At 45.1% G+C, this 72,089-nt stretch overlaps 1 protein-coding gene across 1 annotated transcript; it reads right to left on the bottom strand.

Annotated features, from left to right (window-relative positions):
- Positions 1-28,874: 28,874 nt before the first annotated feature.
- On the bottom strand, positions 28,875-67,888 carry LOC138641441 (aquaporin-4-like). The gene is made up of 4 exons (XM_069728960.1): positions 67,508-67,888; positions 55,832-55,990; positions 54,270-54,350; positions 28,875-29,153 (listed from the first exon to the last, which is right to left on the bottom strand). The coding sequence occupies exons 1-4, from the start codon at positions 67,886-67,888 to the stop codon at positions 28,875-28,877; spliced, it is 900 nt and encodes a 299-aa protein (XP_069585061.1).
- Positions 67,889-72,089: the final 4,201 nt, after the last annotated feature.

Here is a 72,089-nt window from a genome sequence, read left to right as displayed (position 1 = left end):
ATGATGCTCAATACTGTATAATGGCCACACATGATGCTCCATACTGTATAGTGACTGCACATGATGCTCCATACTGTATAATGACCGCACATGATGCTCAATACTGTATAGTGGCCACACATGATGCTCCATACTGTATAATGGCCACACATGATGATCCATACTGTATAATGACCGCACATGATGCTCTATACTGTATAATGACCACACATGATGCTCCATATTGTATAATGACCGCACATGATGCTCCATAATGGCCACACATGATGCTCCATACTGTATAATGACCGCATATGATGCTCCATACTGTATAATAGCCGCACATGATGCTCCATACTGTATAATGACTGCACATGATGCTCCATACTGTATGACAGCACATGATGCTCCATACTGTATAATGACTGCACATGATGCTCCATACTGTATAATGACAGCACATGATGCTCCATACTGTATAATGACCACACATGATGCTCCATAGTGTATAATGACCGCACATGATGCTCCATACTGTATAATGACCGCACATGATGCTCCATACTGTATAATGGCCACACATGATTCTCCATACTGTATAATGACCGCACATGATGCTCAATACTGTATAATGACCGCACATGATGCTCCATACTGTATAATGGCCACACATGATGCTCTATACAGTATATTGGCCGCACATGATAATGGCCACACATAGCTACTCCTACACACGCGGCTGCACTCCGTAAACTTTGCATACACGGCTCCACTCCGTGCACACGGCTCCACTCCATACATCTCATACACACACGGCTCCGCTCCGTACACATTCAGCTCCGCTCCATACACCTCATACACGGCTCTGCTCCATACACCTCATACACGGCTCCGCTACATACACCTCATACACACACGGCTCCGCTCCATACATCTCGTACACACGGCACTACTCCGTACACCTCATACACACACCGCTCCACTCCATACACATTGCACACACTGCTCCGCATACCTTGCACACACACAGCTCCGCTGCGTACACCTCATACACATACGGCTCCTCTCCATACATCTCGTACACACACGGCTCTACTCCGTACACCTCATACACACGCGGCTGTGCTCCGTAAACACGGCTCCGCTCTGTACACCTCGTACACACGCGGCTGTGCTCCGTACACCTCGTACACATGGCTCCGTACACCTCTTACACACGACTCCGCTCCGTACACCTTGTACACATGCGGCTGTGCTCCGTACACCTTGTACACATGGCTCCGTACACCTCTTACACACGACTCCGCTCCGTACACCTTGTACACATGCGGCTGTGCTCCGTACACCTTGTACACATGGCTCCGTACACCTCTTACACACGACTCCGCTCCGTACACCTCGTACACACGCGGCTGCGCTCCGTACACCTCGTACACACGCGGCTGTGCTCCATACACCTCTAACACACGCGGCTGTGCTCCGTACACCTTGTACACACGACTCCGCTCCGTACACCTCATACACACGCTGCTCTGCTCTGTACACCTCGTACACACGCGGCTGCGCTCCGTACACCTCATGCACACGGCTCCGTACACATCGTACACACACGACTCCGCTCCATAGACCTTTCACACGCTGCTCTGATCCATACACCTCGTACACACACGGCTCTACTACATCCACCCTGTAAACACCTCCTGACCTCACACATACGCTGCCTTACCCTCCTCCGGCGCCATGGCAACCAGCAAAGTCCTGTACACGGAGGTCCTCCTCCCGATCATGTGACCCCTGACTCCTCCCATCCTGTGACCTCATCACAGGTCCTGTGCACAGAGCAGCCATTTTGTGGTGTGCTGCTGTGCAGGCCTGGTGCAGGGACTCGGAGCTCTCAGCTGACTGGCTGATACACGCACCTCCCAACCAATGCGGGCCCCCTCTCTCTGCCCACCGGGTCCGGGGGCACACAAATGCCGGCGGGCATTCAGACAATTAGTGGAGGGTCAATCTGTGCGGTAGCCCAGGGCCCCCCCAGACCACTGGGCCCTGGGCTACCGCCCATATTGACCCTCTGATAATCCGCCCCTGGTTATGACACAATGCCTTTAAGTGGTTGTGCATCTTTTACTACCATGATGTTTTGGGGTACAATATTCTGTGCTGAAAAATAATAAAATTAATTAGGGCTCATTTTACTAAGTATAAACATTATGCAATTATCACCCTCCAGTGGTGAGGTGGCTGAAAGCAGAAACAATGTAACCTGCTGAACAAGCAAAACGCTCGATCATCAGGTGAAATGATCTTTTACTCAGTAGAGTAACCATCATTCTCTGCGGTGCATTGTCCTGTATAAACAGGACTCTTACTACTGAGAACCATGGCAGCCTGTGCTGCTCTGTGATATAGTGTAGATTTTTCTGTGAGCATAGTTTACTTTGGTGTGCCCGAGTAAACAGGCATTTCACTTCTTAGCATCTTAGCCAATTTTAACCCATTAATTATTAGCTGTGGCTCAGTGGTAGAGCAACAGCCTATGAACATGGAGACATGAGTTCAAGTCCTGGGGAGTGCTGATCAGAAGCTTATATATAAATTAATATATTAAGGCAAACAGGATCATGGGGTGCATTAAAAGAGATTTGAATACACATGATGAGAGCATTATACTGCCTCTGTACAAATCCCTGGTTAGACCGCACATGGAGTACTGTGTACAGTTTTGGGCACCAGCGCTCAGGAAGGATATAATGGAACTAGAGGGAGTACAAAGGAGCGCAACAGAATTAGTAAAGGGGGTCGAGGGGTTCAAGAGAGGCCTGGATGCCTTCCTGGCGTGTAACAATATTGTATCTTACAGTGATTAGGATCTTTAGAAGAACGTAGATCTGGGGATTTATTCTGAAAGAATATAGACTGAACTGGATGGACAAATGTCCTTTTTGGCCTTGCTAACTATGTTACTATGTTAACGACCGGAGGAAATTCTTGATTTTGCATTTTTATTTTTTGCTCCCCATCTTCCCAGAACCATATTTTTTGGTCAAAATGGCCATGTGAGGGCTTGTTTTTTGCAGAACGAGTTGTACTTTTGAGTGACATTATTTGTTACAACATATCATGTACTGGAAAACGGAAAAAAAATTCCAAATGCTGTAAATTTGCAAAAAAGTGCAATCCCACAGTTGGTTTTGTTTTGTTTTTTACCAAGTTCAATAAATGCTACATTTGACCTGCCATTATGATTCTCCAGGTCATTACGAGTTCATAAACACCAAATATGTTTAGGTTCTTTTATATTTAAGTGGTGAAAAAAAAATCCAAAGTTTGTAAAAACTAAATTGCCCCATTTTCCAATACCTATAGCGTCTCCATTTTCATGATCTTGGGTTGTTTGAGGGCTTATTTTGTGCATGCCTAGCTGACGTTTTTAATTAAACAATTTTGGTGCAGGTACGATCTTTTGTTTGCCCATTATTGCATTTTAATGCAATGTTGTGGCGACCAAACTAAAAGGAATTCTGGCGTTTTGACTTTTTTTCTCGTTACACTGTTTAACGATCGGGTTAATTCTTTTTTTATATTGATGGATCGGACGATTCTGAATGTGGCGGTACCAAATATGTGTATACTTTATTTTTTCAATTGTTTTATATTTAATGGGGCGAAGTGGGAGTGATTTGAACTTTTATATTTTTTAAATATATTTCTAAACTTTTTTTACTTTTGGCATGCTTCAATAGTCTCCATGGGAAACCCGAAGCTGCCATAATCCGATCGGCTCTGCTACATACAGGTGATGATCAGATGACCTGTATGTAGCAGAAGTGTTCACTCACTATGAGCGATGACCACTGGGCGACGCTAATAGCAATCCGGCAGTGACAACCATAGAGGTCTGCTGGAGACCTCTGGTTGTCATGCCAACCCATCGGTGACCCACAATCACGTGATGGAGTCACCAATGGGTGCTTTCCAGAAGCGCGAGTTAAATGCCACTGAGATTGACGGCATTTAACGGCTTAACAGCCATGGGTGGATCGCAATTCCACCTGCGGCTGTTGGAGGCACATGTCAGATGTTTAAAACAGCTGACATGTGATGGGAAAGATGTGGGCTCATCGTCTGAGTCCACATCAAAGGGAGGGAGTCCGACATTGGTGTACTATTACGCCCGATGTCGGAAAGGGGTTAATGACCAGGTCAATTTTTTTTAAATCTGACTAGTGTCACCTTATGTGGTATTAACTCTGGAATGCTTTAACAGATCTCAGTGATTCTGGGGATGTTTATTATGACATATTGCACTTTATGTTAGTGTTAAATTTATTTAGGTTGATATGTTTTGTGTTTATTTGTTAAAATATTGGAATTTTGGCAAAAATGTTGAAAATTTAGCAATTTTGAAACTGTTAATCTTTATATCCTTAAACCAGTCATGCTGTAAAAAATAATTAATAAATAACATTTCCCATATTTGTACTTTACATCTGCATCATTTTCAAATGTGATTTTATTTTGTTAGGATGTTAGAAGGGTTACATTTTAGTGGAAATTTCTATTTTTTTTTTTCAAGAAATTTAAAAACCTCTTCAGGTTTAAATTAACTTTGTGGGAAAATGTTTTAACCCTTCAGGGGCTACGCAGGGATTCATGCAAAATCAAATAGAATTGTTTTGGGGTTTTTTACTCTAAAATGTTGTATTAGCTCCAATTTTTCCACTTTATCAAAGAATAACAGAAGAACATGGACCCCACAATTTCTTATCTAGGTTTTTATGAGGACGCTGATACCCCACCTGTGACCAGAAACCTCTGTATGGGCAAACAGCAGGGCTTGGAAGGGAAGGAGCACCATTTGAATTTTGAAACACAAATTTGGCTGAAATAGATTGTGGGCGCCATGCCACATTTACTGGTCCCCTAAGACACCCAAACAGTAGAAAACAAGTGACTCCACCCCTTGAGGCATATATCCAGGGGTACAGTGATCATTTTGAACTGACATGTAGTACACATAAATTGATAACATTAGATTGTCATTTTGAACAATTTTTTTTTTTTTACAAATATGTTTTCAATTTTGAATTTTGGAGTGCAAATTTGGTTCAAATATATTACAGGCACCATGTCACATTTGCACGGTCCCTAAGTCAACAAAACAGCAAAAAACTCCCACAAGACAGATAAATGGATAGATAGATAGATAGATAGATATAGAAACAAAAAAAGGAACAGCACAGTATAAATACTTATCTTCGGGTGCAAGGCCCCTAGACAATCCGTCCAATGATTATCCAAACTTCATAGAATTCCAAAAAAGAGGCAGCACTCCATTGTTTCAGTGGAAAAATGTGCAGGATTTTAATCAACTCAATAGTTAAAACAGACTGTAGCCAGGTTTATCCTAATAAATTGATTAATTAATTTAAAAAAATGACTTGGGGTTCCCTTCAATTTTGATAATCAACAAAGGTAAAGCAAACAGCTGTGAGCTCATATTATAATGCAGGGTTAGATCCCTGGTTATTGGTCCCTTCCCAGACTAAATATACCAGTTGCCCCAGAAGTGGCGCATTATTTGAAATGTGCCAATTCAGGCACTTTGCATCGCTCTTCCCGATTGACCTGGTGCGGTGGCAATCGAGGTAATGTAACTTGGAGTTGATGTCACCTGTGTTTTGTCAAACATGTAAAAAAAAAAAGTACACATGTTTTGTACTGCCACATTTGAAACGACCAGCCCCATACAACGGTGGCACTAGGTAGCCCATTTAGTGAACACCGTAAAAACAATGTTTTTTCATCATACCGCTGAACACAAGGAATAAAACACAAATAAAAAGACAAATGTAAATAGCTGAAGAAAGTCACCTTGTCCTGCAAAATCAAACCATGATACAGCTCCATCAGTGAAAAAATATGGCGATAGCTCTTAGAATATAGCAATGCAAAAATAATTATTTTTTTATAAAATAGTTTAAAAGCGCCAAAACAGAAAGCTATACAAATGTGTTATTGCTGTATTCACACTAATCTGAGGAATGAAGCTACCTTCAAACAACGTTATTGGCCCAAAAATTGTACCAAAATGGCTACTCGTCCCACAAAAAATAAGTCCGCTTATGACTCTGTAAGCTGAAATAAAGGAAAATTATAGCTATCAAAATATGGAAATGAAAAAACTTGTTTTTGCAAAAAAAAGTGTCTTTTAGTGTATGACAGCAGCCAAACATAAAAACTTAATATGAATCTAGTATCGCTGTAATCACACTGACCCGAAGAATAAAGTCGTCTAATCACATATACCTCTCGAGGAATGGCAAAAAAAGTAAATAAAACCATTTTTCACCTGCTGTTGATTTTTTCACTCTGCCTCCCAAAGATCGCAGTAAGGTTCGGCACACATTTATTAAGCACTCTGCACTGAGTACTTACATCGATACTTCCATCCAAATCTCTAAAATATGTGATTTAGACCGAACCCCCTGTGGTAGATTCCCTATAATGAGGCAGATGGGGACACTGTGGACGCCGTCTGGGATATGATCTGGCGGTGTCTGTCTTTATAAGGGCATAGAATCGTGCTCAACCACAGTTTTGTGAAATTCTGAGAAAAGGACACTGCTGAACAGGGCCAGACAGCATCCAGAGTAACTTTGCTTCCTCATTATAGTGAATGGATCCCTCAGAGGGTTCATCTGAATCAGATCATTTGGAGATTTAAATTGAAACCCCAAAGTAAGTGCACAGCATAGAGCGCCAGATAAAGGTGATCCAAAACATCATGTTAAGTGTTCCCAATAAAAGCTTCAACTAAATCCACAAAAAAAAACAAGTTCCCACTCAGGTTCATCTGTTAACAGAAATACAGGGGGGTTCTAGGTTACTGATGCAAAGTCTCTGTAAAAGCAAAATGGCTCCTTGACCCCATTCAGCAAATTCTACGCTCACAAACCAAATGTAACTCTCCCTGTTTGGCATTTATGTAGAGATGAGAGCCTGCCTAATTTATGGGTGCTTGTCTCCAGAAGTATGAGCTGCACACGACGTACTGATTACTACAATGTCAGTTTGCAAGTTTCACTCAGCAACATCCACTTCTGCTTATTTCTGGAAAACATCCATAGAATCAAATCATCACTACACCTGTAGATAAATTCCCAAAGGGGGATAATTTCTAAAATGGGTTCACTTGAGGGGGGTATTCTGCTCTTGTAGAACTTAGGGGCTCTGTAAATTGAGCCTGCAAACTATTCTAGGAAATCTGCGCTCTAGGAGGACAATAGCGCTGTTTCCCTCCTGAGTCTCACTGTGTGGCTAAGCAGTATGTTGCGAACAGCAGTGATGCACATGGATTTGTGGACCTACTGTGCCACAGGACTGGGGCTGCCTGGGAAAGGGTGTAGCTAAGCAGCTACCAGGTGTTTACTGCAGCTCCTGATGGTAGAGACAGACTGGGCTGCTGATAGCAGCCAGGTACCACTCCTAGACAGATCCCAAAATAGCAGCTGCTAACCACAGGGGTCAGATTTGCTGACTCTAATTAAGGCTATGTTATGTTCAGACACATCGCTCTAGGATACTGGATAAGGGACTGGCTAATTGATCTGAAGCCACTCCTTTGTTATTTTAGCTGTGTGCTTGGGGTCATTGTCTTGTTGGAAGGTGAAGCTTCGGCCAAGTCTGAGGTCCAGAGCACTCTGGAAGAGGTTTGTACTTGGCTACATTCATGTTTCCTTCAACCAGTCATCTTGTCCATGCAGCTGAAAAACACCCCCATAGCATGATGCTGCAGCCACCATGTTTCACTGTTGGGATTGTATTGAGCAGGTGATGAGCAGTGCCTGGCTTTCTCCACACATACCGCTTAGAATTATCATCATAAAGGTCTATTTATGCCTCATCAGGCCAGAGAATCTTATTTCTCATAGTCTGGGAATCCTTCATATGTTTTTTTAGCAAACTCTATGCGGGCTTTCATATGTCTTGCACTGAGGAGAGGCTTCTGTCGGGTCACTCTGCCATAAAGGCCCAACTGGTGGAGGGCTGCAGTGATAGTTGACTTTGTTGAACTTTTTCTCATCTCCCTACTGCATCTCTGGAGCTCAGCCACAATGATCTTGGGTTCCTTCTTTACCTCTCTCACCAAGGCTCTTCTCCCATGATTACTCAGTTTGGCTGGATGGCCAGGTCTAGGAAGACTTATGGTGGTCTCAAACTTCTTCCATTTAAGGATTATGGAGGCCACTGTGCTCATAGGAACCTTGAGTACTGCAGATATTCTTTTGTAACCTTGGCCAGATCTGTGCCTTGCCGCAATTCTGCCTATGAGCTCCTTGGCCAGTTCCTTTGACCTCATGTTTCTCATTTGGTCTGACATGCACTGTGAGATGTGTGGTCTTATATAGACAGGTGTGTGCCTTTCCAAATCAAGTCCTATCAGTTTAATTAAACACAGCTGGACTCCAATGAAGGAGAAGAACCATGTCAAGGAGGATCACAAGGAAATGGTCAGTATGTGACTTAAATATGAGTGTCTGATAATAATGACCATGTGATATTTCAGTTTTTCTTTAATAAATATGAAAAAATGTCTACATTTCTGGGTTTTTTTCAGTCAAGATGGGGTGCATAGTGTACGTTAATGAGAAAAAAAATGAACTTTTTTGAATGTACCAAATGGCTGCAATGAAACAAAGGGTGAAAAATTTAAAGGGGTCTGAATACTTTCCATATCCACTGTATTTAATGACTCAACTTGTTGCTTGGTGACTGTGAAAGGGAGAGGGAGTCTTTTATACAGGATGACTCCCAGCAATTGGCTGGGAGCCATCTTGCAAATGTACACATTATGCTACATGACTCTCAGCAACAGGCTGAGGGTGTTTTGGAAAATGCGTGTGCTGCCCCTTCAAGAACAAGAGAACGAATGTGCGTGTGCACTAGGCGTGCCACCAGGAGCTGCGGCACACACACCAACAGGAAGCATGTCTGGAACCACGTCAAGGGACGGGCGATGAGTAAGCCAGCAACCCTGCATGGAGGGATAAGGAGACAATATGCAGGGGTGATGGCAATAATGCTACACAATACTGAACAGACACATATGGGATATTTCCATTTTCAGCAGATATTGTGGGCCTAAATTTTGGTGCAATTTTGATTTCCATGTGTGAAAATGTAAAATCTGGGGAGAAAACAAAATTTTGGTAGTAAAAATGTAATTATTTTTTCTCCACTGCAAAATAGTATAAAATCCTGTGACACAACTGTGGTGTGAGGCTGGGGTCACACTAGCGAGTTTTACGGACGTATGAGAGGCGCAGAAAATACACATTGCACACGGACCAATGATTTTCTATGGGGCAGCTCCTATCTGCCATATTTTACGCATCCGTATTATACGGTATTGTATGGCTGTAGAAAATCGCAGCATGCTGCGTTTGTCAGCATATTGCGCAAAAAATCCACCAATGAAAGTCAATGGGGGCGAGAAAAATACGGATTACACACGAACAACAGTGTAACTTGCGAGAAATACGCATCGGTGTTCTATAGAAAAGCCGGCAATTCTGTGCGGTGTACAGTAAAATTACACTGACAGGTAAGACTAGAATAGCTAAAATAAATGTCTACACATAATATAGGGGTGTATATATATATATATATATATATATATATATGTATATATACAGTGCCTACAAGTAGTATTCAACCCCCTGCAGATTTAGCAAGTTTACACATTTGGAATTAACTTGGCATTGTGACATTTGGACTGTAGATCAGCCTGGAAGTGTGAAATGCACTGCAGCAAAAAAGAATGTTATTTCTTTGTTTATTTTTTTTTTTTAAATTGTGAAAAGTCTTTTCAGAGGGTCGTTTATTATTCAACCCCTCAACCCACCAGAATTCTGTTTGGTTCCCCTAAAGTATTAAGAAGTAGTTCAGGCACAAAGAACAATGAGCTTCACATGTTTGGATTAATTATCTCTTTTTCCAGCCTTTTCTGACTATTTAAGACCCTCCCCAAACTTGTGAACAGCACTCATACATGGTCAACATGGGAAAGACAAAGGAGCATTCCAAGTCCATCAGAGACAAGATCGTGGAGGGTCACAAGGCTGGCAAGGGGTACAAAACCCTTTCCAAGGAGTTGGGCCTACCTGTCTCCACTGTTGGGAGCATCATCTGGAAGTGAAAGGCTTATGGAACTACTGTTAGCCTTCCACGGCCTGGACAGCCTTTGAAAGTTTCCTCCCGTGCCGAGGCCAGGCTTGTCCGAAGAGTCAAGGCTAACCCAAGGACAACAAGGAAGGAGCTCCGGGAAGATCTCATGGCAGTGGGGACATTGGTTTCAGTCAATACCATAAGTAACGTACTCCACCGCAATGGTCTCCGTTCCAGACGAGCCCGTAAGGTACCTTTAATTTCAAAGCGTCATGTCAAGGCTCGTCTACAGTTTGCTCATGATCACTTGGAGGACTCTGAGACTGACTGGTTCAAGGTTCTCTGGTCTGATGAGACCAAGATCGAGATCTTTGGTGCCAACCACACACGTGACGCTTGGAGACTGGATGGCACTGCATACGACCCCAAGAATACCATCCCTACAGTCAAGCATGGTGGTGGCAGCATCATGCTGTGGGGCTGTTTCTCAGCCAAGGGGCCTGGCCATCTGGTCCGCATCCATGGGAAGATGGATAGCATGGTCTAACTGGAGATTTTGGCCAAGAACCTCTGCTCCTCCATCAAGGATCTTAAGATGGGTCGTCATTTCATCTTCCAACAAGACAACGACCCAAAGCACACAGCCAAGAAAACCAAGGCCTGGTTCAAGAGGCAAAAAATCAAGGTGTTGCAGTGGCCTAGTCAGTCTCCTGACCTTAACCCAATTGAAAACTTGTGGAAGGAGCTCAAGATTAAAGTCCACATGAGACACCCAAAGAACCTAGATAACTTGGAGAAGATCTGCATGGAGGAGTGGGCCAAGATAACTCCAGAGACCTGTGCCGGCCTGATCAGGTCTTATAAAAGACGATTATTAGCTGTAATTGCAAACAAAGGTTATTCCACAAAATATTAAACCTAGGGGTTGAATAATAATTGACCCACACTTTTATGTTTAAAATTTATAAAAATTTAACTGAGCAACAAAACTTTTTGGTTTGTAAGATTTATGCATCTGTTAATAAATCCTGCTCTTGTTTGAAGTTTGAAGGCTCTAACTTATTTGCATCTTATTAAACCTGCTAAATCTGCAGGGGGTTGAATACTACTTGTAGGCATTGTATATATGTCAGTGAGACACATATATATATATGTATATTTCATACAGTGCTAGATAGCAGAAAAGCCGGCAATTCAATTGCCGGCTTTTGCCATCTCCTTCCCAAACCCTGTTAGGGCTAGCAGAACGCACCAAATAATAAGACGGATAGAGTATGGTGCGTTCGCAGCCCGGGGTCCACCGTGCAGAGATGGAACCTGCTGCCAAGTAATGACGGACTATATGGCGGTACTCATAAGTATACACACGTGGGTTAAACTTCACCCAGCGTGAAGAAAGCGATCCTGTTGCGTCACAGGATCGCGGTACCGCACATAGAGCGCGAGCAAGTAGTCAGCGAACTCAACCCCAACTAGGATTGAAGTTCGATTAGACCCTTGCTGGCACAACACCGCAACTGGGTGTGTAAGGAAGCTAAGTAACAATATTAGGGCACAAGAGTGCATGTGGTGCCGCACTGACGAACGCCACTAACCACCCAGGCTTGGGTAAGGAAAGCACAGAGGAAGTGCACGGCGCCGTACTGGCGGTCACAGCAACTGGACGCTGTAATGTGTGATTCGTGCTGTAGGATAAGTCGGGCACTAGATAGCAACCATACACCTTCCGCGAACAGACATTCAATAGGGAAGGGGTATCCAAGGACGACTTGCACTCACAACAAACACACGTAAGCAAATGTACACTAGCGCATGGCCGTGCGGTCATGCGCAGTTTATATAGTTGCAGCACAGGAAGTGGCCACAGAAACTTTGCCCTTCCAAGACCTGCCAAGAGGACCAATGGAATGTGCTGCAGAGCCTGAGCACATGACCCTCGATCTCCAACGGGAGATCTTGCCCTGGGCATGCTCAGTGTGTGCAGACAAGGGCTTAGTCCCAGAGAAGTCCGCTCGCTGCTGACCAGCACTGGCTTTAATGGCAGAAGCTGAAGAAGCAGCAGTAACTCTCTGTACAGAGTGAGACTGAGCAAGATGCTGGGACCGACGTCCCTGCTGAGCAGACTCCACTGTGGCTGGATAAGAATGGGAGACCGCAGCGGAGATGGCTCGAGATTCCCCCTGTGCAGAAGCGGGAACTCGAGACCTAACATTACCCCCCCTCCTAGGGCCCCCCCCTCCTTGGGCCTCCCTACGCTCGAAGGCAGCAATGAGCTGTGGGGCCTGAATGTTTTCAGCAGGCTCCCATGACCTGTCCTCTGGGCCATAACCCTTCCAATCCACCAGATAGAACTTTTTGCCGCGTACCACCTTGCACCCCAAAATAGCGTTCACCTCGCAATCGTCCGTAGACGAACCCGATGTCCCGGCAGATGACTCGGAAAACCGGGACATGTATACGGGTTTCAAGAGGGACACATGAAAGGTGTCGGTGATACCCAAGCGTGGAGGAAGAGCCAAACGGTAGACCACAGGATTAACCTGTTCGAGAACCCTGAAGGGACCCAAGTAGCGAGGAGCAAACTTAGTGGACTCAACTCGCAGCCTGATGTTACCAAGTCGCCAGGAGCAAAGGTCGGAGCGGGGCGCCGATGAACATCGGCGGAGGACCTCATTCTCTCCTTGGAGGCCCGAATGGCATCCTGCGTGCGGTCCCAAATGTCCCGTGCCTCCACAGCCCAGTCTGCCACCCTGGAGTCAGCAGAAGACACAGGCATGGGCACAGGAACACGCGGATGCTGGCCGTAATTTAGGAGGAATGGAGTCTGACCGGTGGAGTCGGCTACGGCATTGTTAAGTGCAAACTCTGCCCACGGTAGCAAGGATGCCCAGTCATCCTGCCTGGCAGAAACAAAATGTCGTAAATATGTGACCAAGGTCTGGTTGGCCCTCTCTACCAACCCATTCGTCTCGGGATGATATGCCGAAGAGAGATTCAACTCAATACTGAGTAGACGACAAAGCTCTCTCCAGAATCGAGACGCAAACTGGGGACCCCGGTCACTAACAATTTTGTCTGGCATACCGTGTAGGCGAAAGATATGCTTGACGAACAAGACAGCCAACGCCTGTGCAGAAGGTAGCCGTGGAAGAGGCACCAAGTGCACCATTTTGGAAAAATGGTCGGTGATCACCCAGATAATGGTGCAGTTACGAGACTTGGGTAAGCCCACCACAAAGTCCATCCCGACCATCTCCCAGGGCCTGTCCGCCACCGGCAGAGGATAAAGCAAACCAGCTGGCCGTTGCCGAGGAGTCTTGTTCTTGGCGCAAGAGACACACGCCCGAACATGCTCTGCGACATCACGAGCCATATGCGGCCACCAGTATGTCCGCGCCAGTAACTCAGATGTCCTTTTGGTACCAAAATGTCCACCCACCCTGGACGAGTGTGCCCAAGAGAGAACCTCCGGTCGCAAACTGGATGGTACAAAAGTCTTGCCCGGAGGCACAGACTCTAGCGAAACCGGGGCCACAGTTCTCAAGCTCTCGGTGGGGACAATAAGCCGAGGCTCCTCCTCCTCCTCCACAGATGACACAACGGAGCGAGAGAGAGCGTCGGCCCGAATGTTCTTCTCCCCAGAAAGAAAATGGAGGGTGAAATGAAACCGGGAGAAGAATAAGGACCATCTGGCCTGGCGAGAATTCAACCGTTGGGCTGTCTGCAGGTACAGCAAATTTTTATGGTCTGTGAAGACTTGGAAGGGAAAACGTGCTCCCTCCAAGAGATGTCTCCACTCTGAGAAAGCCAACTCCCTGTCCCCGATGGAATAATTCCTCTCTGCTGGTGAGAAGGTCTTGGAGAAAAAGAAGCAAGGATGCTTCCGACCTTGAGCATCCTTTTGGAAGAGGACTGCTCCAGCACCAACAGAAGAGGCATCCACCTCCATGATAAATGGCTTATCAACATCGGGGCGATGTAGGATGGGAGTGCTAGCAAAGTGTGACTTTATAGAGTTAAAGACCTTGGAGACCTCCTCAGACCACAATTTGGGATTCGCCCTCTTCTTGGTGAGGGCAACCAAGGGAGCTACCAAAGTTGAGAAGTGCGGAATGAACTGGCGATAATAATTAATGAACCCCATAAAGCGCTGCACCGCTTTAAGAGAATGGGGTTCCTGCCAGTCCATCACAGCCTGTAGTTTGGCAGGATCCATAGCCAATCCCTGGGCAGAGATGATGTAGCCTAGGAAAGGTAAGGACTCCTGCTCAAACATACACTTCTCCAACTTGGCATAGAGGGAGTTTGCCCGTAGGAGGTCGAAGACTTTGCAAACATCTCTCCGGTGGGAGTCAATATCTGGAGAGTAGATGAGAATATCATCCAGATAGACTACGACCGAGGTGGAAAGCATATCCCGGAAGATATCGTTCACAAAGTCTTGGAAAACGGCTGGGGCATTACAGAGCCCGAAGGGCATCACCAGATATTCATAGTGCCCATCCCTGGTGTTAAAAGCCGTCTTCCATTCGTCCCCCTCACGGATGCGAATCAGGTTGTAAGCACCCCGCAGAGGCACATGACCCTCGATCTCCAACGGGAGATCTTGCCCTGGGCATGCTCAGTGTGTGCAGACAAGGACTTAGTCCCAGAGAAGTCCGCTCGCTGCTGACCAGCACTGGCTTTAATGGCAGAAGCTGAAGAAGCAGCAGTAACTCTCTGTACAGAGTGAGACTGAGCAAGACGCTGGGACCGACGTCCCTGCTGAGCAGACTCCACTGCGGCTGGATAAGAATGGGAGACCGCAGCGGAGATGGCTCGAGATTCCCCCTGTGCAGAAGCGGGAACTCGAGACCTAACAAACCCGACATGATATTAGACATGGTTTACATACAGCAAACCTTTTCATATTCCTTTTTTTGGCATATTCCTCACTACTAATGTTAGTAGTGTGTATGTGCCAAATTTGGGGGCTCTAGCTGTTAAAATAAAGGGTTAAATAGCGGAAAAAAATGGCGTGGGCTCCCGCGCAATTTTCTCCGCCAGAGTGAGAAAGCCAGTGACTGAGGGCAGATATTAATAGCCTAGAGAGGGACCATGGTTATAGGACCCCCCTGGCTAAAAACATCTGCCCCCAGCCAGCCCAGAAAAGGCACATCTGTAAAGATGCGCCTATTCTGGCACTTAGCCTCTCTCTTCCCACTCCCGTGTAGCGGTGGAATATGGGGTAATAAAGGGTTAATGTCACCTTGCTATTGTAAGGTGACATTAAGCCAGATTAATAATGGAGAGGTGTCAGTAAGACACATATCCATTATTAATCCAATAGTAGAAAATGGTTAATAAAACACACACATTATGAGAAAAATATTTTATTGAAATTAAGACACAGGGTGTTGTAATAGTTTATTATACTCTCAATCCAATCGTTCTGTAAAAAAGGAAAAATAAAAAATCAACAATATCCCATACCTTCCGTCGTTCAGTCATGTCCCACGCTGTAAATCCATCTCACGGTTAAATAATTTTACAAGCAGGAGCCTGCTAATGCAGCTGTGCTCCTGACCGTAAAATCTGGGGAATGAATGGAAAGCAGGGGAACATAACTACCTAGACTTGCTGTGCTGTGCCCCCTGCTGGCATAACTTCAGATGAACTCAAGCATGGGAATTTTTCTGAATTTTTTCTCACGCTCGAGTTCATTCAGCTGAATGATTAACATCTGTTAGCCAGCATAAGTACATGTGGAGATTCCCTAGCAACCAGGCAACCCCCACATGTACTTATGCTGGCTAACAGATGTAAATCATTCAGCTGTGGGGCTAAAAAAATAAAACTCTGAGCACTAAAAAATACTCGGAGGACCCCCAAGCATGCTCGAGAAATCTCAAGTAACAAGTGCATTCGATCATCACTAGTCCCTTCACTACGACACCAAAAATACTGGATTGATGCAAAGCCCAATATTCATCATTGAGCACTGTCTGCAGAGTATCTGAGATAATTCCTTTGCAAAGAGGAAGCCACTGTGCTTCACCTCCAAGTATACAAATCCTAGACTTAGTTGCTGTTTCTCAGCAGATCTCCTATCTGTTTATGACAGGACATTCTACTTCAATGGAGGTTGAAGTGTCAGCTCTTTCTCACTTCACCAGTAATAATTATTCCCATATGTTCAATGTAATGGTGATATGCCTCCTCTCCGAAGGGGTCTTAACGGATTTTACCATTTTTCTCTACCACACTTCTCATTTGATGTTTCGGAGTATGAAACTGTCAGGAACATGAGGAATTTGATTTTGTATTATCGCGCACACTGAGCTCTGCTACATCCAAGAGCAGAGAACAGACACGCTGCGGGCCATTCCGACCCCCCTCTTCTCACTCTGCCTGCTGCTTTTGTGTGTGTGAATCCTAAACCCCTCCCTGAAGAATTTTTATGGTTCTATTCTGCAGGCAGACCAGTTTCCCTAAAACTACTAATTCCCCCTCCCACATGGTACTAGTTGAAACTGGTGTAGCAACCTTGAGATTCTTTGTTCTATTGAAGTGATATATACTGGCATTGATCCGGGCTAGAGATATAAGAATGATATATTCCGGATGTCCATCGATAGATCTATCACTCACTGAAACCGCTAGCAGCTGAACACAACAAGTGCAAAGCATGGATTTCTCCTTAAGCAGTACATGTAAGTATGCTGTGCTTACACTTAAAATAATTGCCCCGACATGGTGCACCTCATGAACCTGGTGTATTTTGTATACGAGATTCATACAGCGAGCTAGGTAGAAAAATAGTTGCCATAACTCCAAGTAAAGGGGAGATTTCAGCCTCCCAGTGAGGTCACTACAGGGGGAGGGCTTTGGTTTTAGGCTAGGAAATATCTGTGTGAAGCAGGAGTCTTCAGTGTCCTTTGTCCGGGGTCTAGCTGCAAGCCAGGGGTGATGCATCTGGATATATGCCCACCATCCCCCACAGCACATGGCCCACTATGATGATGCAATGACATAACAAACTGTAAGTGTTCTTTTCAATTTTAATCCTTTTTTAATTGTAATTGTATTGTATACATGATTTTTCTTCTTTATAATATCTTTTAATACTTTGTAAACACTGCCTACCTTTTTTAGAGTAAAATATACAATTTATTAGCTTGTCTCTCCTTGTTCAATAACTAACTGCCGCGACTCGCATCCTCTGAGGTGAATTACGCTTTTGATTTGGTTGGCTTCGGACCTGTTAACCCCTTCATGACCGGGGGATTTTTCGTTTTTCCGTGTTCGTTTTTCGCTCCCCTCATTCCCAGAGCCATAACTTTTTTATTTTTCCGTCAATTTGGCCATGTGAGGGCTTATTTTTTGTGGGACGAGTTGTACTTTTGAACAACATCATTGGTTTTAGCATGTCGTGTACTAGAAAACGGGAAAAAAATTCCAAGTGCGGTGAAATTGCAAAAAAAGTGCAATCCCACATTGGTTTTTTGTTTGGCTTTTTTGTTAGGTTCACTAAATGCTAAAAATGACCTGCCATTATGATTCTCCAGGTCATTACGAGTTCATAGACACCAAACATGACTAGGTTATTTTTTATCTAAGTGGTGAAAAAAAATTCCAAACTTTGCTAAAAAAAAAAAAAAAAAAAATTGCGCCATTTTCCGATACTCGTAGCGTCTCCATTTTTCATCATCTGGGGTCGGTTGAGGGCTTATTTTTTGCGTGCCGAGATGCCGTTTTTAATGATAGCATTTCGGTGCAGATACGTTCTTTTGATCGCCCGTTATTGCATTTAAATGCAATGTCGCGGCGACCAAAAAAACGTAATTCTGGCGTTTCGAGTTTTTTTCCCGCTACGCTGTTTAGCGATCAGGTTAATACTTTTTTTATTTGATAGATCGGGCGATTCTGAGCGCGTCGATACCAAATATGCGTAGATTTGATATTTTTTTTATTGATCTATTTTGATTGGGGCGAAAGGGGGGTGATTTAAACTTTTATGTTTTTTTTATTTTTTTCACATTTTTTTAAACTTTTTTTTTTAACTTTTGCCATGCTTCAATAGCCTCCATGAGAGGCTAGAAGCAGGCACAACCCGATCTGCTCTGCTACATAGCAGCGATCTGCTGATCGCTGCTATGTAGCAGAATTGCAGGTGTGCTGTGAGCGCCGACCACAGGGTGGCGCTCACAGCGACGGGCAATCAGTAACCATAGAGGTCTCAAGGACCTCTATGGTTACCATTCACAAGCATCGCCGACCCCCGATCATGTGACGGGGGTCGGCGATGACGTCATTTCCGGCCGCCCGGCCGGAAGCGGTAGTTAAATGCCGCTGTCTGCGTTTGACAGCGGCATTTAACTAGTTAATAGGTGCGGGCAGATCGCGATTCTGCCCGCGCCTATTACGGGCACATGTCAGCTGTTCAAAACAGCTGACATGTCCCGGCTTTGGTGCGGGCTCACCGCGGAGCCCTGCATCAAAGCAGGGGAGCCGGCATCGGACGGTATAGTACGTCCGATGCCGGTAAGGGGTTAATACTTGGAAAATCGGAGCTGGTGGCAGCATACTTTGTCCTGTGCAATCGGGGGTCTTTCCAGCGACTGGCGGCATTGATAATTATTTTTCCCGCCTGTGTGGGAGTAGTTATATCACCCTCGCTGCAGTGTGCCCAATAGCCAGAACACAGCAGGCAGCCTTTCTGGTGACTAATTACCCTAGGTGCAGTACCCTAACTAACCTGAGGGTAAGGGGGAGCCAGAGAGCTGCAAGGTCCAAACCAGAACTGGGTAGTGGTATATAAATAAATCCCCTTCAGAAGGAACCAGGGGTAACCAAACAACCCCCGTTCGTGACAAATTGTGTGAGTGGTGGGGATGATAAAGGTATCTTCCCCTTGAACCGTGACAGATTGGTGGGATCCCGGAGGGATCTGTGACAGAAACATATGTCTTTTTAACAGAAAATATGTAAGATTTCTAATTTGATAAATATATTTTGGCTTCTTAATACTTACATTTTTTTCCAGTAGTTACATCGCAAGTCATGATGGAATATGTAATAGCATCATTATTATTTTCCTTGTGGAAATTAATTTGACTGTTATATCTAAGTGATTATAATTTTACATGATTTATGTGATTTTATTTCATTCCTCTAGGTTCCCATAAACACATGTTTTCCCCACAAATGTTTTCCTTCTTTGTTCTAAACACATTTTATGACTTAATTGTTTATATACCACTGCTGTGTAAACTGCTATTACTTTTCTTGATCCTACAGGTTGTTCTAGTGCAGGGTATTTATTGTGTTTTATGACATTTTACATATGTCATAAATGTCAAGCTTGCATAGTAGGAACACTCTCTGCTGTCTGTAGGTTTTTATTATTGTAGTGTATTCTATCTTGCCTTGTGATTTAAGAACATATTTTTCTATATTTTTGAAACATTTATTTTCCGACACAGCTAAGTATTTTGAAAAATATCACATACAGTGGGGATGATAACAAGTATTTGATCCACTGAACATTTTGCAAGTTTTTACACCTAAAAAGATTGGAGGGGTCTGTAATCTTTATCGCAGGTACACTTCATCTATGAGAGCCAGAACCTAAAAATAAAAAAAAACTGAAAATCACATTGTATGATTTTTAAAAATTAAATTGCATTGTATTGCATGATATAAGTATTTGATCACTTACCAACCAGCAAGAATTCTGGCTCTCATAAACCTGCTAGTTTTTCTTTAAGAAGTCCTCCTACTCTGCTCACACTACCTGTATTATTTGCAACTGCTTGAACTTTTTACCTGTATAAAAGTCATCTTTCCACACACTAAATCACACTCCAGCCTCTCTACCATGGCCAAGACCAAAGAGCTATCTAAGTACACGAGGGACAAAATTGTAGGCCTGCACAAGGGTTACCGGACAAGAGAAAAGCAGCTTGGTGAGAAGGCAACAACTGTTGGTGCAATTATTAGAAAATGGAGGAAACACAAAATGACTGTCACTCTTCCTTGGTCTGGGGCTCCATGTCAGATCTCACTTCGTGGGTTAAGGATAGTTCTGAGAAAGGTCAGGAATCAGCCCAGAACTACATGGGAGGACCTGGTCAATGACCTTAAGAGAGTACACTACGCCATCATGGATTAAAGTCCTACATGACATGCTAGATCCCCCTGTTCATGCTAGCACATGTCCAGTTCACGAATAACCATCTGGATGATCCAGAGGAGGCATTGGAGATGGTCATGTGGACAGATAAGACCAAAATAGAACTTTTTGGCATCAACTCCACACCAAATATTTGAAGGAAATATAGGATGCGTACAACTCCAAGAACACAATCCCAACTGTGAAGCATGGTGGGGAAAACATCATGCTTTGTGGGTGTTTTTTATGCAAAGGGGACAGGATGACTGCATCATAGTGAAGCGAGAATGGATGGGGTAAAGTATCGCTAGATTTTGGCCAACAACCTCCTTCCCTTAGAAAGAGCATTGAAGATGGGTCGTGGCTAGGTCTTTCAGCATGACAATAACTTGAAACACAGCCAGAGCAAGTAAGGAGTGGCTCCTTAAGAAGCATTTCAATGTCCTGGAGTGACCTAGCTAGTCTCCAGACCTGAGCCCAATAGAAAGTCTTTGGATGGAACTGAAATTCAATGTTGCCCATTGACAGTTCTCTGTATGGAGAAGTGGGCCATCTGCAGTGTGTGCAAACTTGGTTAAGAACTACAGCAAACATCTGAGATCTGTAATTGGAAAGAAAGGTTTCTGTACCAAGTATTAAGTTCTTATTACTTATGTCATGCTCTAAAATGCAAATGAATTATGTAAAAATCATACAGGGTGATTTTCTGGATTTTTTTGAATTCTGTCCCTCACAGTTGAAGTATACCTACCATAAAAATTACAGACATCTTCATTTTTTGTAGGTGAGAAAACTTGCAAAATCAGCAGTGTATGAAATACTTATATTCCCCACTGTATTTATCAAATCATAAACAGCAACATAAAAGTGTTTTATACAAATAGAAGAATTCATATATTCTGTGCTTGAGCACATACAGTACAGACCAAAAGTTTGGACACAGCTCGTCATTTAAAGATTTTTCTGTATTTTCATGACTATGAAAATTGTACATATAGTACTTTTCCCTTCCTGTCTCGCCCGTAATATTATCCTCATCCCCTTTCCCATCCATCACTGTACATATATATGTATATATTGTATATTAGTCTCTGTTTCTTTTGTCCATCCTTTTTTGTTCATATTATTGTACATATTGATTGTTTGCCCTTTGTTTTGATATTACTGCAGTACACTGAAGAAGGTCATTGTTACAGACCGAAACGTTTGCATGAGTGGCTGCCAATAAAATACATTAATCATTGAAAGTTGAGTGCCAAAGTTTATTTTATATGAAAATTGTACATTCACACTGAAGGCATCTAAACTATGAATTAACACATGTGGAATTATATACTTAACAAAAAAACGTGAAACAACTGAAAATATGTCTTATATTCTAGGTTCTTCAAAGCAGCTACCTTTTGCTTTGATGACTGCTTTTCACACTCTTGGCATTCTCTTGATGGGCTTCACGAGGTAGTCACCGGGAATGGTTTTCACTTCTCAGGTATGCCCTGTCAGGTATAATAAGTGGGATTTCTTGCCTTATAAATGGGGTTGGGACCATCGGTTGTGTTGAGCAGAACTCTGGTGGATACACAGCTGATAGTCCTACTGAATAGACTGTTAGAATTTGTATTATGGCAAGAAAAAAGCAGCTAAGTAAAGAAAAACGAGTAGCCATCATTACTTTAAGAAATGAAGGTAAGACAGTCCGAAAAATTGGGAAAACTTTGAAAGTGTCCCCAAGTGCAGTGGCAAAAACCATCAAGTGCTACAAAGAAACTGGCTCACATGAGGACCGCCCCAGGAAAGGAAGACCAAGAGTCACCTCTGCTTCTGAGGAAAAGTTTATCCAAGTCACCAGCCTCATAAATCACAGGTTAACAGCAGCTCAGATTAGAGACTAGGTCAATGCCACACAGAGCTCTAGTAGCAGACACATCTCTACAACAACTGCTAAGAGACTTTGTGCAGCAGGCCTTCATGGTAAAATAGCTGCTAGGAAACCACTTCTAAGGACAGGCAACAAGCAGAAGAGACTTGTTTGGGCTAAAGAACACAAGGAATGGACATTAGACCAGTGGAAATCTGTGCTTTGGTCTGATGAGTCCAAAATTGAGATCTTTGGTTCCAACCACCGTGTCTTTATGCGACGCAGAAAAGGTGAGCAGATGAACTCTACATGCCTGGTTCCCATCGTGAAGCATGGAGGAGGAGGTGTGATGGTGTGGGGATGCTTTGCTGGTTACACTGTTGGGGATTTATTCAAAATTGAAGGCATACTGAACCAGCATGGCTACCACAGCATCTTGCAGTGGCATGCTATTCCATCCGGTTTGCGTTTAATTGGACCATCATTTATTTTTCAACAGGACAATGACCCCAAACACACCTCCAGGCTGTGTAAAGGCTATTTGACCAAGAAGGAGAGTGATGGGGTGCTACGCCAGATGACCTGGCCTCCACAGTCACCAGACCTGAACCCAATCGAGATGGTTTGGGGTGAGCTGGACCGCAGAGTGAAGGCAAAATGGCCAACAAGTGCTAAACATCTCTGGGAACTCCTTCAAGATTGTTGGAAAACCATTCCTGGTGACTACCTCTTGAAGCTCATCAAGAGAATGCCAAGAGTGTGCAAAGCAGTCATCAAAGGAAAAGGTGGCTACTTTGAAGAACCTAGAATATAAGATATAATTTCAGTTGTTTCACACTTTTTTGTTAAGTATATAATTCCACATGTGTTAATTCATAGTTTTGATGCCTTCAATGTGAATGTACAATTTTCATAGTCATGAAAATACGGAAAAATCTTTAAATGAGAAGGTGTGTCCAAACTTTTGGTCTGTACTGTACATTGCTTTTTAAATGGGAGATAACATCATAGATGTTAAAGGGGTTGTCTAGGGAGTGATATTTATTTTCTGAATTACTGAAATTGGGTTTAAAAAAAATGTTACCAACCTCACTGATTTATCCACGGCTCCCAGTCCGATGCTCTTCAGTCAATGGCTAATGATGTAGCCATTGATTTGCTGCATTGGTTACCTGTTACTGTGATGGGATGTCATCACTACAAGCAGAATTACAAATGATAGGGCATCGAAAAGTACTGAAATGTTATCAGTTCAACATCACATCAGTCATGGGGCTATATGCCAAAGCTAGGACTCCATAACAACCTTACCTGTCAATCACTCCATGTTCAGTTGTTTGCAAGTACACTTGCATCTTTTTTTCTCATAAGGCATTTAAGTTGTGGTGCAATTTATGATAGTGATGTTGTGGTGCCATTGATCTCTGTCTTGGTAAGAATAGACTATAAAGGTTTTGTCTATACATTTTTTAAAATCCTCTCTGGTCTATGTTGGCAATGTTACTGCAAAACTGCAAAACATTTAACATTTTAGAAAACACTGCACTGAAAACACTTGTCATCTGGGGATCTTAAATCAGGATAAGATCTTTCGCTCTGGTGCAAGAGAGAAGCCAATGAGGGAGGGACGATTTTTCAGGACCAATGTGAACAACACCAGTTTTGATAAGTGGGTATGACGGAGTTAGATGCTTTTGATTCATTAAGAGGTGCACACCTCTTAATGAATCCAAAGTGTCTGACAAGTGAAGTGTGCCTCGGTGTGTGCCTCACCATAAATCTTACTCCAGTGGGGTTATGAATAAGATTTCTGCAGTAACTTTCACCATAAATCGTCAAGAATTGGACATGCTTTGGCATCATATTCCAGCTCCCTCCAAGTTCAAAAGTCAAAATTTTTGCTCAACTCTGAATTGTGCAACAATTGTGCAAATCAATATATGCCAGAATCCTGGCACAATTACTTTAATGAATCGGGGCCTTGGTGTATACAAGGGAGTTTCTTGGTATCTGACCTTCGAGATCCCTTTACTACAGTGGTGGCTGGTAATTGAAAATGGCCAATGAAAATATTACAAGATGAAGATACATAGTTGCCAAACCAATTAGAATACATAATAAGTTTCATATGAGTAATATGTTTAATTTTTACATTGTTGCAAATATATCAAATAAAACACATGACCTACAGATGTGGACAAAATTGTTGGTATTCTTCTGGTAAATTAAGAAAAACTCGCAATGGTCACTGAAATAACACGAAACTGACAAAAGTAATTTTCAATTTAAATTTAACTAATGAAAATCAGACAATGCTTTTGAATTTTGGTTAAACAGAAAACTTTTACAAAACAAATTAATGAAAATTACTTGGACTTGAGGCATGAAGTCATATGTACTATGTACAGTAATATGTTTGTATTCCCAAGCTGAGCTTCAAATTAGCACCAAGACGAATGTGTTGGGAACCTTTAGCAGGCTTTTGATTGTCATACTAACAATGTCATAAGCATTTAAATGCTTGTCAGTGGTACCTAAATGGTTAAACAGTAATGATCAAAGCTATCACTGGTCACCTCGGTTAGAGGCAGAAATGATGGCTAAATAACACAACCACAACCTTCTTTATATGGAGTGGTATTAGCTCTTGAGCCTCTTTCATACACCGTATCACCAAATTACCCATAAAGTAAATAAACCTTAATTAACTTTAATTATTCATTTTTTTAATTTTTTAAATAGTGGTGAATGAGGTTAAAACTACTCCAGTGAGCCTGTGTTATTTCTTCATAAGTATAATCTCTAGGACCTGTATGTATCGCTGATCATTCTGATTACATTGCAAAAGCTGTGCTATCTCTGCCATGGCTGTAGTCCATGTGTTGAAACAGTGTAATCAGGATATCTATTTGCTAGGATATATGCAGGCTTTACTAGTGATAACTAAAACAATCATATAGCCACCCTAAAGGTACCGTCACATTTAGCGACGCTGCAGCGATCCAGACAACGATCCCGATCGCAGTAGCGTCGCTGTTTGGTCGCTGGAGAGCTGTCACACAGACAGCTCTCTAGCGACCAACGATGCCGATCCCCTGCGTAAATGTAAAAAAAACAAACACTACATACTTACCTTCCACTGTCTGTCCTCCAGCGTTCTGCTTCTCTGCACTGACTGTGCTCTGCTTTCCGGCTGGCTGGTGCTCACAGTGCAGAGAAGCACAGCGCCGGAGGACAGACAGCGGAAGGTAAGTATGTAGTGTTTTTTTTTTTTACGTTTACGCTGGTAACCAGGGTAACCATCGGGTTACTAAGTGCGGCCCTGCGCTTAGTAACCCGACGTTTACCCTGGTTACCAGTGAAGACATCGCTGAATCGGCATCACACACGCCGATTCAGCGATGTCTGCAGGGAGTCCAGCAACGAAATAAAGTTCTGGACTTTCTGCACCGACCAATGATGGCACAGCAGGATCCTGATCGCTGCTGCCTGTCAAACACAACGATATCGCTAGCCAGGACGCTGCAACGTAACGGATCGCTAGCGATATCGTTGAGTGTGAAGGAACCTTTACAAGTTTCACCATAACAGGCTTCCTCAGGGGGCTGGGGCTATAATGAGTGACAAAATGGAGGTACCCAACTCTTAAAGCATTTCCTTAAACCCTATATTGGCGCATAGCAAATGTGGTGCCAATATTCAAAAAGGGCTCTAAAAGTGAACCTGGAAATTATAGGCCAGTAAGTCTAACCTCTATTGTTGGTAAAATATTTGAAGGGTTTCTGAGGGATGTTATTCTGGATTATCTCAATGAGAATAACTGTTTAACTCCATATCAGCATGGGTTTATGAGAAATCGCTCCTGTCAAACCAATCTAATCAGTTTTTATGAAGAGCTATAGGCTGGACCACGGTGAGTCATTGGACGTGGTATATCTCGATTTTTCCAAAGCGTTGATACCGTGCCGCACAAGAGGTTGGTACACAAAATGAGAATGCTTGGTCTGGGGGAAATTGTGTGTAAATGGGTTAGTAACTGGCTTAGTGATAGAAAGCAGAGGGTGGTTATAAATGGTATAGTCTCTAACTGGGTCGCTGTGACCAGTGGGGTACCGCAGGGGTCAGTATTGGGACCTGTTCTCTTCAACATATTCATTAATGATCTGGTAGAAGGTTTACACAGTAAAATATCGATATATTTGCAGATGATACAAAACTATGTAAAGCAGTTAATACAAGAGAAGATAGTATTCTGCTACAGATGGATCTGGATAAGTTGGAAACTTGGGCTGAAAGGTGGCAGATGAGGTTTAACAATGATAAATGTAAGGTTATACACATGGGAAGAAGGAATCAATGTCACCATTACACACTGAATGGGAAACCACTGGGTAAATCTGACAGGGAGAAGGACTTGGGGATCCTAGTTAATGATAAACTTACCTGGAGCAGCCATTGCCAGGCAGCAGCTGCCAAGGCAAACAGGATCATGGGGTGCATTAAAAGAGGTCTGGATACACATGATGAGAGCATTATACTGCCTCTGTACAAATCCCTAGTTAGACCGCACATGGAGTACTGTGTCCAGTTTTGGGCACCGGTGCTCAGGAAGGATATAATGGAACTAGAGAGAGTACAAAAGAGGGCAACAAAATTAATAAAGGGGATGGGAGAACTACAATACCCAGATAGATTAGCGAAATTAGGATTATTTAGTCTAGAAAAAAGACGACTGAGGGGCGATCTAATAACCATGTATAAGTATATAAGGGGACAATACAAATATCTCGCTGAGGATCTGTTTATACCAAGGAAGGTGACGGGCACAAGAGGGCATTCTTTGCGTCTGGAGGAGAGAAGGTTTTTCCACCAACATAGAAGAGGATTCTTTACTGTTAGGGTAGTGAGAATCTGGAATTGCTTGCCTGAGGAGGTGGTGATGGCGAACTCAGTCGAGGGGTTCAAGAGAGGCCTGGATGTCTTCCTGGAGCAGAACAATATTGTATCATACAATTAGGTTCTGTAGAAGGACGTAGATCTGGGGATTTATTATGATGGAATATAGGCTGAACTGGATGGACAAATGTCTTTTTTCGGCCTTACTAACTATGTTACTATGTTACTATGTTACTATAGTTCAATAGTCCATAAAGGACCAATAGAATAACCTCTAATCACCAATCAAGCTCACCATTCGTGAGAACCAATCTAGGCTCATAACATTTTCATAGCTAAACAGAGGTATTATTGCATCCCTTAATTAGGCTCGACTTCAAGTTGAATTTACTGAAATTCACGGGTCCATTCAAATTTCAACACTTTGTGATTTAATTCGTGATGACAGGAAAAAAGAAAAAACTTGCCCATTCTCTTTCAACAAGAGAATAAATTCAATTGAATTCACAATCTGCAGCTTGATGTATGAACCAGGGCTTGTTGGATTCCCAGAAGAACAGTTACCATGATACTGTGATGGTTAATGGTATAGAGATGTGCATTTTGGTTTGTGTTCACCCCATGTCTTCCATGTCAGGCCCTGTTTCAGGATATCTGTGCACCTATGCACAAAGCGAGGTTCATAAAGACATGGTGATGAGTTTGTTGAGGCGAAAGTGGAGTCCCACTTTGAGCTCAATTTCCCGCAAACTTAAAATTCAAGTAAAAAGCCTTTGCAGATGGTTGGAAAACGCAAAAAGAGGGCCAACAGCATTGCAATAATGGTTTTTTATACAGTATATAATACTGTATATATAATGAGCAGATAGATGGCAAAGTTTAGGATACCCAGAGCTTTTGACAAATGTTTCCATGGCACTCATGAGCTGAATATAAACCCTTTTCACTTTTGAACTATGAGTGCAGTCTACTTCAAATTACATATAGCATGGTTGACTTTATCATAGATAGATATATAGATATATAGACAGACAGATAGATAGATTCTGTGTGTATGTAGAGATGAGAGAATAAATTTGAATTGAATCTTCCAAAACTCTCCATTTACCAAAATCCAGATATATTGTAATTCACTTCTGTGCGGTGGATCCCGTGCTGGCTGTCATTTTCCTGGACCATAAAGTTCAATCAGAAGGTTAAAGAAAAAAAATAAATAAATAATACTCAACTTATCGCTCACCTCTCCAGTCTCTCAGCTTGCACTGGAATTCCTGGACGTCTCACACTACGCTGGGATTACTGGTTTTCATAAGGCCCCAGTTGGTTCTATGCTTGCTCATGGAAAGTTATAGCGCATATTGTGACATTACACTATGACCTTCTGCACACTCGGGCATAACCCTTGCAGGCTCATAAAAGTCACAGATCCTGGAGAGGTGAGAGGTATAAGATTTTTTTTACATGTTACATTTATTATGCTTTGGGGTCTGGATAGGGACATGGAAATTAAATTCCTGGAGAAATTGATTTTCTAAGGAAAAACTGCATGAACCGGCAAATTTAAATTTTACCTGATCTGCTCATCTCTATAAGTAGTTGAATCAGGCATGGACTTTCCTTTAATATAAATGACAACATAAAGAATCATTCAAATTATGAATTGTCCCTGATAGCACTTTAGATTTTTATTATCTATTTTGGCATTGTATTACATTGTATAATTCACTTACAAGAATGCATATTGATAATAACTTTAATCATATTTTTTGGATGTACAATCCAGATTTCCATTCCAAACAAAACTATTCCTACACTTCAAACAGTAGACAATATTTCACTTTCAGAGTCTTTTCCTTTCTTCCCTGCTCTTTGGTCAATGTCAATAACATGGATAGGTCCCGTCTTAAAGATTAAGTCTTCATTGCCATCGTGACTCCTTATGTCATCCACTTCAACATATTTTCCTCTTGTTTTCTGTTTAGCCTTTTGAAGAGCTTCTTTCAAATGTTGCTTGAGTTCAATATTAGGACAAAATATATAATCATAAGCAGTGCTAGCACAGATTGCTCCAATAATTGGTCCTACCCAGTAAATCTACATGAAAACAAATAGCAAGAGCACAATAACAAACAACAATTAAAATCAAGGAAATGTACGGTATTTTCCCATATTTCACACCTCATAAGGCCGCTTTGAACATGCTTCCATTTAGTCTGCCAAACCTCAGGACTGAACCAATTAAGACTCATTACAGACCTTAGGCAGGCAAAGCTCCACTACAGGCTGCTCACTAATTTGTACCAGGCCAGGGTTACACACTGAATATAGCTGTAGTGATGTGGGTACATTTCGGTGTAGATTGTGACCAGTTTCTATGCCAAACTGGGCATCCATCACTGCATAGTAAGGTTAAGTTCCCACAATGAGCTTTTGGTGAATTATTAACAATTTGTATTTTTGCTGCTCAAAAAACCTCAGCATCTCATAGTTCCAGCAAAGTGAATGAGATTTCTAAAATCTCGTGACGTCTGTGCTTTTTCTTACTCAGTGTAAACTGTACTGAGGTGCAGGTTTGAAATCTGCAGCATGTATGTTTTTCTTGCGGGTACGCTAAGTTTTATGTGTGGTTTTCCACATACAATTGCATAAGTCAACGTTCACACATTGAGTATTTGGTGAGTTTTTTAACTCTGGATTTGCAAGGAAAAACAGGAGTGTAACAATTAGAGGAAAAGTATAATAGAAACATGTGCACCACTTCTGTATTTTTCATCCACTCCTGGTTTTGGTATACAAATTCTGAGGTAAAAAAAACACCATCATGTTTAGTGCACACTGAGATTACATGTAATAGGTGTATGATTGTCTTGATAAAGTTTTGTCTAAGCCAAATAGTAAGTATCAAAATCAAAACAGCTTTATTTAAACATGACATACAAAAAAAGCAGAGTGAAAAACTTGATAAAAATGCATGTACAAACAACTAACTCAAAACCGCAATAAAAAGCGGCAAGTAACCTAGTTTACCTAACAAGTGCAGACTAGTGATGGGTGAAGCCGTGGATGTTCGGGTACGGTGCATTCGGCTGATCATTTTGGAAAAGTTCGGTCCAGGTACCAGAACAGTACCCGAACTCAATCCCGAACCCAGACCCCATTTATATGACCATTCGTTGTTTGCGTGACAGCTCTGCAAACACAGGCTCTTATCGGTGGTAAATCTCAACCTCAACCTCAATTTTTGACAACCAGCCATGCTAAAGAAGACAGGTGGGGGCTGGTATTCTTACACTGGTAAAGGGCCATGGATAATGGCCCTCCTCAACCTACAGATAGCAGCCCAAAGTCACACTAGAAAAGGCACATTAATTAGACACCTCTCCATTACTAACCCCTAGGCTTGATGTCAGAGGCCATAAAACAGCTGTCATCAACCTCAAACCTATTACCCCACTTGCCACCACACCTTAGCAAGTGGGAAGAGCAAAGCAAAGCACCAAAATTAACGCATCTAATAGATGTTCCTTTTCTGGGGCAGCTGCGGGCTGCTATTTTTAGGCTGGGGAGGGCCAATATCTATGGCTCCTTCTGAGGCTGAGAATACCAGCCCCCAGCTGTCTGCTTTAGCTTAGCTGGTTGTCAAAAAAGGGGGGACTCCATGCCAATTTTTTCAAATTTACTTAAATACTTAAAAAAATGGCATGGGACCCCTCCATTTTTGATAACGAGCCATGATAAAGCTGATAGCTGGGGTTGCAGCCCGTTTTTTAAATTATTTATTTATTGCATAGGTGCTTGCTGATGAATACAGGTATAGTATGAGGAGAGTAGCACTCTCATCAGTCGACGCCAATGACCGGTGGTAAAAACTTGCCCCCAATCAGAAGCACTGATGTTTCTCGCGCTGTCACATAGATGACAGCGTGGAAAACAGCCAATGTTCGGGATGCCAAACCCAAACAGTAACACAGACTTTTTGAAGAAGTCCATGTTCTGGGTCCGTGCAAGGACTCTAGGTGTTCGTTACAGACCTCGAACTTTACTCTATGGGTTGGCTCATCACTAGTGCAGACTACATGCCACATCAAAAACTCACCAAATACTCAGTGTTGGAACATAACCTAAGGCCTCATTCAGACGTCCATGACTCATGTTTGTGTTCTATCTCTGGTTTTCACACATAGAACACTTACCCACTATAGTTTATATGGCTGTTCACAAGTCCCTGTTTTTACTGTTGTACTAGTGTCTGTAGTCGAATTTTGATCAATGGTACATTCATGTACATGGGTCTGCAAAAAAGTTCATCTTTTAATGCTTAATGGAATGGATTTTTTTTTCCATACAATAAAAGTGGATGCCACATAAATGATAAAAAAGACTCACAGACCGAAAAAGCTACTGAAAAGCAGATTAAAAGAAAAAACACTGATCAAAATTGATTGCTATTTCTCATATGCAAAAAGAAGTCTGAATGAGGTCTAATACTGTATGGTTTACTGTATACATGTTTGCATTGGAATGCCGAGTCCCAGATTAATCACAGCAATGACTGATAATGATGGGACTCTTTGGGCTGTGTGTTAGGGTATTCAGGCAGCTATTAATCAATTTGGGATAGTCAATGATTCCCACTCTATTGAAACAGCTCTATCCTTTAGATTTTACTATATTACAAGAGGGACAGTAAATAATAAAACCGAGTAGCAAAAGAAAAATGACAGCATTGGACCCATTAGGAAAGTGATAGAAACCTCTTTAAAGGTCTGAATATTGCAATAGTCTAGTCAATGTCCTGGTGTGACAGTAATCAATTATTAACTAGTTAATTAATCGTTTACCTCTTTTATTTAAATTGATGTTTAAATTAAAGTGATCCTCAATCTTGTAACAGAATAGAAACTATACATGTTATATGTATAGTCACCCAACTTGGTGTCCACCATTTATCTGCCACTGTCTTCACTGATCAGATTGGTGCAAAACATACAGAGATGAGCAAAACAATTTGCAAAGGCAATATTGAATTGACTAGGTGTTTGTCCTGTAACCTTGGCTGAATTTATCTGATTAGCATACAGATGACTGACTTATAACTAGTGTTGAGCATTCCGATACCGCAAGTATCGGGTATCGGCCGATATTTGCGGTATCGGAATTCCGATACCGAATTCCGATACTTCCCGCGTATCGGATACCGGAATCGGAAGTTCCCAGAATTCAAATTGAACGCAGCAGCCAATGAGGAATGAATGAAAGTGTGGGCACATCCTGTTTAGCATGGTGGGCATGTAAGTACTGGCAAGGCTGGGATTGGCTGCTGAAATGATGTCACTCTGCACTATAAAAAAGCGCTGCCGCCATTTTGCGCTCACTCTGCTGTGATTTCAGTTAGGGACAGGACGCTGTGTTCTAACTGAGGGCCAGTTGAGCTTGCTAATTGCTTTATTTTCCTTTCCAAAGGCTAATTTAGCAAAACGCTGTGTGTTCTTCACTGTTCACCTTGCTCTTGCCTTGCAGCGCTGTTTTAACAGCGTTCTGCAAGGTCTCTGTATGTGTGTGTGTGTGCAGCTCACTCTGTAGTCTGTGTGCAGCCATATACCCGGTTGTATTCAGCTCAGGGGGGGTTCACACTGCCTCACACAGTTGTTCTTTTTTGCTCTTAGTGCAGCCTGCTGCACATTTTTTCTCAAATTTCCTATTAGTGTTTTTCCACCAGTCTCCAGCTCTATTGTGGAAAAACACTACATAGGATAACCTAGAGGGGGGTTTTAGGGCCTTGCAGCGCCGTTTACGGCTGTCTGCACGGTCTCCGTGTGAGCCCAGCTCGCCCTGCAGTCTGTGTGCAGCCATAGCCGGTTGGATTCAGCTCAGGGTTCGTTACTGGCTCATACCTTGAGAAAAATTTTCCTTTTTTTCAAATAGTGCAGCCTGTTTAAAATTTGAAAAAAAAAATTCCTATTAGTGTCTTTCCACTCGTATCCAGCTAAATAGTGGAAAAACACTATATAGGATAACCTAGAGGAGGGTTTTTTGGCCTTGCAGCGCCGTTTACGGCTGTCTGCACGGTCTCCGTGTGAGCCCAGCTCGCCCTGTAGTCTGTGTGCAGCCATAGCCGGTTGGATTCAGCTCAGGGTTCGTTACTGGCTCATACCTTGAGAAAAATTTTCCTTTTTTTTCAAATAGTGCAGCCTGTTTAAAATTTGAAAAAAAAAAAATCCTATAAGTGTCTTTCCACTCGTATCCAGCTAAATAGTGGAAAAACACTATATAGGATAACCTAGAGGGTTTTTTTTGGGCCTTGCAGCGCCGTTTATGGCTGTCTGCACGGTCTCTGTGTGAGCGCAGCTCGCCCTGTAGTCTGTGTGCAGCCATAGCCGGTTGGATTCAGCTCAGGGTGCGTTACTGCCTCATACCTTGAAAAACAAATTCCTTTTTTTCAAATAGTGCAGCCAGTTTAAAATTTGAAAAAAAAAATTCCTATTAGTGTCTTTCCACTTGTATCCAGCTAAATAGTGGAAAAACACTATATAGGATAACCTAGAGGAGGGTTTTTTGGCCTTGCAGCGCCGTTTACGGCTGTCTGCACGGTCTCCGTGTGATTTAAACTAGCTCTGTAGCGCGATCTGCACCAAAAAAAAAGTTAAGTTCACCAAACACAACTTAACACTTGTGTAGGCCACATTTGAAAAATAATAAAGTTTAGTCCACAATTTACAACATTAGTGTTTCTTACACCTGTTAGGAGGAGCATTACAGGAATAAGCACACTAAGGCCTTAGTACTTTTCTGCTTATCTTTATCTGTCAACCAAGATGAAGAGGGCAGGGAGTAAGGCACGTGGGCGTGGGCGCGGAGCAGGGAGAGGAGCAGGGAGAGGACGTGGTGATTCTGTGCCTGCTGCGGGCGCCGGTGACTCGTCGTCACTCAGTTTCAGCAGGGAACAGTCCTTCATGCGCAGCTTTGTCGGAGAGCGCCGTGCACCGCTGCTGCGTGAAGACCAAATTGAAGCCGTTGTCGGGTGGATGGCAGCTAACGCCTCGGCATCGACTTCAGTTAGTGCCACATCCTCTCAGGCACAGAGCACTGGAGAGCAGCCATCTGTCTCTTCACCACCTGCCAAATTGGCCAGGCAGTCAGAGAGCCCAGGACAGGAGCCGTCTCTGCTTCTGTTCTCTGAATCTCTTGGCTTGGAAACAGGGGGCCAGCCAAGCAGCATTGGAGAAATGGAAGAAGAGGCAGTGTGCAGTGATGCCCAACACCTTTTTCTCTCTGACTCTGAAGAGGCAGGTGGGCCAGTGCCTCCGGTGACCACAGCGCAGTACGCATCTGATGATGAAACTCAGGTGCCGCTTTCTCGTGCGTACTGTGCTGCTGAGACTACCCAGGAGGAGCAGCTGGTGGCAGAGGGTAGTGGAGATGATGAGGTCCTTGACCCATCGTGGCGTGAGGAACAGGAAGGTGGTGGGAGCAGCTCAGAGGAAGAGCTTCCTCTTACGGGCCAAAGAGGGAGAGGGAGGGGGAAGACTGCGGAGCCTGTAGCCTCCACTTTGGCACCCGTTAGGAGCCTGTCTCTTTCCAAAGCCAAAAAGGGCGCTCCCAAGACTTGCAGTGCCTGGTCCTTTTTTGACACAGTTGCAGATGACATTTGTTTTGTCAAATGCAAGCTGTGTCATCATAAAGTAAAAAGAGGGAAAAATGTCAGCAACCTCAATACCACAAATATGTGGAAACATGTGCGGACCAGGCACGCGGTGGAGTTACAGAAACACACTGAAGATGTAGGCCAACCAACAGCGGCAGCTACCACCTCTTCAGCTCGTGTTGCCTCTTCCTCCAGCTCACGCACAGCTGGTTTGGCTTCCTCCCAGAGACCTTGTGTAATTCCACCCACAGCACCACCTTCCCAGTCATCCTCACACTCCCAGTCTACTCTACAGCCATCGGTAGTACAGGCATGGGAGAAAAGGCGGGCATTCTCGGCCAACCACCCCCGAGCACAGGCTCTGAATGCAGGCATTGCCAAACTGTTGTCCCTGGAAATGCTCTCGTTCAGGCTGGTGGAGACTGACAGCTTCCGTGACTTGATGGCATTGGCAGTCCCACAGTACAAGGTGCCCAGCCGCTTTTACTTCAGCAGGCAGGCTGTCCCTGCCCTGCACAGGCATGTTGAGGCAAACATAAAACATGCGCTACTGAACGCCGTCAGTAGCAAGGTCTACCTCACCACCGATGCGTGGACCAGTCAGCATGGACAGGGGCGATATGTTTCCCTCACTGCCCATTGGGTTAATGTTGTTGAGCCAGGTACAGATCGTGCGAGTGGCGCAGGACGTGTCCTGCCCACTCCAAGGATTGCAGGAATCCAGTCTGTACGCATCGACTCCTCCTCTTACACCAGTTCCTCTGATTCCTCTCTGCAGGATCCGTCACAGTCCACCCCCACATGGACCCGTGAACGTTTACCTATGACCGACATGAGCACAGCCGTGGCCAAACGTCAGCAGGCCGTCTTGAAACTAGTTTCATTGGGGCATCGAAGCCACACAGCGCAGGAGCTCTGGAATGCCATCAAGCAGGAGAGCGATGTGTGGTTACTGCCAGCGAATCTCCAGCCAGGCATGGTAGTGTGTGACAATGGCCGAAATCTGGTGGCAGCTTTGGCCCTTGGCAACCTCACTCACATCCCATGTCTGGCACATGTGCTCAATTTGGTTGTGCAGAGTTTTCTGAGGGACTATCCGGATCTTGATGCCCTGCTGCACAAGGTCCGCCTAGAGTGTGCTCACTTGCGGCGTTCCAGCTTGGCCAGATCCCGCATTGCTGCTCTGCAGCGCAGATTCCGCCTTCCGGAACACCGCATCATATGTGACCTACCTACCCGGTGGAATTCCACGTTACATATGTTGGAGCGGTTGTGTGAGCAGCAGCAAGCAGTTATGGAGTACCAGCTGCATCAGGCGCAAAGAAGTCGCAGTCAGCGCCGATCAGACTTCACAACCACAGAGTGGGTCACTCTGAAGGACGTCTGCCAGGTTTTGCGTCCTTTTGATTATTCCACGCGGATGGCAAGTGCAGATGATGCACTAGTCAGCATGACTGTCCCCCTTATCTGCCTGCTTCAGCAAACTTTGCAAGGGTTAAGGGATGATGTGGTGGAAGAGGTGGAGGATGAGGAGTCACCTTTTCCATCAGCTTCTGGAGAGTCAGCGCCACGTGGTTCCTCACAAAGGGGTACGCAGGGGCCAATTTGTGAGGAGGATGAGGAGGAGTCAATGGACGAGGAAGAGCTCCGTCCAGAGGAGGGAGCGACACAATTGTCCAGTGGTCAGTGTGTACAGCGAGGGTGGGGTGATGACGAGCGGGCAGAGATCATGTCTCAAGCAGGGGACAGCGTTTCTGGGCCGGTTGGCACTCTGCAGCACATGGTGGATTTTATGCTGCAGTGCCTGAGAAATGACCGCCGCATCGACCACATTCTCAACATGCCTGATTATTGGGTGTTCACCCTCCTCGATCCTCGCTACCGGGACAACGTCCAAAACCTCATCCCTGCGTTGACCCGGGAACGTAAATTGCGGGAGTACCACGATACACTGGTGAATTCCATCATCTTCTCCTGTCCAACTGAGAGGAGTGCTGCTAGTGCTTTACAAAGCAGCTCAGTGCGTCGAGGCAGTGGGGGAGGCTCTGCCCAAAGAGGGAGCAGAAGCAGTGCCTCTGCCCAAGGCAAGCCGAGTATGGCACAACTCTGGCACACTTTTGTGTGCCCGCCCCAAATGTCTACACCATCACCGGCGGCTCCAGTCAGCAGGAGGCAACGGTTCCGTCAGATGGTGACAGACTACATGGCTTGCCCTCTTACTGTACTCCCCGACGGCTCTTCCCCGTTCAAGTTTTGGGTCTCTAAGCTGGATACATGGCCAGAGCTAAGTCAGTATGCATTGGAGGTGCTTGCTTGCCCTGCGGCTAGTGTCTTATCGGAACGTGTCTTTAGTGCCGCAGGTGGTGTACTAACAGACCGTCGCATGCGACTATCCTCCGATAACGTTGACCGGCTTACTTTCCTGAAAATGAACCACGCCTGGATCTCGCAGGAATTTGCCACTCCTCTGCCTGATTAATTAATTGGGTGTCATCCAGGTCTTCTGCTGTGTTCATCTTTCTACCACCTGAAATGCTATTCCTGGGCTCCAACACCGCCAGTTGCGGCTCAGAAGTGCAGGCTGCACAGTCAAAACATACGACCCAGTGTTATTGGGTTTCAGTAACGTCAGCTGATCCCCAGCTGTGTAGCCGACAATGTGTCCTGCGACCGCTACGCTGGCACAACAACCTGAATGTAAGGAAACCTGCCCCCCCCCCCCCGTCGTTTGTTACTGAAAGAGCCATCTTGTGCAGCAGTAATGCTGCACAAGGAAAAGGTAGCTATTTTTTTTGGGCTCCTTGCACACGCAGAACTTAACACTTATAAAATGTGTTCACTGATACCGTTATACCGTCCCAGAGCTGGGACTTTCCTTCGTAATGTGACGCAGCACAGCCGTCATTCCTACCCCCTTGGTGCCATGCGCTGCCTCCTCAGCGTTGTTTTAAGCTGTCACGGAGCCTGCGCTGTTCTGTTATCCCTTGGCCATGCCCTATTTGCGCTGCCTGTCTTCTGACATAATTTGGTGTCAGGCTGGCTGCGCCTGTGCGGCCGCGCTGCCATAGATCCCGCCTCGCAGTGTCTTCTGATTGAGTCACACTGCGGGCCTGGGATCCATGGGCATGCGCAGTGCATATCTTCCCCTCGGGCTCTCGCTCATTTCCCTCCGCCTTCTTTAGACTGTGCGCCGTCAGCTGATCCCTAATAGCATGCCACGGCCGTGACAACGCACAGTCTGAAGAAGAGGGAAGGAGGGGAGTGAGAGTCGAGGATATGCACTGTGCATGCCCATGGATCCAAGGCCCGCAGTGGGATTACGTTAGACGAGACTGCGAGGTGGGATCTGGAGCAGCGTGGACGCACAGGCACTCACAGCCTGACACCAAATTATGTCAGAAGACAGGCAGCGCTAATTGGGCATGGCCAAGGGATAACAGAACAGCGCAGGCTCCGTGACAGCTTAAATAACGCTGAGGAGGCAGCACACGGCACCAAGGGGATAGGAATGACAGCTGTGCTGTGTCCCATTACGAAGGAAATTCGCACCTCCGTGACGGTTTAACGGTATAAGGGGACACATTTTTAGTGTTTACTTCTGTGTTTGCAAGGAGCATAATTAAAAGAGCAACCTTTTCCTTTTGCATCCTTAGCGCTGCACAAGATGGCTCTTTCAGCTACAAACGTCTTGGGGGGGGGGGTTAAAGGTTCCCTTTCAACTTGCTCCAATCAGGCTTCGGCCTACACTCTGTTCCTCTGCTCCTCCTGCTGTCCCTGGGCTCTAACACCGCCAGTTGGTGCCTGGAAGTGCTGTGTGCACAGTCAACAGTCGCTCCTCTGTTATTGGGGTTCAGTAACGTCAGCTGATCCCCAGCTGTGTGTGCGGTAATACCTCCAATCTGCTCCTCCTGCTGTCCCTGGGCTCTAACACCGCCAGTTGGTGCCTGGAAGTGCTGTGTGCACAGTCAACAGTCGCTCCTCTGTTATTGGGGTTCAGTAACGTCAGCTGATCCCCAGCTGTGTATCCGGCAACGTGTCATGCGACCGCCACGCTGGCACAACTAAAATGTAAGGGGACCTGTCCCCCCCCCCCCCTAGGCGTTTGTTACTGAAAGAGCCACCATGTACAGCACTAATACTGCACAAGGGAAAGGTCGCTCTTGAAATTAGGCTCCTTGGAAACGCTGAACTACACACTCATGTAATGTGTCCCCTCACACCGTCCAACCGTCCCAGAGGTGGGACTTTCCATTGTAATGTGACGCAGCACAGCCGTCATTGCTACCCCCTTGGCACCGTGCGCTGCCTCCTTAGCGTTGTTTGATTCCGTCATGGACCCTGCACTGTTATGTTATCCCTTGGCCATGCACAGTTTGCGCTGCCCGTCCTCTGACATCATTTGTTGTCGTCCTGGCTGCGCCTGTGCGTCCACGCTGCCCGAAATCCCACCTCGCAGTGTCGTCTAATGTGATCCCACAGTGGGCCTGGTATCCATGGCCATGCGCAGTGCATATACTAGCCTCTCATTCCCCTTCTTCATGCTTCTTCAGACTAGGCGGCGTCAGCTGATCCCTAATAGCATGCCACGGCCGTGACGCCGCACAGTCTGAAGAAGCATGAAGGAGGTGAGTGAGAGGCGATGATATGCACTGCGCATGCCCATGGATCCCTGGCCCGCAGTGGGATTACATTTGATGACACTGCAAGGTTGGATCTCGGGCAGCTTTGACGCACAGGCACTGCCAGCCTGACACCTAAATGATGTCAGAAGACGGGCACCGCTAACTGTGCATGGCCAAGGGATAACATTACAGCGCGGGCTCCGTGACAGAACCAAACAACGTTGAGGAGGTGGCGCACGGCACCAAGGGGGTTGGAATGACGGCTGTGCTGTGTCACATTACAAAGGAAAGTCCCACTTCCGGGATGGTTTGACGGTGTGAGGGGACACATTATATGAGTGTGTACTTCAGCGTTTGCAAGGAGCATTATTTTCGGAGCCACCATTTTCCATGTGCAGTATTACTGCTGTACAAGATGGCTCTTTCAGCAACAAATGCCTGGGGGGGGGTTAAAGGTTCCCTTTACACTTGCTCCACTGCAGGCTTCGGCCTACACTCTGCTCCTCTTTGATTCCCTGGGTTTCAACACTGTCAGTTGACACCTGGAAGTGTTGTCTACACAGAAAAAACACTAGGTGATGTGTCAGTGGGGTTCAGCACCGCCAGCTGTTCCACCTGCTGTGTAGTCGGCATTGTATCCAGCACAAGCCACGCTGGCACAACCGACCAAAAGCTTCCACCAGTGCAGGCTTCGGCCTACACTTTGATCCTCTCCTCCTCCTCCTGCTGACCCTGGGCTCTAACACCGCTAGTTTTTGCCCGGAACTGCTAGCTGCACAGAGAAAAACACCAGCCAATGTGTTAGTGGGGTTCAGCAACGCCAGCTGTTCCCCTGCTGTGTAGCTGGCAACGTGTCCTGCAAACGCCACGCAGGCACATGAACTGAAATTGAAGGGAGCCTGGCCCCCTCTCCCCCAGGTGTTTCTATGTATAACAGCCACCTTGTACAGCAGTACTGCTGCATTTGTACAAGGTGGCTGACTTTTTATCCTTGCCCACGTGGAACTCAACACGTACAAAATGTGTCTCTTTGAGACCATTCCACTGTCCCTGAGGTGTGACTTTCCTTTCTAATGATACGCAGCACCCCCCTTGGTAGCGCTTCCCGTCTTCTGACATCATCGGTTGGCTAGTTGCGCCTGTGCGTCCGCCCTGCCTGAATAAAATGCTCCTCGTTGTCTTAATTATTTTGACTGCGAGGGTGTGATTGATGGGCACGAGCAGTGCATATCTTTGCCTGTCTTAACTCATCTCCTTCCGCCTTCTTCAGACTGTGCAGCCTCATGGCCGCGGCATGCGATAAGGGATCAGATGAGGCCGCCCAGTCTGAAGCAGGTGTAAGGACATGTGTGAGCGGCAAACATATTTAGTGCACCAGGGCACGAATCTGGGTCTGGGATTCATGTCCACCGCTAACCGCAACGGCCAACATGAAATGAGGTCATAAGACAGGAAGCGCTCACAGCGCATGGCCAAGGGATCACACAATAGCGCAGACTCCTGTAGAGCAAATAACAACGCTCAGGAATCTGCGCACAGCAGCTATGTGTTAATTTGGACACCTGTGCTGCATCTCCGTAAAAAGGAAAGTCACGCCTCCACTACTGTTTGACAGTATAATGGGCTAAATAGTGTACGTGTTTTATTCATCGTGTGCAAGGAGCAAATTAAATAGAGCAACCTTTTACTTGTGCAGCATTAATGCTGCACAAGGTGTGGCTCTTGTACCTTGCAACACCTGAGGGGGGGGTTAAAGGTAACCTTTGAAATTGGTTCAACTAGGCTTCGGCCTACACTCTGCTCCTCTACTCCTCCTGCTGACCCTGGGCTCTAACAACGCTAGTTTCTGCCCGGAAATGCTAGCTGCACAGAGAAAAACACCAGCCAATGTGTTAGTGGGGTTCAGCAACGCCCGCTGTTCCCCCGCTGTGTAGCCGGCATCGTGTCCAGCAAAAGCCACGCTGGCACAACCGACCAAAAGCTGCCACCAGTGCAGGCTTCGGCCTACACTTTGCTCCTCTCCTCCTCCTGCTGACCCTGGGCTCAAACACCGCTAGTTTTTGCCCGGAAATGCTAGCTGCACAGAGAAAAACACCAGCCAATGTGTTAGTGGGGTTCAGCAACGCCAGCTGTTTCCCTGCTGTGTAGCTTGCATCGTGTCCAGCACAAGCCACGCTGGCACAACCGACCAAAAGCTGCCACCAGTGCAGGCTTCGGCCTACACTTTGCTCCTCTCCTCCTCCTCCTGCTGACCCTGGGCTCTAACACCGCTAGTTTTTGCCCGGACATGCAATCTGCACAGAGAAAAACACCAGTCAATGTGTCAGTGGGGTTCAGCAACGCCAGCTGTTCCCCTGCTGTGTAGCTTGCAACGTGACCTGCAAACGCCACGCAGGCACATGAACTGAAATTGAAGGGAGCCTGCCCCCCACCCCCAGGTGTTTCTGTGTATAACAGCCACCTTGTACAGCAGTACTGCTGCATTTGTACAAGGTGGCTGACTTTTTCTCCTTGCCCACGTGGAACTCAACACGTACAAAATGTGTCTCATTAGAGACCATTACAATGTCCCTGAGGTGTGACTTTCCTTTGTAATGACACGCAGCACCACCCTTGTTAGCGCTGCCCGTCTTTTGACATCATTGGTTAGCTGGCTGCGCCTGTGCATCTCCCCTGCTCGAAACAACGCCCCTCGGTGTCTTATGTTTTTGGACAGCGAGGGTGTGATTGATGGGCATGTGCAGTGCATATGTTTGCCTGTGTTCACTCATCTCCTTCCGCCTTCTTCAGACTGGGTGTCCTCATGGCCGCGGCAGGCGATAAGGGATCAGATGAGGCCGCCCAGTCTGAAGCAGGTGTAAGGACATGTGTGAGCGTCAAACATATTTACTGCACAAGGCCACGAATACCAGCCACGCAGTGTGATTTTTTGAAAACACACTGTGGGTCTGGGATTCATGTCCATCGCTAACCGCAACGGCCAACATAAAATGAGGTCAGAAGACAGGAAGCGCTCACAGCGCATGGCCAAGGGATCACACAATAGCGCAGACTCCTGTACAGCAAATAACAACGCTCAGGAATCTGCGCACAGCAGCTATGTGTTAATTTTGACACCTGTGCTGCATCTCCGTAAAAAGGAAAGTCACGCCTCCACTACTGTTTGACAGTATAATGGGCTAAATAGTGTACGTGTTTTATTCATCGTGTGCAAGGAGCAAATTAAATAGAGCAACCTTTTACTTGTGCAGCATTAATGCTGCACAAGGTGTGGCTCTTGTACCTTGCAACACCTGAGGGGGGGTTAAAGGTAACCTTTGAAATTGGTTCAACTAGGCTTCGGCCTACACTCTGCTCCTCTACTCCTCCTGCTGACCCTGGGCTCTAACAACGCTAGTTTTTGCCCGGAAATGCTAGCTGCACAGAGAAAAACACCAGCCAATGTGTTAGTGGGGTTCAGCAACGCCCGCTGTTCCCCCGCTGTGTAGCCGGCATCGTGTCCAGCAAAAGCCACGCTGGCACAACCGACCAAAAGCTGCCACCAGTGCAGGCTTCGGCCTACACTTTGCTCCTCTCCTCCTCCTGCTGACCCTGGGCTCAAACACCGCTAGTTTTTGCCCGGAAATGCTAGCTGCACAGAGAAAAACACCAGCCAATGTGTTAGTGGGGTTCAGCAACGCCAGCTGTTTCCCTGCTGTGTAGCTTGCATCGTGTCCAGCACAAGCCACGCTGGCACAACCGACCAAAAGCTGCCACCAGTGCAGGCTTCGGCCTACACTTTGCTCCTCTCCTCCTCCTCCTGCTGACCCTGGGCTCTAACACCGCTAGTTTTTGCCCGGACATGCAATCTGCACAGAGAAAAACACCAGTCAATGTGTCAGTGGGGTTCAGCAACGCCAGCTGTTCCCCTGCTGTGTAGCTTGCAACGTGACCTGCAAACGCCACGCAGGCACATGAACTGAAATTGAAGGGAGCCTGCCCCCCACCCCCAGGTGTTTCTATGTATAACAGCCACCTTGTACAGCAGTACTGCTGCATTTGTACAAGGTGGCTGACTTTTTCTCCTTGCCCACGTGGAACTCAACACGTACAAAATGTGTCTCATTAGAGACCATTACAATGTCCCTGAGGTGTGACTTTCCTTTGTAATGACACGCAGCACCACCCTTGTTAGCGCTGCCCGTCTTTTGACATCATTGGTTAGCTGGCTGCGCCTGTGCATCTCCCCTGCTCGAAACAACGCCCCTCGGTGTCTTATGTTTTTGGACAGCGAGGGTGTGATTGATGGGCATGTGCAGTGCATATGTTTGCCTGTGTTCACTCATCTCCTTCCGCCTTCTTCAGACTGGGTGTCCTCATGGCCGCGGCAGGCGATAAGGGATCAGATGAGGCCGCCCAGTCTGAAGCAGGTGTAAGGACATGTGTGAGCGTCAAACATATTTACTGCACAAGGCCACGAATACCAGCCACGCAGTGTGATTTTTTGAAAACACACTGTGGGTCTGGGATTCATGTCCATCGCTAACCGCAACGGCCAACATAAAATGAGGTCAGAAGACAGGAAGCGCTCACAGCGCATGGCCAAGGGATCACACAATAGCGCAGACTCCTGTACAGCAAATAACAATGCTCAGGAATCTGCGCACAGCAGCTATGTGTTAATTTTGACACCTGTGCTGCATCTCCGTAAAAAGGAAAGTCACGCCTCCACTACTGTTTGACAGTATAATGGGCTAAATAGTGTACGTGTTTTATTCATCGTGTGCAAGGAGCAAATTAAATAGAGCAACCTTTTACTTGTGCAGCATTAATGCTGCACAAGGTGTGGCTCTTGTACCTTGCAACACCTGAGGGGGGGGTTAAAGGTAACCTTTGAAATTGGTTCAACTAGGCTTCGGCCTACACTTTGCTCCTCTACTCCTCCTGCTGACCCTGGGCTCTAACACCGCTAGTTTTTGCCCGGAAATGCTAGCTGCACAGAGAAAAACACCAGCCAATGTGTTAGTGGGGTTCAGCACCGCCAGCTGTTCCCCCGCTGTGTAGCCGGCATCGTGTCCAGCAAAAGCCACGCTGGCACAACCGACCAAAAGCTGCCACCAGTGCAGGCTTCGACCTACACTTTGCTCCTCTCCTCCTCCTGCTGACCCTGGGCTCAAACACCGCTAGTTTTTGCCCGGAAATGCTAGCTGCACAGAGAAAAACACCAGCCAATGTGTTAGTGGGGTTCAGCAACGCCAGCTGTTTCCCTGCTGTGTAGCTTGCATCGTGTCCAGCACAAGCCACGCTGGCACAACCGACCAAAAGCTGCCACCAGTGCAGGCTTCGGCCTACACTTTGCTCCTCTCCTCCTCCTCCTGCTGACCCTGGGCTCTAACACCGCTAGTTTTTGCCCGGACATGCAATCTGCACAGAGAAAAACACCAGTCAATGTGTCAGTGGGGTTCAGCAACGCCAGCTGTTCCCCTGCTGTGTAGCTTGCAACGTGACCTGCAAACGCCACGCAGGCACATGAACTGAAATTGAAGGGAGCCTGCCCCCCACCCCCAGGTGTTTCTATGTATAACAGCCACCTTGTACAGCAGTACTGCTGCATTTGTACAAGGTGGCTGATGTTTTCTCCTTGCCCACGTGGAACTCAACACGTACAAAATGTGTCTCATTAGAGACCAATGCTAATGTCCCTGAGGTGTGACTTTCCTTTTTAATGACACGCAGCACCCCCATTGTTAGCGCTGCCCGTCTTCTGACATCATTGGTTGGCTGCCTGTGCCTGTGCGTCCGCCCTGCCCGACACAACGCCCCTCGTCTCATATTTTGGATGCGAGGGTGTTATTGATGGGCATGTGCAGTGCATATGTTCGCCTGTTTTAAGTCACCTCCTTCCGCCTTCTTCAGACTGGGTGTCCTCATGGCCGCGGCATGCGATAAGGGATCAGATGAGGCCGCCCAGTATGAAGCAGGTGTAAGGACATGTGTGAGCGGCAAACATATTTACTGCACAAGGGCAAGAATCCCAGCACCGCAGTGTGATTTTTTAAAAAAACACTGTGGGTCTGGGATTCATGTCCACCGCTAACCGCAACGGCCAACATGAAATGAGGTCATAAGACAGGAAGCGCTCACAGCGCATAGCCAAGGGATCACAAGAGCGCAGACTCCTGTACAGCAACTAACAACGCTCAGGAAGCTGCGCCCATGCAAAAAGGTGTTATTTTCGACACCTGTGCTGCTTTTCTTTAAAAAGACAAGTCACGCCTCCACTACTGTTTAACAGTATAATGGGCTAAATAGTGTACGTGTTGCATTCAGCGTGTGCAAGTAGACAAATTAATAGAGCAACCTTTTACTTGTGCAGCATTAATGCTGCAGAAGGAGTGGCTCTTGTACTTTGTAACACCTGAGGGGGGGTTAAAGGTAACCTTTGAAATTGGTTCAACTAGGCTTCGGCCTACACTCTGCTCCTCTACTCCTCCTGCTGACCCTGGGCTCTAACACCGCTAGTTTTTGCCCAGAAATGCTAGCTGCACAGAGAAAAACACCAGCCAATGTGTTAGTGGGGTTCAACACCGCCAGCTGTTCCCCCGCTGTGTAGCCGGCATCGTGTCCAGCAAAAGCCACGCTGGCACAACCGACCAAAAGCTGCCACCAGTGCAGGCTTCGGCCTACACTTTGCTCCTCTCCTCCTCCTCCTGCTGACCCTGGGCTCTAACACCGCTAGTTTTTGCCCGGACATGCGATCTGCACAGAGAAAAGCACCAGTCAATGTGTCAGTGGGGTTCAGCAACGCCAGCTGTTCCCCTGCTGTGTAGCTTGCAACGTGACCTGCAAACGCCACGCAGGCACATGAACTGAAATTGAAGGGAGCCTGCCCCCCACCCCCAGGTGTTTCTATGTATAACAGCCACCTTGTACAGCAGTACTGCTGCATTTGTACAAGGTGGCTGATGTTTTCTCCTTGCCCACGTGGAACTCAACACGTACAAAATGTGTCTTTTTGAGACCATTCCACTGTCCCTGAGGTGTGACTTTCCTTTCTAATGATACGCAGCACCCCCCTTGGTAGCGCTTCCCGTCTTCTGACATCATTGGTTGGCTACTTGCGCCTGTTCGTCCGCCCTGCCTGAATAAAATGCTCCTCGTTGTCTTACTTATTTTGACTGTGAGGGTGTGATTGATGGGCACGAGCAGTGCATATCTTCGCCTGTCTTAACTCATCTCCTTCCGCCTTCTTCAGACTGTGCAGCCTCATGGCCGCGGCATGCGAGAAGGGATCAGCAGAGGCCGCCCAGTCTGAAGCAGGTGTAAGGACGTGTGTGAGCGGCCAAAATATTTACTACTCAAGGCCACGAATCCCAGCACCGCAGTGTGGCTTTATGAAAAGACACTGTGGGTCTGGGATTTATGGCCATCGTTAACCGCACCGGCCAACATGAAATGATGTCATAAGATGGGCAGCGCTAACAGGGCATTGCCAAGGGATAACACAAGAGCGCAGACTCCTGTACAGCAAATAACAACGCTCAGGAAGCTGCGCCAAGCACCAAGGCGTTATTTTGGACACCTGTGCTGCGTCTCATCAAAAAACCAAGTCACGCATCCACTACAGTTTGACTGTAGAATGGGGTAAATTGTGTATGTCTTTCATTCAGCGTGTGCAAGTAGACAAATTAATAGAGCAACCTTTCACTTGTGCAGCATTAATACTGCACAAGGTGTGTCTCTTGTACTTTGTAACACCTGAGGGGGGGGGTTAAAGGTTTCCTTTGAAATTGGTTCAACTAGGCTTCGGCCCACACTCTGCTCCTCTCCTCCTCCTCCTGCTTCAACACGGGCTCTAACATCGCTAGTTTTTGCCCGCAAGTGCTAGCTGCACAGAGAAAAACACACGCCATTGTGTTAGTGGGGTTCAGCAACGCCAGCTGTTCCCCCAGTGTGTAGCCGGCAAAGTGTCCTGCAAACGCAACGCAGACACAAAGCTGCCTCCAGTGCAGGCTTCGGCCTACACTCATCTCCCCCTGCTTACCCTTTGCTCCAACACCGCTAGTTGGGGCTCTAGGAAGACAATCTTTAATAGGCAACGCATCCGGGTTCCAGCACCGCCAGCTGGTTCTCGGCAGTGTTCTTGTCACAGGTACTCCCTCGTGCCAAGCCTGGTTTCAGCACCGTCAGCTGTTTCCGGGTTGTGTCAAGCTCACTGAGACGCCTATGCTTGCCCCGTCGTGGTGCGGTCGAGTTAGCCAACTCCAGGGTGCCTCCAGTTTCAGTTTAGGAGCTTCCTATGTGGGCTGCGTGAACTGGTAGTCAAGGCTGGTTCTGTAGTGCCAGTAGGCCCAGCTCCCCCTGTAGGACTGTTGGGGTTCGGTAACTGCGGCTGCCTCGCGGCCTAGCTGTTCTCTCCTCTCCTGTGGGCCTTCGGGTCCACCACCTGGTTCCAGCACCGTCAGCTGGTTCTGGGCCGAGCCTTTGGCTTAGGTGCCTCCTCCTGGGTATCCGAGTTCCGCCAACACCAGGCGGTCCTTGGTAGTGCTTTTAAGCGCGGGCACCTACAGCTTAGTAACCGGGTTCCAGCACCGTCAGCTGGTCCTCGGTCGTGCCATTGGCTCTTGCACACTGGGGCAACGCATCCGGGTTCCAGCACCGCCAGCTGGTTCTCGGCAGTGTTCTTGTCACAGGTACTCCCTCGTGCCAAGCCTGGTTTCAGCACCGTCAGCTGTTTCCGGGTTGTGTCAACTTCACTGAGACGCCTATGCTTGCCCCGTCGTGGTGCGGTCGAGTTAGCCAACTCCAGGGTGCCTCCAGTTTAGGAGCTTCCTATGTGGGCTGCGTGAACTGGTAGTCAAGGCTGGTTCTGTAGTGCCAGTAGGCCCAGCTCCCCCTGTAGGACTGTTGGGGTTCGGTAACTGCGGCTGCCTCGCGGCCTAGCTGTTCTCTCCTCTCCTGTGGACCTTCGGGTCCACCACCTGGTTCCAGCACCGTCAGCTGGTTCCGGGCCGAGCCTTTGGCTTAGGTGCCTCCTCCTGGGTATCCGAGTTCCGCCAACGCCAGGCGGTCCTTGGTAGTGCTTTTAAGCGCGGGCACCTACAGCTTAGTAACCGGGTTCCAGCACCGTCAGCTGGTCCTCGGTCGTGCCATTGGCTCTTGCACACTGGGGCAACGCATCCGGGTTCCAGCACCGCCAGCTGGTTCTCGGCAGTGTTCTTGTCACAGGTACTCCCTCGTGCCAAGCCTGGTTTCAGCACCGTCAGCTGTTTCCGGGTTGTGTCAACTTCACTGAGACGCCTATGCTTGCCCCGTCGTGGTGCGGTCGAGTTAGCCAACTCCAGGGTGCCTCCAGTTTAGGAGCTTCCTATGTGGGCTGCGTGAACTGGTAGTCAAGGCTGGTTCTGTAGTGCCAGTAGGCCCAGCTCCCCCTGTAGGACTGTTGGGGTTCGGTAACTGCGGCTGCCTCGCGGCCTAGCTGTTCTCTCCTCTCCTGTGGGCCTTCGGGTCCACCACCTGGTTCCAGCACCGTCAGCTGTTTCCGGGCCGAGCCTTTGGCTTAGGTGCCTCTTCCTGGGTATCCGAGTTCCGCCAACGCCAGGCGGTCCTTGGTAGTGCTTTTAAGCGCGGGCACCTACAGCTTAGTAACCGGGTTCCAGCACCGTCAGCTGGTCCTCGGTCGTGCCATTGGCTCTTGCACACTGGGGCAACGCATCCGGGTTCCAGCACCGCCAGCTGGTTCTCGGCAGTGTTCTTGTCACAGGTACTCCCTCGTGCCAAGCCTGGTTTCAGCACCGTCAGCTGTTTCCGGGTTGTGTCAACTTCACTGAGACGCCTATGCTTGCCCCGTCGTGGTGCGGTCGAGTTAGCCAACTCCAGGGTGCCTCCAGTTTAGGAGCTTCCTATGTGGGCTGCGTGAACTGGTAGTCAAGGCTGGTTCTGTAGTGCCAGTAGGCCCAGCTCCCCCTGTAGGACTGTTGGGGTTCGGTAACTGCGGCTGCCTCGCGGCCTAGCTGTTCTCTCCTCTCCTGTGGGCCTTCGGGTCCACCACCTGGTTCCAGCACCGTCAGCTGGTTCTAGGCAGTGTCTTTTGCTCTTGTACCTTCTGCTCCCCATCCTGGTTCCAGTAACGTCAGCTGGTTCCGGGCAGAGCCTTTGGCTTAGGTGCCTCCTTCTGGGTATCCAAGTTCCACCAACGTCAGGTGGTCCTTGGTAGTGCTTTCAGGCACGGGTACCTCCTGCTTAGTAACCGGGTTCCAGTAACGTCAGCTGGTCCTCGGTAGTTCCATTGGCTCTTGGACCTTCGGCTACCCATCCGGGTTCCAGTACCGTCAGCTGGTTCTCGGCAGTGTCTTTTGCTCTTGTACCTTCTGCTCCCCATCCTGGTTCCAGTAACGTCAGCTGGTTCCGGGCAGAGCCTTTGGCTTAGGTGCCTCCTTCTGGGTATCCGAGTTCCGCCAACGTCAGGCGGTCCTTGGTAGTGCTTTTTAGCACGGGTACCTCCTGCTTAGTAACCGGGTTCCAGTAACGTCAGCTGGTCCTCGGTAGTTCCATAGGCTCTTGAACCTTCGGGTAGCCATCCGAGTTCCAGTTCCATCAGCTGGTTCTTGGCATTTTCTCAGCCTTCTTGTACCTTCTGCTACATTTCCAAGTTTAAGACCCTAAAGTCGACGACCCGGAAGACCACCCCGATGACGACTACGACGACGACCCGGAAGACCACCCCGATGACGACGACGACGACGGCGGAGACGACGACGACGACGACGGCGGAGACGACGACGGCGGAGACGACGACGGCGGAGACGACGACGGCGGAGATGACGACACTGAAGACGACGACCCTGGAGACGACGACATGGAAGACCGAGAAGCAGAAGAACAAGAGGCTGCAGAACAAAGAGCAGAAGAACATTAAGCATAACACTTAATATCAGAGCAAAAGATATTATCTAAATTATATGCAGAAGAAGACTAAGCAGTGTATGGGGGTGAGTCCGTTCCTCCTCGTGGTGCCCCTGGATAAAGCCTGATGCTGCAGGCCAAACTGAACGCGGACAAATGTAACTTTTGTGACTGGCAGAACGGAAAGTGTAATCTTCAAACTTTTATAGATAACAACTACGGGAATGCCTGTCACAAATGAGAATATGATGAAGAAGTAGAATAGGAAGAATAATAACAGTGGAATAAAAAGAATATGTAGAATAGGAAGAATAATAATAGTTGAATAAAATGAATATGAAGAATGTAATAAAAAAAAAAAATAGGTAGAAGATGAAGAAGAAGATGAATAAGGTGAAGAAGTTGATGTCAAAGATGCTGATGATGATGAAGATGAAAGTGTGGGAAAAGGAAAAAAAAGAAGGGGAAGGTCGTGGAATACAATATCTGACAAAATAAAAAAAAATTTACATAGTCAATATCTTTTTCAATCCGAACGTCTTTAAAAAAAAAAATCATGCTATTCTATTTGATTGGGCTAATCCTCATTGCCTTTAATGTCTCCGCCACCTCCCCCAATACATCCTACATTATTCTTAGTTGTTTTCCTTCATGTAGAATGAACCTACAAGGAAAGAAAGGGTTTATTTTAATTCCGATATTTTGGTCCCATTGACTTGCATTGGGATCGGGTATCGGTATCGGCGATATCCGATATTTTTTGAATATCGGCCGATCCAAACCGATACCGATACTTTCCGATATCGGAAGCAGGTGTAAGAGACAATCTGGCATTACCAGTGCATGATGTTGTTAAGGTTACTGTGTAAATAAATATTCTTACCCCTATATAACAGTGATCCTTACCTTTACACGCTACTTTCTTCTCCTTGGTCACACATATATTTTTTAGCGTGTGGTGGTTGGTGATCCCATATACAGTTAGGTCCATATTTATTTGGACAGAGACAACATTTTTCTAAACTCCTAAACCCTTCATCCAATTTTAATGTGGATACCCTCAAAAGAAAGCTGAAAGTCTGAACTTCAACTGCATCTGAATTGTTTTGTTTAAAATTTATTGTGGTAATGTCTATAACCAAAATTAGAAAAATGTTGTCTCTGTCCAAATATATATGGACCTAACTGTATTAATCATTAGTAGTGCCCTCAGGTTTTTTGCCTCTACATTTTTCATTAAAGGTCCAAGACTAAAATTTATTTTACTCCTAAATGCCTATTTACTTAATGTCATAATCTAAAGTTTATTCTACTATACTTTAATAAAAAATCCCCTATCCTTCCAACACTACCTTAACTGCTATATTTTTTTCTACTATTTCCCTCTGGACCCTCCCTGAAACGAGTCATAGAGACAATGTGTTTTTTTAACGGCTGTAATCAGAAGTGACGAATCTGCAACAAGGAGCACGGTTGTTGCACATTGAAAGTAAGGCTGCTTTCATATTTCATATTGTATTTGTGTACTGGATTAAGATATAACCTTTAATTAAATTTACTAAAACCTCTTTTCAGGGTATAAGAACAACACACAAAACAAAAACAAAAGTGCAAGGCGCAAGAATCAGACAACACTAAAAAGACTTATGGGGTGCACTTGACCCTATAGGGTAATCATTGTCAAAGTTCCCTATAGATAGAGATAAACCGCTACTTGATTATACTACCACACTACCCCCAAATTTTAGTTTTTGGTATACGGTGTGTGTATAACTTCACTGCGGAAACAAATCTTTTTAACAGTCCCCAATTATGGTCATGCCTGGTCAGCGCATCCTCCATATAACTCTACTTGTCATAAAACACCCACTGTATTAACCCTCAATAGGATACAGATTTCATATATAGAGCATCATATCAGAACAGTGGGTCTGACCATATACCAGAACCCAAATAACATCTATTAGGTCTGGATATTTGCCACACATAAGACCTTCACTGAACCTATACGTCCAAAAGGACTAGTATATAGCAGATTTTCAGAGGTCAACAGTGTAAAAAATATCAATCCCTAGGTATTACCTCTTATTGATGCAAACACTCACAATCATAATGGACCTTTAATACAAACCTTTTCACCTACTCATTGAGTTATAAGGGGATTGACGCAACATATACAGTGGGGCAAAAAAGTATTTAGTCAGTCAGCAATAGTGCAAGTTCCACCACTTAAAAAGATGAGAGGCGTCTGTAATTTACATCATAGGTAGATCTCAACTATGGGAGACAAACTGAGAAAAAAAAATCCAGAAAATCACATTGTCTGTTTTTTTAACAATTTATTTGCATATTATGGTGGAAAATAAGTATTTGGTCAGAAACAAAATTTCATCTCAATACTTTGTAATATATCCTTTGTTGGCAATGACAGAGGTCAAACGTTTTCTGTAAGTCTTCACAAGGTTGCCACACACTGTTGTTGGTATGTTGGCCCATTCCTCCATGCAGATCTCCTCTAGAGCAGTGATGTTTTTGGCTTTTCGCTTGGCAACACGGACTTTCAACTCCCTCCAAAGGTTTTCTATAGGGTTGAGATCTGGAGACTGGCTAGGCCACTCCAGGACCTTGAAATGCTTCTTACGAAGCCACTCCTTCATTGCCCTGGCGGTGTGCTTTGGATCATTGTCATGTTGAAAGACCCAGCCACGTTTCATCTGCAATGCCCTTGCTGATGGAAGGAGGTTTGCACTCAAAATCTCACGATACATGGCCCCATTCATTCTTTCATGTACCCGGATCAGTCGTCCTGGCCCCTTTGCAGAGAAACAGCCCCAAAGCATGATGTTTCCACCACCATGCTTTACAGTAGGTATGGTGTTTGATGGATGCAACTCAGTATTCTTTTTCCTCCAAACACGACAAGTTGTGTTTCTACCAAACAGTTCCAGTTTGGTTTCATCAGACCATAGGACATTCTCCCAAAACTCCTCTGGATCATCCAAATGCTCTCTAGCAAACTTCAGACGGGCCCGGACATGTACTGGCTTAAGCAGTGGGACACATCTGGCACTGCAGGATCTGAGTCCATGGTGGCGTAGTGTGTTACTTATGGTAGGCCTTGTTACATTGGTCCCAGCTCTCTGCAGTTCATTCACTAGGTCCCCCCGCGTGGTTCTGGGATTTTTGCTCACCGTTCTTGTGATCATTCTGACCCCACGGGGTGGGATTTTGCGTGGAGCCCCAGATCGAGGGAGATTATCAGTGGTCTTGTATGTCTTCCATTTTCTAATTATTGCTCCCACTGTTGATTTCTTCACTCCAAGCTGGTTGGCTATTGCAGATTCAGTCTTCCCAGCCTGGTGCAGGGCTACAATTTTGTTTCTGGTGTCCTTTGACAGCTCTTTGGTCTTCACCATAGTGGATTTTGGAGTCAGACTGTTTGAGGGTGTGCACAGGTGTCTTTTTATACTGATAACAAGTTTAAACAGGTGCCATTACTACAGGTAATGAGTGGAGGAAAGAGGAGACTCTTAAAGAAGAAGTTACAGGTCTGTGAGAGCCAGAAATCTTGATTGTTTGTTTCTGACCAAATACTTATTTTCCACCATAATATTCAAATAAATTGTTAAAAAAACAGACAATGTGATTTTCTGGATTTTTTTTTCTCAGTTTGTCTCCCATAGTTGAGGTCTACCTATGATGTAAATTACAGACGCCTCTAATCTTTTTAAGTGGTGGAACTTGCACTATTGCTGACTGACTAAATACTTTTTTGCCCCACTGTATGTTTGGCATATTGCACATATTGAAATAATCTCAACCGCCTGGATACTGTCACAAACACGACCTTAGATCCAAACACAGCGGTGGACTCATATCCCTCACTCCTCTGGGAGTGAGGGACTCCCTCTGGGAGTGAGGGATATGAGTCCACTGCTGTGTTTGGATCGAAGGTCGTGTTTGTGACAGTCGTGTTTGGATCTAAGGTTGTGTTTGTGACAGTCGTGTAAAAGGACATTTTATAATAACTATTTATGTTAGAGGGATGTAAAAAGTTACCCAATGGTTGTCCCACTTCCATGTAATAACAGCTGGGCCAAGGGATCTTGCTGGGTTCATGCTCGCTCCAGTGTAGTTTATCTGAAAGAACAACCAACATTAAGAGAGACTCACAATAAAAATTTGGGTATATCCATTTGTTATGGTTGGCTGCATGTGTCCAAAGCTCTACCAACTGCGATAGTTAAGTGCTTTACAATTTCATTTCCCAATGGCAAGGCCATTAGCCCAATCTAGGTGGAAAGAGCTTCAGACACATGACAGCCACCCCATTACTGTACCATCTGGCTGTATTCTGGAGGATACTAGTTACAATAATTGGCATTGTGAATGTCCCCTGTTTCGATCTGGCAGTCTAACCAGTGCTCGGGAGATACACACCTATATTGTATTCATCATTATAATACTAGAAAGCATCTGTTGGAATTTACAGCAATTTCTGTGTACACTATGACTATATTTGTTGTCTGAAGTAAACCATGCTCCTCTCTGCTAAGCACCGCCATTTTGAGCTAGCCCTGACCACTTAAAAAAAAGAGCCAGCATAAAAACACAAAAACTCACACAATTTGTACGCAGCTATGAGTGGCCCCAACCTTTTTTTTTATACAATATCTCAAACTGTTTTACACCAGATTTCTGCCAAAACCTGATGAATTTGCCTCTACATATTTTCAATAGCAATTTTTACAAGTATTTTAGATAGTATTTTTATATTATTAAAATTTTAAAGATGCGTTCTTCTTTATTTAAAAATTCTTTTGAAAACTAATTTTTAAAAGAACATATTTAGATCAGGCTAAGTTTTGCCAAATATATCCAGAGGTCTAGGAAATATTAGAAAATAGCCAAAAACTAAAATGCTTCTTCATGTTCAATATTTAACTATATTGTTTGAAGTAATCTGTAAGTAAGTAATTTTTGTTTTTGAAAAAAAAAAAGTTACAAAATATGAATGATAAACCACACTTATGCGCATACGTTGTGTTTTTGTCATATTTTTTCTATGCAGTTTTATCACAAAACCAGAACAATTTCAAGTACAAACAAAGTGAATAGGATTCATGGAGTCCCTTGAACACATCCATTATTTTTTTTTCTTCTTTTTTTGTTGCATCATGTCAAATTTTTAAGCTATTTTAATTTGGATTTAACTCGCACTAATTAGTGGGAAAATTCTGCCACAAAACGCATATAAAAACACAGCAAAAAAGCATGCACTTTACACAGTGTTTTTTCTGCCAGTGCATCAGGATTTGCAGCAGAAAATTCTTGAACATGTACACATACCCAAAATGTATAAAACAAGTGTCACTAATAATAGGGATGAGCAGACCTGTGGAAGTTAGGGTTCTGGTATCTGACCAACCTTTAGTCCAAAGTTCAGTTCGGGTACCTGGACCTAAACCCGAACGCCATTAAAATTAATGTGGACCCGAACTTTGGAGCTGGAAAATCTCTCTCTAGAATTACACATGAAATGATTACATCTCCAGTTCTTTTAAGTGGATTAACACTATATATGTAATTCCAGATTAAAAAAAAAAAATAATACAACTTACTGCAAATAAATGTCCAATTATAACAGAAATCCCAATTGCAAGTGCTGAACATTTATCCTTGTTCTTGGGATCACAACTTGCACAAATAGTAAAAACCAACTGGAATGTAATGATAATTTCAATTAAGAGTCCATGACCAGTGGATAGCCTTTCATTTATCTGATGAGAAAAAGAATAAGGTCAAAATATTGCAAACATAAAAAAAAATATTTGAAATGATGAAAACACCTACAAGTAAGTACACCTATGTCAAAGCAGCAGATCACTTGAATGTGGTTTCCTCATTGAAGGGTTTTTTCCATGAATAAAGTACTTTTTAATCAATAGCTCTTAGAATAATAGTAATTTCCACAATTGTATGTGTTAAAAAATGTTCCTGTGCTGAGATAATCTTATAAATGTGCCCCTGCTGTTTACTGGGTAATGGCCGTGTCTGACCGTGCAGGAACATGGTCTACATATATATCCCTGTATTCATTTTCCCAGTTTTTTTTAACATAACACAGAGATAGAATAAGGATATGTGCACACATTTTTTTCTGAGGAGTTTATTGGAAGGGTTCACTCCAAAAAGCGCCTGAAAAATTGCAAAAAAATTCTTCAAAGACTCTTACTATTCATTTAAAAAAACAATTATCAATTCGTATGTTAAGGCTTAGTTCACAAATTTAGTTTTTTGGTCAGTATTTTACATCAATATTTTTAAGCTAAAATCAGGAGCGGAAAAACCAATGGAAAAGTATAATTGAAACACTTGAACCACTTCCCTACATTTTTCATTCACTCCTGGTTTTGGCTTAAAAATACTGATGTTATATACTGACTCAATACTGAACATGTGAATGTGGCCTAAGTCTTTTGAGCATTTTTTTCTGCTTTAGGTTTTGGAAAATGAGTGATGGGAAAAAAAATACATGTTATTTCTTTGAAGCGACTCCTAATGGAATCCCCTCCAAACTAAACACTGTCCTATCAAAATGTTTCAAAAACTGCTACAGAAAAAACTCTTCTAAGATGCTTCAAAAACTCTTAAAGCAGCTTTAGGGCAGTCCCACACGTCCAGATAATTCCGGTACCGGAAAAATCGGTACCGGAATTATCCGTGTCCGTGTGCCCATGCGTTTCTGTGGCACATCAGTGTGGCACACGTGCGGCACACGTGTGCCGACTGGGTACCACACACACAGTGCAGGAGACAGCGCTAGAGATAAGCGCTGTCCCCTGCATCTGGTGCTGAAGCCGCGATTCATATCTTCTCTGCAACAGCGTTTGCTGTAGAGAAGATATGAAAAATCCTTTTTTTTTGTTTCTCGTGTTTAAAATAAAGATCCCTGTCCCCACCCCCCTCCCACCCCCTGTGCGCCCGCCCGCTGTTATACTCAACCGGCTCCCTCGCAGTGTCCTGTCCTGGCCGCAGCTTCTCCTGTATGCGGTCACGTGGGGCCGCCCATTACAGAAATGAATATGCGGCTCCACCCCTATGAGAGAATACATAGGGCATGCAGCGTCGCAATGGTGAATGCCACTAACCACTCTGACTAGGAAATTAAGCGCACTGATTGTGCACGGCCTCACCCTGGTGAATGCCACTAATAGACGCTGGTTATCATGCTCGATGCTGGCAATGCACTGCTTGGCACTGTATTTGCTCCAATCACCCTGACTCAAACACAACACGAGGGAAGGGGATAATTAGAAGCTTGCACCAGTAACATACATGCATCCTCAACACCACGATTACGGATATACTAGCGTGTGGCCGTGCGATCCCTTGATTAACCGCAACCTTCCGGGACCTTGCTAATAAACCAATCTGAGCTGCTTGAGGACCTGGGCATGTGACCTCCAACCACAAATGAGTGGTCATCTCACGAGCATGCTCAGGAGGCAAAAAGCAGGACTTGGTCCCAGGAGCGTCTGCTCGCCGCTGACTAATGCTGGTAACTATAGCTGGACCTGGGATGGCAGCAGCAACCAAACGCACAGCATTTGCCTGAGCAAGACACCTGGACCGATGTCTCTGCTGAGCAGGATGCTCTGAGGAAGAATGGGAGACCGCAGAGGACATGGCTTGAGATGGCTTGAGATTCCCGCTGAGCAGCGGCAGGGACAGCGGTTTATATAGTATATCTCACATTTAGTTTTAACTTTTTTAATTTCTAAATTTTTCATAGTATTGTTCACATTATGTGGTTTCTTAATCATATTTGATTGTTGTTCATTATCAAATTTTTGTTTGTTTGGTGTTATTTATGAGGCCTGCAGTTCTTTGGATGTTGTTGTGGGGTCTTTTGTAACCTCTTGTATGAGTCATTGCAGTGCTCTTGGGGTCATTTTGGTCTGCCAGCCACTCTTGGGAATGTTTACCACTGTTCCATGTTTTCGGCCATTTGTGGATAATGGCTATCAATGCGGTTTGCTGGAGTCCCAAAGCCTGAGAAATATCTTTACAAACTTTTCCAGACTGATAGACCTCATCAATTTTTTTGTTTTTTATTTGTTCCAGAATTTCTTTGGATTGCGGCATGATGTCTAGCTTTTGAGGATCTTTTGGTATACTTCACTTTGTAAGGCAGGTCCTATTTAAGTCATTTCCTGATTTAGAACAGGTGTCGTAGTTATCAGGCCTGCGCTTGGCTTGGGAATTTGAAATCAGCCTCCCAAAGATGTTATAAACCACAGTTAATTTATGTTTTAAAGGGGGTGGGGGGCAATCACTTTGTGTTTACAGATTTTGGGACCGATTCAGTAAAACTGATATCAATTATTATTTTGATTTTATAATTTGATATTTTGATTTTTTTTTTTCTATATTTCGATGGATCAGAATCTTACAGACACAGGAATACCAAATATGTGGGGGGGAGGGTTTATTTCTTTATTTTTAAAGGCGAAGAAAATAGAATTTCTTTATTTTCATTGTCTACTTACTTTTCCTGTTTTTTTTAAGTTCCTGTCAAAGTCTGGGCAGAGTGTCGTCTGAGTGTCATCCAATTCTCTCGCATGAGAGAATCGAAACACAGGTGCAGAGAAAATGGAGAATTTATTTTCTCCATCTTCTCCATTGACATCCGAGCACAGTCCTATGCTTCACACGCACCCATAGACTTGTATGGGTGTGCGTAATCCAAATATCGGAGCCACTCGCAACATTCAGCGATTGTTTTCTCATGCCGAATTGGCATTAGAAAATAATCGTAGATCTGCACTGCCCCATAGTATAACATTCAGACGAGTGCTATCTAATAAAACATTGAATAGCACACAGCTGTGTCATATACTCTTATAATCTAGATCTTACAAGCCGATCATTGCGGTAAACACATCTCTCATCTCCCAGGAAAGATGTGGGTTCTGCTCCTCCATCAAAAACAGGGATTCGACAAATGATGTATTAGTGTCTTACGTTGAGAAGGAGTTAATGGATCTATAATGAAGATTTCTATATTTAATCTGGGGATTCACCTGGACCATATACCTTTGTTTGTTGACTGTTCCATCTCTAATTGCATTTTGACAAATCCTAACGTTGTGAAACATGCACACTGTCTGGATTCTGCACTGTGGAGTGCTGGAGCAGTCGTAACATGATCATTCATATGTGTTATGCATGTTTGCAGAGAAATAGCACTAGCTTCTCTTATTGCCTCTGTCAATGGAACAGGAAAATTTAGGGTAGGTTCATATGAGAGTATAAAAAAATCAGTCATCCAGAAAAGTGGGAAGATGTTTTTTCTCACTTTTCCATGTGCAATTTGTGTGCAGTCGGTATGCAATCCATTTTTAGCAATTTATGCAATCATTTATAAAACCATCTACAGTTTCCTATGCTACAGAATTGTAATGTATGTGTAAAAGTCAGATGGTGTACTGTTGCATCCTTTTTTTTACGCATTTACAGACTTGAATGGTTGAGTCTCATCTGATTAACAGAAGAAACTAGTCCATGTTACAATTTTTTTACACATATATTTGTTCAGTAAAACATATTTCCCCATTGAATAGCATTAGTCCAAGTGCTGTCTGTTTTTTCCATGGTCAGCACTCGGACTGAAAATATGGTTGTGTGAACGAGCCCTAAACAAAACAAAAATAGAACATGAGTGCATGTATGCCAAGTGCATACAAGAGGTGATTTGATGTCATTTTCAGCAGGCAAAAAGAACGTATATTGCACACTGTTGGGATTTGGCAAGATGTAGTCATATACTGCAGAGTGAATGCAGAAATACCTACCTGGTCTCTATCCCCTTTAAAAATTACGAGTAAAGGGGAATAGTTAATCTTTTGGCATGAAGTATGACATATTTATAATATTGCTGTCATGATCCAGTCCGGGGTTTGTTTCTGATTATTCTCTCTCAGGGATGGTCTTCTTTGCTTTGTTTTGGGATCTGTCTGGTTATTTCAGTCTGCTGTTACCTGCAAGCAGTGTTAGCTATAGTTCCTGTCTCTGGCTTGAGCAGCAGACCCCTTATACCCTGATTTGTCCTCTGCCTATTTACCTAAGTCCCATTCCTGTGTTCCCCTGTGACTTTGCTCGTAGTACTCACTCTCAGTGTTGTGACCCCTTGGTATTTTACTCGGCTTGTCCTCTGACCTGTTTGACTGGCTTGCATCTCTGGCTTTCCTGCTCCCGATCGGCTCTGACTTTTTGGCTTGTTTCTGACCACGTGTATTGCTGTGACCTCTGGTATTTCATTTCCTCTCTGTTGCTGACCTGGCTTTTTCTAACTAACATTACATTATAACTGACCAATACATTTGGAGGGGTTTATTCATTTTTTTTCCCTGACTATGGATCCGCTGCACAATCTGGCTGACCAGGTGTCCTGTTTGATGCAGAAGATGCGGGAATTGTCAATGGAAAATAGGGCCCTGGCCAAGTCCCATACTCAATTACAGAAAGAGTTGACAGTGATGGTTAAAACTGTGTAGGGTGCCACCCCCATGTTGTCAGCAGATCTGGCGATTCCTTAGATGTCGCCTTGCACTTTCCCGAACCCTTGGTCAAGCTTCCTGACACCTTTTCTGGTGAGAGGGATAAGTTTCGAACGTTTAGGTAGAGTTGCAAATTGTTGTTTTCACTTAGACCTCGATCCTCTGGGGATGAGAATCAGCGGGTGGGAATAATTATTTCCTTAATCAGGGAGGGTCCCCAATCTTGGAATGACTCTGCACTCAGGTGCCAGGTCCGGAGGGGACTGTCTGATCATTTGAAGGATGATCTGGCTCTCCATCCACCACCTAGTTCTTTAGAGGAGGCTATGATTCAGGCTGTCCAGATGGACTGAAGACTAAGGGAAAGGGGTGTCATGCAGCATGAGGGTCCATTGCTTCCAAGTAACCCTGATGCTATGCCTCAGTCTGAACCCATGGAGGTGGGTGTCACCACCGTCAAGGAAAGGGAGAGGAGAGGACGACGTGATGGGAGACTCTGCTTCTACTATGGTAGTCCAGGACACTGGAAGAAGGACTGTCAGTCCTGTCCTCCGACTCCCAAGGTGCCGGGAAATGCCTAAGTCTGGGTAGCTGTCAAGGAGGTTGCCCAGACTCTCATGTACCTTTGTCGTCGTCTCTTAAATTACTGTTAGACGTAGAACTTTGTGTCAATAACCTTGTTCCTCCCCTTCAGCTTTTGTGGATCGTGGGTCATCTTTGAACTTGATTGACTTTGATTTGGTGGCCAAATGTAAGATAGGGACAGTCAGGTTGGAAACTCCCATGAATATCGTAGCCATTGATAAAACATCCCTCACTAAGAATGTTGTTAAATTTATCTCTGAGGAGTTCATCCTTAAGGTGGTGTCCTGTAATTAAGAACGTATTACAAGTTTTATTGTGGACAATATACCTCCGGGACTGGTCCGATCATTGATTGGGAATCTCGAACATTGTTAATTGGGGTCCTAATTGTTTTAAGGATAGCCTTTTTAATGTGTGTCCCATCCATCAGTCTGGAGGGTATTCAGGAGTACCTGAAGGATTTTGAGGATGTATTCTCTGAAAAGGAGGTTGAGGTTCTACCACCACACTGCCCATTCGATTGTGCTGTTAATCTCGTCCCTGGTGCCAAACTGCCCGAGGCCCATTTATGCAATCTCTCCGTCCCTGAGCGGGTGGCTATGAAGGAGTATATCTCCGATAGTCTTTGTAAAGGACACATTTGCCCTTCTGTCTCCTGTGGTGGCAGGATTCTTTTTTGTGAAGACAAAAGATGGTGGTTTACGCCCATGCCTCGATTTTCGAGAATTAAACAAGATCAGCATGTGGAATACTTACCCCCCCACACACTTATTCCTGATTTGTACAATCAATTGTCCAGGGTCAGGTGGTTCTCTAAGGGTACCGTCACACTATACGATTTACCTACGATCACGACCAGCGATACGACCTGGCCGTAATCGTAGGTAAGTCGTAGTGTGGTCGCTGGGGAGCGGTCACACAGACAGCTCTCCAGCGACCAACGATGCCGAAGTCCCCGGGTAACCAGGGTAAACATCGGGTTACTAAGCGCAGGACCACGCTTAGTAACCCGATGTTTACCCTGGTTACCAGCGTAAAAAAAAACAAACAGCACATACTTACATTCCGGTGTCTGTCCCTTGCCGTCTGCTTCCCGCACTCAGTGACTGCCGGCCATAAAGTGAAAGCACAGCACAGCGGTGACGTCACCGCTCTGCTCTGCTTTCACTTTACGGCCGGCAGTCACTGAGTGCGGGAAGCAGACGGCAAGGGACCTGACGGACACCGGAATGTAAGTATGTGCTGTTTTTTTTTTTTTACATTTACGCTGGTAACCAGGGTAAACATCGGGTTACTAAGCGCGGTCCTGCGCTTAGTAACCCGATGTTTACCCTGGTTACAAGCGAACGCATCGCTAGATCGGTGTCTGATCTAGCGATGACAGCGGGAGATCCAGCGACGAAAGAATGTTCCAAACAATCTGCTACGACGTACGATTCTCAGCAGGATCCCTGATCGCTGCTTCGTGTCAGACACAGCGATATCGTATGGATATCGCTGGAACGTCACGAATCGTACCGTCGTAGCGATCGAAATGGCACTGTGTGACGGTACCCTAAGTTAGATCTCAGGGAAGCATATAATCTCATCTCGGATTTCATTGGGCACATCATGGTGGTGTATCTGATGATATCCTTATACATTCTGCTGATAAAATGAAACATGGGTTATCTTCGTGCTGTCCTCTAGAGGCTCAGGGAGAACTCTCTCTTTGCTAAATTGGAGAAGTGTTCATTTTTTTGCAAGAATTGTCCTTTCTGGGGTTTATTTTGTCTGCTGAGGGGTTTTGCATGGACCCTGGAAAGGTACAAACTATTGTTGATTGGGTGCAATCCAAACATCTCAAGGGTCTTCAGTAGTGATGAGCGAGTATACTCGTTGCTCTGGTTTTCCCGAGCACGCTCGGGTGGTCTCTGAGTATTTGTAAGTGCTCGGAGAATTAGTTTTTGTTGACGTAGCTGCATGATTTACAGCTGCTAGCCAGCCTGAGCACATATGGGGGTTGCCTGGTTGCCAGGGAATCCCCACATGTATTCAAGCTGTATAGCAGCCACAAATCATGCAGCTGCGGCGATGAAAACTAAATCTCTGAGCACTCACAAATGCTTGGAGACCACCCAAACAACGAGTATACTCGCTCATCACTAGTCTTCAGAGATTTTGGGGATTTGCCAATTACTATAGAGAATTCATCAAGGGGTTTTCACAGGTGGTTAAACCGCACACTGATTTAACTCGCAAGGGGGCTGATATCAAAAGTTGGTCAGCTCCAGCTTTAGCGGCATTTTATTCTTTAAAAGATTTCATGTCTGCCCCTGTACTGATTCAGCCTGATCTGTCTAAGCCATTTATCATAGAGGTGGACACCTCGGAGGTGGGAGTGGGGGCAGTGTTGTCTCAAGGGCCCAACATGTTAACCAATTTAAGACCCTGTGCCTTCTTTTCTAAAACGTTTCCCTCTGCGGAAAGGAATTACGATGTAGGTAACTGGGAGTTACTAGCCATTAAATTGGCTTTTGAAGAATGGAGGCATTTTTTGGAGAGGGCTGTCCATCGAATCAGGGTCATCACGGGCCACAAGAACCTGTCTTATATTGAGTTGGCCAATCGTTTAACCCCGAGGGAGGCTAGGTGGTCGCTTTTTTTTCTCGATTTCAGTTTTACATCACTTTTAGGCCTGGATCCAAGAATGTGAAGGTGGATGATGCCTTATCCCGCAGCTTGGATCCAATATCTCCTTCTCAACTTCCTTCCTCCATTCTTCAGCACAGGATGGTTGTGGCTGGAATTTTCTCGGCGTTAGAGCGGGAGATTTAGGAGGCCCAGTCTCTTGCCCCTCCGTCCACGCTGTATAACATAAAAGTTTTTGTGCCTGTCCAGTATCGGTAAAGGGTGCCCCGGGAATTCCATGACTCAGCTCTTAGTGGGCATCCAGAAATCTCAGCCATGCACAAAGCCATCGCTGTTTTGGTGGTCTTCATTGGCTACCGATATCGCTGTATTTGTGTCTTTCTGTGAGACATGTGCCCACGCTAAAACCTTGCCATAGCCAATTCCAGATAAACCTTGGACCCATCTTCCATAGATTTTATCACAGACCTTCCTCCTTCTAATGGTAAAACTGTGGTCTGGGTGGAGGTGGATAGGTTCAGCAAGCACTTTTTGTACCATTGGCATGCCTGCCTAATGTGGAACCTTTGTTGAAACTTTTTATCGAGCATTTTGTGCGATTACATGGTGTGCCTGTGAGTGTGGTCTCTGATAGAGGGGTACAATTTGTATCTAAGTTCTGGATGGATTTTTGTAAAAAGCTGGGTATCAGTTTGACCTTTTCTTAAGCCTATCGTCCAGAGACCAATGGTCAGACAGAGGACCAAGCAATCTTTGGAGCAGATTCTATGGTGCCTTGCCACATCCCGTCAGGATGATTGGTGCTCTTCATTACCATTGGCAGAATTTGCATTTAATAATCATTTTAAATCAGTCCACTGGTACTTCCCCGTTCTTTTGCAATTATGGTTTCTACCTCCATTTTGGTGAATTTTGTCGGCTGGATTCGGGGTGTCCTGGTGCAGATGTTGCAGTTCATCGGTTGGGGGAGGTCTGGGAGGAGGTCCAAAGGGACATTGGGGAGGATCAGGGCAAGTATAATTTTTTTGCTGATAAACGACAATTGGTGGGGCCAGAATTCCAGGTAGGGGATAAGGTATGGTTATCTACTAAGAATATAAGGTTGAGGATTCCTTCTGCTAAGTTGGGTCCCAAGTTTATTGGACCTTTCGAAAAAAAATTTAGGTAGTTAATCCTGTTGCCTTTCGCCTGCCCCCATTGCTGCAGATCCCCAATGTATTCCATAAGGCTCTTTTGAAACCATGGGTATGCTTCTCAGGGGACTCTCCGTCTCATCCACCTCCTGTTTTGGTGGATGATCAGACCGAGTATGAGGTGGAATGGATCGTGGATTCTCAGATGCTCTGCCGTTCACTTCAGTATCTAGTCCTTTGGAAAGGTTACGGTACAGAGGACTGGTCTTGAGTACCGGCTCACTCAGTCCATGCAGATCAGTTGGTCTGGGCCTTTCATGCTCGGTATCCAGGGAAACCTGGGGGTCCGGTGGCCCCCCATTGAGAGGGGGGTACTGTCATGATCCAGTCCGGGGTTTGTTTCTGATTATTCTCTCTCCAGGATGGTCATGCAGGGATTAATCTTTTTTGCCTCGTTTTGGGATCTGCCTGGCTATTTAAGTCAGCTGTTACCTGCAAGCAGTGTCATAGTTCCTGTCTCTGGCTTGAGCAACTGACCCGTTATACCCTGATTTCTCCTCTGCCTGTTTATCTAAGTCCTGTTCCTGTGTTCCCCTGTGACTTCGCTAGTTGTAATACTCGCTCTCCGTGTTGTGACCCCTTGGTATTTGACTTGGCTTATCTTCTGACCTATCTGACTGTCTTGCATCTCTGGCTTTTCTTCTCCCGATCGGATCTGACTTCTTGACTTGCTTCAGACCACATGTATTGCTGTGATCACTGGTACTTCGTTTCTTCTCTGCTGCTAACCTAGCTTTTTCTGACTACTCTTTCACCACCTAGTGGCTTCAGCCTGCCCCTCTGTGATTTCTCTGTGAGTGTACCTGTTTTCCTTCACCTGCACCCCCTGGTGGAGGTTGTGTGCTACTGCGCTGCAGCAGGCATTACAATTGCATTCCTATGTAAAAGTTGCAAAAAAATTGTATATTTTAGGCTGGGCAAAGATGTAGAACAAATACATTTTTATTGCAATAATTTTTAACATAAGAAGTTGCAATCAATGTGACCAAGCAACATTTTGTTGACCAGATTCCCCTCTCTATTTAAACACTGTAAAGTGTATCAATGAACATGCATAAAGAAGCAATTTGACCAAAAAAATGTTGCTTTTGCTTGCAACATTTGATACATTGTTCTCAGGCTTATATTGGGCACAATGGTAGAATTTACACCATCGTTATCATTATGGCTAGGGTTGAGCGAAACGGATCGTTCATTTTCTAAAGTCGCCGACTTTTGGCAAAGTCAGGTTTCATGAAACCCGACCTGATCCCTGTGTGGGGTCGGCCATGCGGTACGCGACTTTCGCGCCAAAGTCGCGTTTCGTATGACGCGCTTGGCGCCATTTTTTCAGCCAATGAAGGAGCGTGGGCAGAGTGATGACATAGGTCTTAGGGGCGTGGACGCCTATCGTCATCTTGTCGCTTGTGCGCTGTAGCGATTTGAAATGTGTAACACCAGCTTTTCTGTTCAGGGACGGAGGGGAGAGAGAGAGAGAGAGAGAGAGAGAGAGAGAGAGAGAGCGAGAGAGAGAAAAAAAAATACCCATTGACTTTGCATTGGGTTTCGTGTTTCGGTCGATCCCCGACTTTTCGCCATAATCGGCCGATTTCACTCGACTCGACTTTAGAGATAGTCGGGTTTCGCAAAACCTGACTCGACCCTAAAAAAGTAAAAGTCGCTCAACCCTAATTATGGCGGAAAAAAATAGGGAGTGATGGAGTTGAAGTGAGTTCAAGATTTGGCTCAAATTACTTCATTTTTGATAACTATAGGCAAATCATTTAATCTATATAATCTGAGGATAACACTGAGGTAAAGTGATTTTGGTGCCAACCATGTCTGAACAGTTTTATATTAAATTTATGGTGCTGATTAATACCATGACTTTGCTTTTGTTAGATTGGTTCTAGTTTGAGTTATTTAATAATAGTTAATTAATTACAGTAGAATTCTGGCTTAAAAAAGTCACTTTTATAGCAATATAAGCCTACAAATTGAAATGCAAAATAATTATATAGGATATTTCATTGCCTAAGACCCTGTTAAAGAGTCAAGACCAAAAGCTATTGCATTTGTTATCACACACAAGTCGCATTGAGGGGAATGCATTATTTTCATTGATGAATAATCTCAAAAACTAGAACCAATTCAGCAAAAGTAATGTGATGTTTTCTAAATCCATTCAAAAAACCTTGGCACCTGAAGAAAAAATCATCAATTGACGATAATTGGATTTGAATATGAAATCTAGGATTTTTTTTTTTTTTTTAAAGAGGAGACTTCAAAAAATACTTGTTCATTATATAAGACATATTTACGTGTAAACTAAACACTACATATTTACCATTGTCACACCTAAGTTTCCAATAAGACTGGGTGGTGTTAATAGATACAGTAGTCCAGCTGCCAGTAATGCACCAAGACATTGAGCGGTGATGTAAAATAATGCCTTGGCAAGTGTTATGTTCCTTGTGCACAGAAGCGCAATAGTTACAGCTGGATTTATATGACCACCACTTATGTGTCCAAAACAGTGCACCATTGTAGCAATGCCAAGTCCAAAGCACAGAGATATTTGTACTATATCTATTTGTTGAGGGTTATCTGTTGTTCCCCAGTTGACTGTTGAACCAAGACCAAGAAAGACAAAAATGAGAGTGGCAACAAATTCTCCAGACACAGCTTTCCAGAATGACTGCGTCCATACACCTTTAAAAGCCACCATATCGATTCTTCAGTGAGATTCCTGGCACATAAAGAAGACTGTTATAAGATCCACCATGCTTGATCTACAATCATTGGCATCTGTTGTCAAGTGGTAAATGTGAAATGAGAATTCAGTTAACATTATTCAATCTCTAAACATTCCAGAGATTTGTCATACACAAAGCATAAGAGTATTTGGTCTAATAATCAATGTAGTAATTGAGAAGGGATTGTTCAAGTAGTGGATAACCCATTTTAGCTTTTCCATACATGGCAAAAAGTCTCAAGAAGAACGCATAATACATAAATGTTGAAAGAAGTAATTGATCAGATGGTTACAAAGTCATTAAACTATTCTCCACAGGCCATGTCTGGGAAACGTATGTGACAAGAATAACAGGTAAATAGTTCCTGTCTGAAACCATAGGATTCATGGCAGTTACCAGTGGATCCACTAGCCCAGAAGAACACCCCAGATACAGATAGACAGCACAGAGGTTGGAAGTGGTCTTTATGCAAGAGACCCTCAATAATAACTTGGAAACATTCAGTTTGCAGAGAGACACATTCCTACTTTTTACTTGGCACTAGTGTTGAGCATTCCGATACTGCAAGTATCGGGTATCGGCCGATATTTGCTGTATCGGAATTCCGATACCGAGTTCCGATATTTTTGTGATATCGGAAATCGGTATCGGAGTGTGCGGTGCGTATGGTTCCCAGGGTCTGGAAGAGAGGAAACTCTCCTTCAGGCCCTGGGATCCATATTAATGTAAAAAATAAAGAATAAAAATAAAAAATATGGCTATACTCACCCCTCCGAAGAACCCTGGCTGTCACCGCTGCAAGTGTCCGCCTCCGTTCCTGAGAATGTAGTGAGTGAAGGACCTTCGATGACGTCGCGGTCAGGTGAGCGGTCACGTGAGCAGTCAGGTGATCAGTCACTTGACCGTGACATCATCAAAGGTCCTTCACTCTGCAATTCTCAGGAACGGAGGCGGACGCTTGCAGCGGTGACAGCCAGGGTCCTTCGGAGGGGTGAGTATAGCCATATTTTTTATTTTTATTCTTTATTTTTTACAATAATATGGATCCCAGGGCCTGAAGGAGAGTTTCCTCTCCTTCAGACCCTGGGAACCATCGAGGATACATTCCGATATTTGTGTTCCATTGACTTGTATTGGTATCGGGTATCGGTATCGGCGAGATCCGATATTTTGCCGGTATCGGCTGATACCATCCGATACCGATACTTTCAAATATCGGATGGTATCACTCAACACTACTTGGCACATAACAATATAAAGGGTGTTGTAGCTACCGTATGTTTCTCGAATGCTTCTGTCCAAATCTCCAAGTTACATATAGACCCTCAGGATTGTCATATTGTTTTGGAAGGCACATTTCCAGATACATCTATTATTTTGTGTAACAGTGATGCCAAAAAAGTGCCCAAATACCCTTCCTGTATACTATTCTTGCCATTATTCAAAATCTATTACCAGCAGCATTGTGCACATATGGGGGTTGCCTGGTTGCCAGGGAATCCCCACATGTATTCAAGCTGTATAGCAGCCACAAATCATGCAGCTGCGGCGATGAAAACTAAATCTCTGAGCACTCACAAATGCTTGGAGACCACCCAAACAACGAGTATACTCGCTCATCACTAGTCTTCAGAGATTTTGGGGATTTGCCAATTACTATAGAGAATTCATCAAGGGGTTTTCACAGGTGGTTAAACCGCACACTGATTTAACTCGCAAGGGGGCTGATATCAAAAGTTGGTCAGCTCCAGCTTTAGCGGCATTTTATTCTTTAAAAGATTTCATGTCTGCCCCTGTACTGATTCAGCCTGATCTGTCTAAGCCATTTATCATAGAGGTGGACACCTCGGAGGTGGGAGTGGGGGCAGTGTTGTCTCAAGGGCCCAACATGTTAACCAATTTAAGACCCTGTGCCTTCTTTTCTAAAACGTTTCCCTCTGCGGAAAGGAATTACGATGTAGGTAACTGGGAGTTACTAGCCATTAAATTGGCTTTTGAAGAATGGAGGCATTTTTTGGAGAGGGCTGTCCATCGAATCAGGGTCATCACGGGCCACAAGAACCTGTCTTATATTGAGTTGGCCAATCGTTTAACCCCGAGGGAGGCTAGGTGGTCGCTTTTTTTTTCTCGATTTCAGTTTTACATCACTTTTAGGCCTGGATCCAAGAATGTGAAGGTGGATGATGCCTTATCCCGCAGCTTGGATCCAATATCTCCTTCTCAACTTCCTTCCTCCATTCTTCAGCACAGGATGGTTGTGGCTGGAATTTCCTCGGCGTTAGAGCGGGAGATTTAGGAGGCCCAGTCTCTTGCCCCTCCGTCCACGCTGTATAACATAAAAGTTTTTGTGCCTGTCCAGTATCGGTAAAGGGTGCCCCGGGAATTCCATGACTCAGCTCTTAGTGGGCATCCAGAAATCTCAGCCATGCACAAAGCCATCGCTGTTTTGGTGGTCTTCATTGGCTACCGATATCGCTGTATTTGTGTCTTTCTGTGAGACATGTGCCCACGCTAAAACCTTGCCATAGCCAATTCCAGATAAACCTTGGACCCATCTTCCATAGATTTTATCACAGACCTTCCTCCTTCTAATGGTAAAACTGTGGTCTGGGTGGAGGTGGATAGGTTCAGCAAGCACTTTTTGTACCATTGGCATGCCTGCCTAATGTGGAACCTTTGTCGAAACTTTTTATCGAGCATTTTGTGCGATTACATGGTGTGCCTGTGAGTGTGGTCTCTGATAGAGGGGTACAATTTGTATCTAAGTTCTGGATGGATTTTTGTAAAAGGCTGGGTATCAGTTTGACCTTTTCTTAAGCCTATCATCCAGAGACCAATGGTCAGACAGAGGACCAAGCAATCTTTGGAGCAGATTCTATGGTGCCTTGCCACATCCCGTCAGGATGATTGGTGCTCTTCATTACCATTGGCAGAATTTGCATTTAATAATCATTTTAAATCAGTCCACTGGTACTTCCCCGTTCTTTTGCAATTATGGTTTCCACCTCCATTTTGGTGAATTTTGTCGGCTGGATTCGGGGTGTCCTGGTGCAGATGTTGCAGTTCATCGGTTGGGGGAGGTCTGGGAGGAGGTCCAAAGGGACATTGGGGAGGATCAGGGCAAGTATAATTTTTTTGCTGATAAACGACAATTGGTGGGGCCAGAATTCCAGGTAGGGGATAAGGTATGGTTATCTACTAAGAATATAAGGTTGAGGATTCCTTCTGCTAAGTTGGGTCCCAAGTTTATTGGACCTTTCGAAAAAAAATTTAGGTAGTTAATCCTGTTGCCTTTCGCCTGCCCCCATTGCTGCAGATCCCCAATGTATTCCATAAGGCTCTTTTGAAACCATGGGTATGCTTCTCAGGGGACTCTCCGTCTCATCCACCTCCTGTTTTGGTGGATGATCAGACCGAGTATGAGGTGGAATGGATCGTGGATTCTCAGATGCTCTGCCGTTCACTTCAGTATCTAGTCCTTTGGAAAGGTTATGGTACAGAGGACTGGTCTTGAGTACCGGCTCACTCAGTCCATGCAGATCAGTTGGTCTGGGCCTTTCATGCTCGGTATCCAGGGAAACCTGGGGGTCCGGTGGCCCCCCATTGAGAGGGGGGAACTGTCATGATCCAGTCCGGGGTTTGTTTCTGATTATTCTCTCTCCAGGATGGTCATGCAGGGATTAATCTTTTTTGCCTCGTTTTGGGATCTGTCTGGCTATTTAAGTCAGCTGTTACCTGCAAGCAGTGTCATAGTTCCTGTCTCTGACTTGAGCAACTGACCCGTTATACCCTGATTTCTCCTCTGCCTGTTTATCTAAGTCCTGTTCCTGTGTTCCCCTGTGACTTCGCTAGTTGTAATACTCGCTCTCCGTGTTGTGACCCCTTGGTATTTGACTTGGCTTATCTTCTGACCTATCTGACTGTCTTGCATCTCTGGCTTTTCTTCTCCCGATCGGATCTGACTTCTTGACTTGCTTCAGACCACATGTATTGCTGTGATCACTGGTACTTCGTTTCTTCTCTGCTGCTAACCTAGCTTTTTCTGACTACTCTTTCACCACCTAGTGGCTTCAGCCTGCCCCTCTGTGATTTCTCTGTGAGTGTACCTGTTTTCCTTCACCTGCACCCCCTGGTGGAGGTTGTGTGCTACTGCGCTGCAGCAGGCATTACAAT

The sequence above is a fragment of the Ranitomeya imitator genome, chromosome 6 (genome assembly GCF_032444005.1).
Source record: "Ranitomeya imitator isolate aRanImi1 chromosome 6, aRanImi1.pri, whole genome shotgun sequence".
NCBI classification, from domain to species: Eukaryota; Metazoa; Chordata; class Amphibia; order Anura; family Dendrobatidae; genus Ranitomeya; species Ranitomeya imitator.
This window is presented reverse-complemented; position numbering and strand designations above follow the sequence as displayed.

Coding starts and splice junctions, on each gene's coding strand:
- LOC138641441 (XM_069728960.1), bottom strand. CDS start 67,888: ATGGTGGCTTTTAAAGGTGTATGGACGCAGTCATTCTGGAAAGCTGTG. Junction 55,991..67,507: donor GAAACTTAGGTGTGACAATG/GTAAATATGTAG, acceptor TTTTCTCATCAG/ATAAATGAAAGGCTATCCAC. Junction 29,154..54,269: donor GGAAGTGGGACAACCATTGG/GTAACTTTTTAC, acceptor GTTTTCATGTAG/ATTTACTGGGTAGGACCAAT.